General features: G+C 30.7%; 6 protein-coding genes across 14 annotated transcripts; 4 read left to right on the forward strand and 2 right to left on the reverse strand.

The window, feature by feature from the left end:
- The first annotated feature begins 23,251 nt into the window (after positions 1–23,251).
- LOC107931690 (floral homeotic protein APETALA 2) lies at positions 23,252–26,233 on the forward strand. 2 transcript variants are annotated; one of them, XM_041080407.1, is made up of 9 exons: positions 23,252–24,144; positions 24,234–24,290; positions 24,375–24,462; positions 24,551–24,696; positions 24,792–24,836; positions 24,933–25,024; positions 25,309–25,451; positions 25,538–25,702; positions 25,797–26,233. In XM_041080407.1, exons 1-9 carry the CDS (start codon positions 23,654–23,656, stop codon positions 25,995–25,997), a joined length of 1,428 nt encoding a protein of 475 aa, XP_040936341.1. In that variant the 5' UTR covers positions 23,252–23,653; the 3' UTR covers positions 25,998–26,233. The 2 variants fall into 2 exon arrangements, with proteins under 2 accessions (XP_040936341.1, XP_040936343.1); XM_041080409.1 differs by having other exon boundaries at positions 25,550–25,702.
- An 11,857-nt stretch (positions 26,234–38,090) lies between these two features.
- Positions 38,091–40,868, forward strand: LOC107931637 (rust resistance kinase Lr10). 2 transcript variants are annotated; one of them, XM_016863575.2, is made up of 4 exons: positions 38,091–38,824; positions 39,399–39,502; positions 39,598–39,627; positions 39,709–40,868. In XM_016863575.2, the coding sequence occupies exons 1-4, from the start codon at positions 38,148–38,150 to the stop codon at positions 40,812–40,814; spliced, it is 1,917 nt and encodes a 638-aa protein (XP_016719064.1). In that variant the 5' UTR covers positions 38,091–38,147; the 3' UTR covers positions 40,815–40,868. The 2 variants fall into 2 exon arrangements, with proteins under 2 accessions (XP_016719064.1, XP_016719065.1); XM_016863576.2 differs by lacking the exon at positions 39,598–39,627 and having other exon boundaries at positions 39,904–40,868.
- A 1,904-nt stretch (positions 40,869–42,772) lies between these two features.
- On the forward strand, positions 42,773–46,850 carry LOC107931686 (filament-like plant protein 7). Of its 6 annotated transcripts, none has more exons than XM_016863622.2 (6): positions 42,773–43,055; positions 43,189–43,303; positions 43,478–43,622; positions 43,712–45,986; positions 46,081–46,141; positions 46,219–46,850. In XM_016863622.2, the coding sequence occupies exons 2-6, from the start codon at positions 43,205–43,207 to the stop codon at positions 46,663–46,665; spliced, it is 3,027 nt and encodes a 1,008-aa protein (XP_016719111.1). In that variant the 5' UTR covers positions 42,773–43,055; positions 43,189–43,204; the 3' UTR covers positions 46,666–46,850. The 6 variants fall into 6 exon arrangements, with proteins under 6 accessions (XP_016719111.1, XP_016719114.1, XP_016719116.1 ...); XM_016863625.2 differs by having other exon boundaries at positions 43,484–43,622; XM_016863627.2 differs by having other exon boundaries at positions 43,202–43,303; positions 43,484–43,622.
- Positions 46,851–47,255: 405 nt separating this feature from the next.
- LOC107931687 (PI-PLC X domain-containing protein At5g67130) lies at positions 47,256–49,997 on the forward strand. Of its 2 annotated transcripts, none has more exons than XM_041080444.1 (9): positions 47,256–47,512; positions 47,610–47,775; positions 47,880–48,002; positions 48,216–48,353; positions 48,457–48,555; positions 48,651–48,954; positions 49,035–49,258; positions 49,333–49,419; positions 49,625–49,997. In XM_041080444.1, the coding sequence occupies exons 2-9, from the start codon at positions 47,650–47,652 to the stop codon at positions 49,802–49,804; spliced, it is 1,281 nt and encodes a 426-aa protein (XP_040936378.1). In that variant the 5' UTR covers positions 47,256–47,512; positions 47,610–47,649; the 3' UTR covers positions 49,805–49,997. The 2 variants fall into 2 exon arrangements, with proteins under 2 accessions (XP_040936378.1, XP_040936382.1); XM_041080448.1 differs by having other exon boundaries at positions 47,624–47,775.
- A 1,062-nt stretch (positions 49,998–51,059) lies between these two features.
- Positions 51,060–52,731, reverse strand: LOC107931688 (F-box protein At5g67140). The gene is made up of 5 exons (XM_041080451.1): positions 52,478–52,731; positions 52,210–52,356; positions 51,893–52,028; positions 51,419–51,517; positions 51,060–51,340 (listed from the first exon to the last, which is right to left on the reverse strand). The coding sequence occupies exons 1-5, from the start codon at positions 52,564–52,566 to the stop codon at positions 51,140–51,142; spliced, it is 672 nt and encodes a 223-aa protein (XP_040936385.1). The 5' UTR covers positions 52,567–52,731; the 3' UTR covers positions 51,060–51,139.
- A 6,532-nt stretch (positions 52,732–59,263) lies between these two features.
- Positions 59,264–60,720, reverse strand: LOC107931638 (mitogen-activated protein kinase kinase kinase 20). The gene has a single exon (XM_016863578.2). It carries the CDS (start codon positions 60,616–60,618, stop codon positions 59,602–59,604), a length of 1,017 nt encoding a protein of 338 aa, XP_016719067.2. The 5' UTR covers positions 60,619–60,720; the 3' UTR covers positions 59,264–59,601.
- Between the last annotated feature and the right edge of the window lie 228 nt (positions 60,721–60,948).

Raw genomic sequence — 60,948 nt, forward strand, 5'->3', positions numbered from 1 at the left:
CCAAAGAATGGTTTCGACAAGTGGACGTGAAATAGAGTTACATTTCTTCATGGCCTTAAGATCCCTCCAAATATGTTTAAAATTAAGCTCTGATGCCAAATGAAAAACACAACAACATGCAATTATCAAACTTTTCAGTAATTTCTATAAAAGTCATGTTGTAGCAATGACATAAAATAGTTAACGCTTTAACAACATTTACAAAAAATAAAAACCCAAAAAATCTATTTTTTTCTATATTTTAATTGGTTTTTTGGTTACTAGTTGTTGTAGGCCAATTTTAACCCATTTACATCAAAACCCAATTTAGCCTTACCTAACCTACCAAAATTAAACCCAAAACCTAAAATCTTAACTACCCAAAGCCCAATTTACATCAAAACCCCAATGGCCCAAACCCTAAGCCCAAATCAAAATAAAAAAACCTAGCCCACAACCTAAACTTTTCTCAACTAAATCCTAGCCTTTGCCACCACCAACTCCACTAGCTACACTTGCTCCACTACCTACTCCACTAGCCACACTTGCTCCACCACCACTTGTACCTACAAATGAAGACATAAACAATAAAAAATATTTTGTAAATGGCTATATAAGCCTTCTCATATTTTGTATTTGGAGGAGGAAGAAATTTTAGGGGAGAAAGTTATTGTAAAGGATTTTTGAGAGGTTTTTTGAGAGTAATCAAGAAGAAGAGCTATTGTAAAGGCTAGTTTTTGGAGAGAGTAGTGTTTTTTGGAGATTAATCAAAGATCAAAGCAAAAGAGGTTTCTTCGTCTATTCTCATTTTAAGTTCTTTGTTTGCTTATCATTTTTTCTTTCAATCTTATTTTGTTTCTTTTATCCGAAAGTAAAAATAAAAGGAGGAAGCTTATCCATTTTTACCGAAAAAGTTTTTTTTGAGGTCAGGCTGCCGTGTATGGTGGCACCGATGGCGGCCGACGGCGGTCCGGTGACCGAACGGTGGCTGGCCTTGTGGCCGGAAATCACCCACTCTTTTTTTTTGTTATTATTATATTTCTTAATATTATATTATATATATATTCTTTTAATATATTAGGTATATTCTAAATTCTATATTACGTATATATATATTATACTATTTTATGTATATATCTTTAATACTATATTATTTATATATATATATTTTTTTTACATGTTATCTTATGTATATATTTTAATTATATTATGTATGTATTTTTTACACTATATTATGTACATATTTTTAATATTATCACATATTTATTTTTTATATATGTACATATTTATGTAGTATTATTAATAGTATTTTTTTAAACATCATTGTTATTTCTAATATATATATTATGTACACCTTTTTATTTCTATTTTATTTTTTTATTTGTCAATATTAATTATTATTATTCTAATATTTTGATATTTTAATATTTTATATTATTCACATCACTATTCGCATTTTTTACAATAATATTCTTAGATTTTTTTTACTATCATTTTAGAAACTTTTTACATTTTAATTTTAAGAATAAGGCAATGTACCGATTTTAACATTAAGTCATTGATTTCATCGCTATGTTGGGTGAAGTTAGCCGGCTCGTGTTAAAAATGGGATATTCTTCTAAAAAACCAAAAACTTACAACTTCTCATTTCCTTCAATCGGATCACACTTAAATGTCAAATTGAATTCGTATTTTTGAAAATCAAGACAACACGTGTTTAATAAGATACCAATTTTGGGCATCGCGAGGGTGCTAATACCTTTTGTAGAAGCCCAATTTGCCCGGGCCCGATTACATCAAAACCTAACCAAACCTCTAAACCTACTAAAACCCTTAACCTATGACCCATTTACATCTACCCAAACCCATTACAAAACCCAAATATTAAACCCAATTCAAAAGCCCATTAAGCCCCCCCAAAAAAAAACCTAACCCCCAAAAAAACCAAGAAACCCTATCCACCTAGCCACTTTCCTACTTGCCCCATTTTCCTCCCATTTTTGATATCCATTGTCTGCCACCATCACTTACAAAATAGAAAAAAGATAATAGAAAATCATATAAAAGATGGCTATAAAAAGCCATTCAAAAATCATGTAAGGGGGGGAATTTTGATCAATACAAAGAATTTATCTTCATTTTTGCATCAATATTAGCAGATTAAAACCAAGAAAGAAAGTGGATAGCGTAGAATAAGAACCAAAAATCTCAGAAATTGAAAGCTAAAAAATACCTAAAGGTGATTTTATCTTCCTTATTATTTTACTCTTATTTTTTTCCTTTTTCGAATCTGTTAATCTATATATATACATCATAATAAAAAATATAATAAAAATATATATATACAAAACAAATATTAAAAAAAAATACCTTGGTGGCCGGCACCGGCGACGGACGGCGGCCGACGGTCAGTCGGTGACCGGCCCCTGGCCGGATTCTCCTTCCCCCCTCCCTTCTCTCTCCCTTTCTCTCTTCCCTCTCTCTTTTTTTTTTCTTTCCCTCTCACGCAATGAATTTTTTTGGTTATTTTCGGCCTTATATAGCCCTCCAAAACGACGTCGTTTTGGGGGCTACACTTAAGCCTCAAAACGACGTCGTTTTGAGCCTGTCCGACCCGACCCGATCCAAACCCGCTCAAGATCCGCGTGTTTTTGATGGAGGGGTTATTTGCGCGTTTGACCCCTCCGTCTTTTAATACGTTGTAATTAAATCTTTCATGGTTCTTTTAATTTGGCCCCAAAGTATGTAGCGCTTTGCGATTTAGTCCCTCTTGCCATGTTATGTTTTGAGGGGAGGATTAATTGTGTTTTTGGTCTCCCACAGTTTTATGCGCGTTCTAATAGGTCCTTTCTCCTTTATATTTTTTAAAAAATTAGTCCCAATGTTTTGATTTTAATCCAATTTTGGTCCTTTTTCATTTATTTTTCGTATTTACCTTGGATTTCATATTATTTTGCTATTTAATTTAGCTTTAAATATTAATCATGTTATATATGTAATATTGTTATCACTATTATTTTTATATATTAATATTATTATATTATATTTAGCTATATATATATTTTCTTTATGTTCCGTTTCTTACTATTATATGCATATATATCTATTATTATTTTTATTATTAATATTGTTAGTATTAGTACTTTTACTTAATGTGTATGTAGATATACATGTACATATTGATAGTTTTTTTATCATATGTGTATATTGTATATATTATATTTATATTGTATATATATTCTTAATGTTATTAGTTGTATACTACTTGTATATTTCCATGTATATATTTTTATGTTATTTCATACATATATCTTTATGTTATTTGTTATGTATTTCTTTTACTATTTCATGTATATGTTTTTTTAATCCCATAATATTTATATATTTTTGTACTATCTTATGTTTGTATTTTATCCTTGTTATTATAATTACTAATATATGTTTTATTATTTATGTATATAGCTTCTTATTATTACAATTATTACTATTACTATTAGTGGGTGTCTATTATATATGTATGTTGTATATGTTCATTTTAAATATGTTATATATATGTGTATATGTTATTATTACAAATTATTACTATTGCTAGTATTATTATAACTATTATTATATTAGTGTATATTTTATGTACATATGTATATATATATTTTTTTTGTACATATCATTATTGTATATTATTGTTGTAAATTTTTTATGTATATATTTTTTATGTACGTTTTCTAATATTTTCTTTTATTGTAGATATTATTATTATTATTACATACTTTTATTATATGCATATATATATGTATTTTTTTGTACATATTATTATTTTATATTATTATTACCAAATATATCATTTTTCCTATTTTATTATTAGTACATGATTTGTTTTTATTTTTATTTTTTTGTAAATATCATTATTATTGTTATTCTAATATTCTAGTATTCCATGTTAATATTTTTCATTAATGATATCATTTTTTTGCGTCATTTATCTATTTTTAATTTCTCACTTTAGGAATATTTTTTCTCATGTTTTAATTAATTTCAAAAATAAGGCAATGTACCGATTTAATATTAAGCCATTGATTTCATCGCTATGTTGGGTGAAATTTGTCGGCTTGTGTTAAAAACGGGACACCCTTTCTAATAAAAAAAATCGAAAACTAAAAATTCTCATTTTTCAATTGGATCACGAGTGAATGTCAAATTGAATTCGTATTTTTGAAAATCAAGTCAACACATGTTTATGAGATACCAATTTTGGGCATCGCGAGGGTGCTAATACCTTCCTCGCGCGTAACTGACTCCCGAACCCCAATTTTTCTCTGGACTTTCACGTAGACCTAAATTTGGCCTTCTTTTTGTTTTAAAATAATTTCATTAGGTGTCCGATCACACCTACAAAAAAGGATCGGTGGCGACTCCCTTTGTTAATAAAATCGAAAGTTTGTTTTCAAATGTTTAATAAATCGCCCCAATTAGCGACCAACCGAAAGAGAAATTTTTTTACGTCGCTACACCTTCCTCGCGCGTAACCGACTCCCGAACCCAACGTTACTCTGGCTTTTGACGTAGACCTAAATTCGGCCTTCATTTTTGTGCAAGAATAAGTTTTCTTTTCTAAAAAAGGATGATTTATTAGGTGTCCGGTCACACCTAGAAAAAAGATCGGTGGCGACTCCCTTTTTTAATAAAATCGAAAGTCAATTTTTAAATTTTCAAATAATCGCCTCAATTAGCGACCGAAAGAGAAATTTTTACGTCGCTACACTAGTTTTTTACGTTTATCAATTTGAAATGGTTTTAACTATTTCTAATTACATGTTATTGGTTGAACCAATTAAACTTTCAATTCTTGATTCAACTGGTTCATTTGTTTGTCTTTCGACAACATTGCCCTACCTACTCACCTCTACTTTAATTCAATATAATTACATACAAAATTTCCAATTTCAATAATTTATATTATATTGGTTAATATTTGATACATTGACAGTATAGTTTTTAATATTAGACTATACTCTTATAGGACACTTATTAAACCTTTGACCCTACTTGTAAAGTTTAAAAACTCCGATAATAATGTAACGAACGTTATTTTAAACTTCACCGGTATTGATAATTTTAGATATGGTGTCATTTTCGTTATTTGAAATAAACATGTACCCTTTAAGTGCAAATTAATCAAACACACTTGACTTGAAGAAGTAACTTGCTAATTGCAACGAGGCAATTGTGAAATTAATTCCCACCAAATTGTCTAATTTTATATGTTTTAATCACAATCTTCTTCTTTATAATTTTTCATTATTTGGGAAAAAATCTAATTAAGTTTTGATTTAACACATCATCGCCTAACACCACTATTCCCACTCATATCTTTTGATTAAAAAATAGAAAAAAAAGTTAATTTTAAATAAATAAAACATATATATTGGTCAACATTTTCTTTCAAAAAATTAGAAAATATTTTTTTTTTCTCAGCAGACACCTTTGTCCAATTTTCGAAAAAAATAGTTACTAAAAACAAAATTAATATTTAAAATTTATTGATTAATTATTGGAATGAAACCACGTAAAGAATAAAATGATAGGATAATGTGGGGGCTTCAGATATCATATCCTAAAAGAAATCATATTTTATATAATCTGTTTTAGAAAATGTACTTACTTTTTTGGCATAATACCAAAAATAGTCCCTAATATTTGACTATTTGATCATTTTGACCCTTTATGTTTTTTATCACTTTGGCCCCTAACTTTTGTTTTTGGTTAAATTAGTCTATTTAAAATAAATAAATAAAAACCCTAATTTCTTCTCCTAAACTATATGTTTCTTTCCTACATTTCCAATTTCCTACTACATTTCAAAAAAAAAAAAAACCAACCACTATCTTTCTTCTACAATCAAAGATTAAAATAAAAATCCCACAAAATATTTTAAAAATAAAAACCCATAATGCGAAGAAAAGACTAAACATTCATCACTTTTCTTTCATTTTTGAAGCGATTTTCTTGAATTCTTTTTTTGACATTTTATCAATAAAAAAGAAGAAGAAGAAGTTCATGGAATGAAATATGGGTTTTGTATATATATATATAAAATATACACGTATTTACAATTTGATCTATAAATTTTAAACTAGTATGATATTTTAGAAGTAGATGACTAATTTAAAATTGAAACAATAATGGGAGGACATCTACATAGTTGAAAAACCGAATAAGAATCAGAGCCACTCTTGATTGATGGAAGGATGGGGGGATACTTGTAGGATCTTGAAACAACCTGTCCTCAATAAAAAAAAATTAAAATCCTATGAAACTATTTTTTTTGGATAATTATGAGTACATAAATATGTACAAAAATCCAGGGGCCCCATTACCTCAAATCTCATAGGATTCCATAGGAAATCCCAAAACTTTGCCATAAAATACTCAATAATTAAAATATTAGTATTGGGATTTGATTGTTTCCCATTTATAGCAAGTAGACATGAAGGGCCAATTACATTAATTTTCTTAATTAAATACAATAAAAAATTAATTTAACTATTACGATGATTATAATATAATAATATTTTTATATTAATATAATATATTTACTGTTTCTCAAGTGCTACTTTATATTATTTAAATATTTTTGTTTAAGGTAAATTGTTGTGTAACGTGGAGGTCTAGTTCATCGTTAACTTTCTATTTATATAAGCTATATATATCTAGAAATGCATGTGGATTTAATTTATTCTCTCTTTTTTTAATGTTAATTTCACTTTTTTATGTCTAGAATCTTGAGTATACTACATTTATTTATGTGGGTTTAATTTATTTGTTGTTGTTTTATTATTATTATTATTTTGTGTTCTAAAAAAATAATAGAAAATAAAGAATAAGAGAATCCTATGTGTTGTCTCGATAGTCAGGGTTTTTATCGTACAAGTGTGGCTTGGGTTCAAGTTATACTAGTGATTATATTTTAAGTTTTGATTAGATTAGTCTCAAATTTGTTTAGGTTTGATTTTTTAAAAAAGAAATATTTTAAGACGTAATATTTCATATTAATGTAGTTTAGTGAAGATTCTAATCTTGAAGTAATTTTGGTAAAAATTAAAATTTTGTTTAAAAAATATCCTAATAATTTGATTAAATTACGAGTAGAGTGACATATGTTATAAGTTTGATCTTTAAACAACATCGATTTCATTCTTTTCATTAATACTAAATTTTGGTAGACTTACTATGGGAGTAAAAAAATAAAATCCTGTAAAATAAATATTTATAAAAATATATATATAAAAGATAAACGAGGTTTTGCTTGAAATGATAATGTAATGATGTTTATAATTATAATGTTTTAGCTTAAAATCTTATTATGTGTGTATTGAGGGGCGAAACTAAAATTTTTTTTTGGAGAGGTTGAATTTGAATTGTAATTTTTTTTATAGAGCTAAAAATGTAATTTCAATATTGTATTAACATAAAATTTTATAATTTTCAAGGGATTAAACTATAACTTTTTATTTTCGAGAGGCCTTAATTGAATTTTAAGTTTTAGGAAGGGTTAAAATATAAATTTACTATCCAATTAACTTAAAACTCTACAATTCTTAAAAGGACTATAAAGATAATTTTCATTTGGGGCTATCTGCACCCCTCTAACTCAATTAATACTTTAACTATTACCTAATTAAATTGATGTTGGATTCATTGGTAACACTAACCCTATCAATTATATATATAGTAAAAGAATGCTCACCCATTTGGCAAACAAAAAGTATATATTTATGATAAATCACTGTTTTACCAATAATTCCATTAAAGAAAGAAGATGACCTATTATGCAGATTTTGATTAGAGCATTATCATTAACATAATTATAATTTCACCTTTTTCAAAATAAAAAATAATTATTATTTTTAAATTTCAACCAAACAATGTGATTTATTTTCTTAGATAATTAGGTAATGTATTGTACTGAATAGAAAAGGTTAAAACTGCCTAATAAGACAAATAATTTAAATTTTAAGTTTTTTTTATCAAAATAATATAAAAAAAGTGTAATTATGCCATAGATTATTTATAAAAATAAGATTTTTTTTACAGTATTTTTGGACGCCACCAATGTGTCAGGCGGTGCTATCTTAATCTCCACACACTCATTTGCCAGGAAAAAAATATTTTTTAAGTGGTGCTGCCAATGTGTTAGGCGACATCAAAAAATATACAAATATTTTTTCTAAATACAGAATAAATACCATAAGGAAGAAAAAAATAATTCTTTAAAGTGGTGCAACCAATATCTCATGCGGCACCAATTTATTTTTTTTTTAAAAATTACTATTATAAAAGAAAAAAAAAAAGGTTAGTCACTGCAGAAACCAAGGCTAGGCTTTCACTAATTCAACATGGTTATTGAGGACGTGCGCAAAACTTCTTTTACCAAGCAATGGTGAAGGCAACTCAAGGCACATATAACAACACTTTAACTAAAGTTGAAATGTGTCTTTGGGAAGAGCAATGGCTTTCCTGTGCCAATCAACTTAGCCAGTGGGATGTGTTGGTGCATTTTTTTTTAAATTTAAATCAATGCCGCCTAACACATTGGTTATACCACTTTAAAAAATAATTTTTTTCTTCTTGTATAGTATTTATTTTGTAATCATAATAATAGCATGAAGAATCGTTGAGTGACGCTGAGCTAATGACCTATTCCAAATCAACTAAGTCGCAATTAAACTGTCTATTTCCAGAATAATATGGCGTAGTCCAATATCCCATGCAAGCTTGAGGCCATCTAATGCATCCCATAGTTTTGGTTCTACAATAGAACATCGACCAATATCCCTGTAGAAACCCAATAGCCAACATCCTTCATGGTCTTGGATTTACCCTACCTGCTGTAGCTGCAACATCATCACCTTTACGTGCACCATCGGTTTTAACTTTGTACCACCCATTTTTCGATTTTCCCATTTAACAAACTTGCAGACACCACTTCTCCTACTAGGACTAAGTTGATCTTTCACTTGTTGCATTGAATAACAAAAATATCACATTCTCATGCTTTTTGCCAATATGCTTTCCTTTTCAATAAAGTCAGACATCTAATAGGTACTTGTTCCTTCTACCCCACAGGTAAAGGTATGCATGGGCCGGGCTACCCGGCCCCGCCCGAAGGCCAGCCCGAAATGTGGGAGGGTTTGGGCAAAAATATAGGCCCAAAAAATGGGCTTGGACAAAAAAATAAGGCCCGTTTAAAAAATAGGCCAGGCCTCGGGTAAGATATTTTTAGCTCGGGCCCGGCCCGGCCCGAATTCACTAAAGGACAAAAAAAATCTGCATATTTTTTTTATTTTTGAATGTTATTTTCTTGTTGTTTTCTCCATATTTTGCTACCATTTTATTATTATGTTGATATTATTTTGTTGTTATTGTTTAGATATTGTATAAAATTTATTTTACTGTTAATTTTCTTATTATTTTAAAGGCATTTTTATTATTATTTTAGAAGCAATTGCTTGTTAAGTTGCATTTATCTTAGTGTTATTTAAGTCACATATTTTTCAAAATTTATTTTCAATTTGTTGGGAAATATTTTTTTGATATTTTTAGTATTTTTGATGTATTATATATATTTAAAAAAATAATAAAATAATATAAAAAATTAATACGGTCGGGCCGGGTCGGGCCCGGGTTTTAGTATTTTTATCCGGGTCGGGCGGAAAAATTTAGGCCCATTTTTTGGGCCCGGTCCGGCCCGAGCCCAATAAATGGGCATGATTTTTTAGTTGAGCCCGACCCGAACCCGGCCTGACCCGGCCCATGAACACCTCTACCCACAGGTTCCAACAAATGGTTCTGAAGAGAAAACTCCAATCTATAGCATCATATGCATAATATGATGGGTCTAAATGATTAACCCGAATCCACACCTTCATATCCAACGTCAAGAATTTATGCATCATCTCCACTTTCACAACTTGTTCTCAAATTGCTTTAGCTGGTGTACAATGTCTCAAAATATGGCTAATACTCTCTATGGAATCCCCACAAAAATCACAACGTGCATACATAACTATATGTTGTTGCACTCGGCGCTCGTTTGTTAGCAACTTGTTTGACACTACCAGCCAGAGGAATACTTGAATCCTTTGTGACCCAAGAAAATGCCAAATTAACTCCCAAGTTTTGTCCATCATAGCATCAATCGTACGAGTAAAAAATGCATAGGCTGACTTCATTGAAAAATGCCTCATAGAATCAAACATCTAGCCTAGAAAATCCACTATATCGTTGAGATCTAGAGGTTTATGAGTTGTAATACACAATATTGTACTTGGTAAGGTCAAATGCTTTAACTTTGTTCATCTTCAATCTCCCTTTGATGTCACCATAGTTATAATCACAGTCATTAGGAACTTCAGATATTTAGGTACAATTATCAATCAAAGGTCCACAATCCTAAATCTAATCATCACGCCAAAAATCCACCTTCGTGCCACTTCATACATTCCAAAGAATTCCACTCCTAAGCTCATCTTAGACTTTACACAACCCTCACCGAAGATTAAAAATATTAGAAGGATTCAAAGATGTTAGGATTACTCCTTGCCATTTATATTTTGTCTTCAACACATGTACCCGTAACTGGTCTGATTTATTAATCAAATTAAATCTGATCTTCTTGAGGAAGACATATTTCGACACTATCTTTTTAAAGCCAACACCTTCAGGAAATATCTCCATGTAACCTAAATTATGCAAATATCTCTTGTGAGCATAAGAGCAACTGATGCTAGGTTGATTAATTGAAATTTCTTTCTAATTAAAACCCTTATTATCATATTAACTCGTATTATGGATTCCACTATTAGATTTGACTTTAATCTGGTAGATTTATGTCGTCCTATTTCTAGGATTGCATGCAACTCCACTCAATTAAGCAAATCTACTCTTAAACAAGGTCTATCCAACCACCAATTTGAGCATATCAAATATTAATCAATAATCTATATATATTAAACCAAGCATTGGCACACATAATTGAGAACAGTAAACTAAGTATTTATTGCATAAATATAAATAAAAAAATAGAATTCATCTCCCTAGGTATTTAGAAAATTAGTTCATACTTGAGAATAAAAACATCCAAGATATAGTATAACCAAAAGTATCAATGAAACTTATGATAACTTCCTAAGAAATCAATTGAGAATCTTCAATCTTAACGGAAATCTAGTTCAAAATCGGCTTCAATGGTGTTTTTCAAGTTGTTTTCTTGAATATTCTCTGATGGCTCACTCTTATATTCTTATTTTTGTCAAATATACGTTTTAGAATGCTCGAAAAATCTAAAAATTGTGATTTTTCATAATTCGGTGCGCAATTTTATGAAATCGACACAGTCTACCACATGCAAATAACATTCATAATTAACATCGAATAATCACCCAAAATGCATTAAGAATGATGTTAAAACATGTTACTTTTATCACTTATCAAGATTCAGTCCCACCATTCTAACTCTAAACCTCGACATCTGGTTCCCCAATCCGATCAACCAACCTATCAAGATTACCCACTTGAAAATCACCTTGCGGAGCCACTTAATCATTATGGTTTTGGCCAAGAGCCTCTGTCGGGTTGACCAACTCTCTTGACATCGATTCAACCCAATCAGCTAAGACAATACTTGTTTGGAGTTTTTGATGGACCTGTTTCCTAACCTTTAAACCTTTCTTTGTTATTTCCTTTATCGATAGTGCTTTTGTTTTAACACTGTTCAAGCTCCCCTTATGTGTCCCATGATTCACGGTGACGACTTTCTTTTTCACTAGCATAGTCAATGACTTTTACCACCTTATGGGAAGGCCTTGGAAAGTTAGTGTTCTTCACATTAACACTTTGGCTAGAAGATCCCATACCCACTAAGCTAGCATTGTTTAGTCTAACATCCTTATCTTGCCCAACCATAATATCCCTAACCATATTAGTTTCATGGGCTATCTTAGAGCTTATCCCTCTTTTTTTTCTTGTTGAATCCCTTTTGCGTTAAGATCGTGCCACACCATTTTCTATATACCCACACTTTTCTCTTGGATTTTAGTATCCCTATGATTCATTTCAACCAAAGTTTCCACTCCCTCCAAATCAACAAGGATATTAAATCTCATTTTCTTAATTGTTACCTTATTTGAAGCATGAGCCTTTTCTTTGTTGAGCTTTATCCCCATCTTTGTTAGCCGTCATTTTCTCTCCGTGGCTTACATCTATGGTCCAAAGGCACTCTTTCCCTCTACTAGAGATTCTAATGATGGATGATTATGCGGGTTTATTTTTGTAGAATTCATGTGCATCTTCCTTACGATCAACGTGAGGATAGTTCTCATTACTATGCCTATAACAGCGACAGTGATAACAAATCAATGGTAACCCTCATATTCTACATATTGTGCAAAACCACCAATACTTATAAATGCTTGAAGCAGTTTGTTAAAATCTAAAACTATGGCAAACCTAGCAAACTTCCCTTACCTCCCTTCTTTACTGTTATAGTCCACTTTGGCTACTTGACTAAGAACACCCGCAATGACCCTTAATAACTTCTTGGAATAATAGCGACAAGGAGCCTTGGTAATCTTATCCAAACAACGATTTTTGAAAGGTGTTTCTCCTTTATAAAAAAATATGGCTCCATGGTTGGACAATCAAGTAATTGTTGTTCCAATAGGGTCGGAAGCGTGTAAATTATTGTACTAAAAAATCACACAAAGTTCAATTCCCAGGGAAGAGAGGTGGATCACATGGATCTCTTAAATACCAAGTCTTTCCTTAGACAGAATATCCCTTCTATAGTAATTTAATAGCACAATTAAATACTACTATTATACCCTCAAATATTGAAAGAAAAATAGGACAAGAAAGAACACAAGAGTTTTAACGAGGTTCGGTAAATTATACCTACGTCCTCGGGCACTAACACCAGATGATAACTTTACTATCTCCAAAGTATTACAAACAAATAGAATTCCTTAAGAATTCTCAAATGGGAGAAGAGAGAAAACTAAGAGAGAAAGATTGGTTGGGATGAATTGAAATGAGAAATGAGAAGGCCTATTTATAGTTGAGGTTTAAGGACCAAACAATAAATAGCCCATTATCTCAAGGACCAAAAAAAAATTATCCCATGCCACTTTTTCAAAGTCAACTTTAGGGTGCTAAACTTGCACCACTTTGTATTGTTTGCCATTAATGTTGTCTCCCATTAATGTTAACAATCTCCACCTTGAAGATTTGATTAGGATAATCACATCTTCACACACTTCCTTCAACTCCCCAAATTCGATAAAGCTATCTTTTGTAGTGCCTACAAATGCACTCTCGAGCGCCATACACCTGAAGGTGCTCAAATTCTCAGGATGTTAATCAAGTTCAAACAATGATTAATCTTGATTGTTTTTACCACCTTGGTCATCATATCTGCGGGATTATCTGCTGTCGGAATCTTCTGAAGTAGAATTTTTCCTTTTTCAAAGACTTCCCGCACAAAGTGATATCTTACGTCGATATGCTTGGTTCTTGAATGATAGACTTGATTTTTCGCTAAATGAATAGCGCTCTGACTGTCACAATATAAACTTATGTGACTTTGAACAACTCCTAAGTCTTTCAACAATCCATTAAGCCAAATAGCCTCCTTAACAGCTTCTGTAACTGCCATATATTCTGCCTCTGTAGTAGACACAGCTACTGTAGACTGTAAGGTAGACTTCCAACTCACTGGGGCTTTCGCAAGAGTAAACAGATACCCCGTAGTTGAACGACGTTTATCTAAATCACCAGCAAAGTTGGAATCAACATATCCAACTACAAACTGACCAAGTGCTTCATCTTGTTCAAAAATTAAACCAACATCTACGGTTTTTCGAAGATACCGTAGAATCCATTTCACAGCTTGCCAATGTCCTTTTCCAGGATCATGCATATACCTGCTCACAACTCCAACAGCTTGTGAAATGTCAGGCCTCGTACACACCATCGCATACATCAAACTCCCAACAGCATTAGCATATGGGACTTTCGCCATATATTCTCTTTCATCTTCAGTCTTCGGAGATAATTGAGCACTAAGTTTCAAATGAGAAGCAAGTGGGGTACCTACATGTTTTGTGTTTTCATTTACACCAAAACATTTTAATACCTTTTTCAGATATTGCTTCTGATTTAAACAGAGCTTGCCTCTCGGTCTATCTCTACTTATCTCCATGCCGAGAATCTTCTTAGCCTCACCTAGATCTTTCATCTCGAACTCTTGATTCAACTGGGCCTTCAGTTTATCTATCTCTTTTTGGCTCTTCGAAGCGATTAACATATCATCAACATACAAGAGTAGATAAATGAAAGATCCGTCATGCAGCTTCTGCAAATACACACAATTGTCATATTTGCTTCTTGTGTACTTCTGCCTTCTCATAAAGCTATCAAATCGCTTGTACCACTGCCTCGGGGATTGCTTCAATCCATATAGCGATTTGTTCAGCTTACAAACCCAATTTCTACCACCAGCATCTGTGTATCTTTCGGGCTGAGTCATATAGATCTCCTCTTCTAACTCACCATGCAAGAAAGCTGTCTTAACATCAAGTTGAGCTAGCTCCAAATTCAACTGTGCTACCAAGGCCAACAAAATTCTAATGGAGGAATGCTTCACAACAGGGGAAAATACATCATTGTAGTCAATTCCCTCCTTCTGAGCGTAGCCTTTAGCTACCAATCTTGCCTTGTAGCGAATATCCTTCTTGCTAGGAGATCCATCTTTCTTTGTGAATACCCACTTGCATCCGATTGCCCTTTTACCTTTCGGTAATTGCGCCAACTCCCAAGTATTGTTCTTCCGGAGAGACTGCATTTCTTCATCCATGGCGCTTTTCCATTTATCACTTTCTAAGCTTTGCATTGCTTCTTGATAAGTGATAGGAATATCATCAACAACGGGAAGGGCGTAGGCCACCATATCAGTAAATCGAGCAGGTTTACAAATTTCTCTCCGTGGCCTTGCAACTGCAACTGGTCCTGGTGTACTTAGTGGTTCTTGGGTCAGAACCTCTTCAACCTCTAATTCCTCCATTGTGGCTGGAGAATTAGACTTATTAACTGGGCAAATCCCCATCTGCTCAAACTCTACCTGTTTTGGAGTACACTCCACCTGCTGTGGAGTATTGCTCGTCTGAATATCTTTATCTGCTACCTTTTTCAATGTGGCAGATTCATCAAAGGTAACATCTCTGCTACAGATCATTTTCTTTGTGCTTAAGCACCAACGACGAAATCCCTTCACTCCAGAAGTGATTCCCTTAAAGAGAGCTTTCTTTGCCCTCGGATCTAACTTTGACTCCTTCACATGGTAATATGTAGTGGTTCCAAACACATGTAAGGAATCATAATCTGTAGCTGGTTTTCCAGACCATACCTCCATAGGAGTTTTTCTTTCTAATGCAGATGATGGCAAACGATTAACAAGATGGCCAGCGTATGTCACAGCCTCAGCCCAAAATTGCTTGCCCAACCCAGCATTGGACAACATACATCGAACTTTCTCCAGCAATGTTCGATTCATATGCTCTGCCACTCCATTCTGTTGTGGTGTATCCCTAACTGTGAAGTGTCGAACAATACCATACTCTTGGCACACATCGAAGAACGGATCACTTTTATATTCCCCTCCATTGTCCGTCCTAAGCCGCTTGATTTTCTTGCCAGTCTGGTTTTCGATCATAGTTTTCCATTTAAGAAAAACTCCAAGCACTTCATCTTTAGTTTTCATGGTATACACCCAAACTCTTCTGGAAAAGTCATCAACAAAAGTAACAAAGTAGTGTTTTCCTCCCAACGAAGGTGTTTTGGAAGGCCCCCACACATCTGAGTGAATATATTCCAAAATACCTTTTGTATTATGGATAGCAGTGCCGAATTTCACTCTCTTTTGCTTTCCCAGAACACAGTGCTCACAAAATTTTAATTTGCAAGCCTTTGCACCTTTCAACAATCCTTGCTTTGCCAGAATTTGCAAGGATTTTTCGCTGGCATGTCCCAACTTCATATGCCACAACTGCATTGAGTCCAATTCTTTGTTACCGGAAGCTGTAGCGACTGCTCCAATAACTGTACTACCTTGGTAGTAATACAAGTTATTTTTCCTGATGCCCTTCAATATCACAAGTGCGCCAGATGTCAATTTCAAAATCCCATCTCTCATAGTAACAACTGAACCATTGGATTCCAAGGCTCCCAATGATATGAGATTTTTCTTCAAACTGGGCACGTACCGAACATCAGTCAGAACTCTGGTTGATCCATCTTGATTCTTTAATTGGATTGAACCTATCCCAACAGTTTTACAGGCATTGTCATTGCCCATATAAACAACTCCTCCATTTAGTTCTACTAAATCAGAGAACCACTCCCAGTTAGGGGACATATGATAGGTACAACCCGAATCCAATATCCACTCATCTGAATGGAACGACGATGATGATGCAACCAGTGATAGTTCAGAGTCACTAGTATCATGCTTAGCAACACAAGCATCTACAGCAGCTTTTCCCTTATTCTTCAGCTTTGGACAATTTTTTTCCAGTGGCCTTTCTCATGACAAAAAGCACATTCATCTTTCCCGAGTCTGGACTTTGACTTTGATCTCCCCTTTTGAGTTTTCTTCTGAGTGTATGAACGACCTCGGACTACTAAAGCTTCTGTATCTCTGATTGAGTTTTTCTGTTTGTCCTTCTTTCTCTGTTCATAACTGTATAAGGCCGCACAGACTTCGCTCAGAGATATATCACTCCTGCCATGAAGTAGAGTAGTTTCTAGGAACTCAAACTCCTCAGGAAGTGACCCCAACAACATCAAAGCCAAATCTTCATCTTTGAATGTCTCATCCATATTCAGCAAATCAGTGACTAACTGATTAAATTTGGTGATGTGATCATTCATTGTGGTACTTGGGACGTATGTGAAGCGAAACAGTCTTTTCTTCAAGTGGAGCTTATTTTGACTGTTTTTCTTCAAAAAATTTTCTTCAAATGCCACCCACAACTTATTTGCAGAAGTCTCCTTTGAAAAAGCATACCTCTGCTCTCGAGAAAGGCATGATCGAATTGTGCCACATGCCAACCGATTGATCGCCTTCCAATCTTTCTCCTGTATATCATCTGGTTTCTCTTCATCAATGGCAATGTCTAGACCCTGCTGAAAAAGGGCATCTAGAACCTCACTTTGCCACATACCAAAATGGCCCGTGCCATCAAAGATATCCACGGCCAATCTTGCATTTGCAATTGTCGGTCTTGTCCACATGGACGATGTTGAAGCTCCTACACCGACCGTTTTCTCCATAATCTTTCAATATACCTAAGGAAATCTTTTCTGATGTGGAAGATCAGTTCAAACTGCAACCACAGAGCATACTACGATTAACCTTCGGCTCTTGATACCACTTGTTGTTCCAATAGGGTCGGAAGCGTGTAAATTATTGTACTAAAAATCACACAAAGTTCAATTCCCAGGGAAGAGAGGTGAATCACATGGATCTCTTAAATACCAAGTCTTTCCTTAGACAGAATATCCCTTCTATAGTAATTTAATAGCACAATTAAATACTACTATTATACCCTCAAATATTGAAAGAAAAATAGGACAAGAAAGAACACAAGAGTTTTAACGAGGTTCGGTAAATTATACCTACGTCCTCGGGCACTAACACCAGATGATAACTTTACTATCTCCAAAGTATTACAAACAAATAGAATTCCTTAAGAATTCTCAAATGGGAGAAGAGAGAAAACTAAGAGAGAAAGATTGGTTGGGATGAATTGAAATGAGAAATGAGAAGGCCTATTTATAGTTGAGGTTTAAGGACCAAACAATAAATAGCCCATTATCTCAAGGACCAAAAAAAAATTATCCCATGCCACTTTTTCAAAGTCAACTTTAGGGTGCTAAACTTGCACCACTTTGTATTGTTTGCCATTAATGTTGTCTCCCATTAATGTTAACAGTAATAGCCAAACACCATCCACGGACCTTCCGTCAAAGCATTAATAATATTGGTTTTGTGAGAATTTTACCAAGAAATAATCATTTTCTATGTCAACAACTTGAAAGTCTCCACAGGGTTTCTAAAGGGCATGGGTTCTATTAACCAACACTCTATACCCAATAAATTTCCCTAGCAAGCGCACCACAATAGTTTGTTCCCTACTTTGATCCAATATTTCATGAATACGATTAGAGAAGAAAATCTCAGGAAAAGGTCCATTTGAAGAGATCTTGACATCTTCCTCAAAGATCATAAAATCATCATCATCCAACAGTATTCCCTTAGATCTCATTTTCTACTTCGTATTCACAATAAATTTATCCTTAAACGACTCTTTATAAGATTTTTATCCTCCATTACAACATCTCCAAAATTCCAACCATCAAGATCCTTATTTGAAACCTTCTTCGTTGTCCACTCAAGTTTCAATGAAATTAGAGACTTAGGCCGTTCGAGTTGTTGTACGGAGGACAAAGTCATAGGCTCTAGATTTTATTTAATTCAATATTTGTAATGATTATTTTTCATTAGAACTGTTGATATAATTATAACTAAATAAAGATAGGAAAATGGTTTCACAAAAATCAGATCCTAAACAATATATTAACACTTGAATCCAGGTACAAGTTATCACTAAACCATATAATTAGTTATATTTTTAATTTACGTAATGAACTTATTTATCTAAAAATTTAATTGGATGTTGAAAGACAATTAAAACACTTCCCCTTAGCTAAGTTGTCTTTAAGTAGAGTAGCTTAAAAGTCATGATTAAAACTATATTTTCCATTTTCTCACATGAACTGTCCAAATAGTAATAGAAATTTATTTTTATAAGGTTGCCTTTTATAATACATCAATGAAGTAGTAAACTTCCAAGTTGGTCTCCATAATTAGAGTACAATTAAATTTAATTTTCTCAATTTTTTTTTAAAAAAGAAGCCCATTTAGTTAGTATATATGATTATAACAATAGCAAATATTTAATTTTTTAGTAAAAAAGAAAATCATTTTTGTCATGTGAATTTCCAGCTCAATTCCATTGAGTTCCTTTTGTTGGGTGAGTATCATTTTCTTTATAATTACTAGTTAAGAATATTAAAGATGAGATACAAGATTCCAAATACATGGGTACACAACAAAATTATTTAATGTATAGAAATTTTAAACTTGGATATAATGACCTAATTCAGTAATTTGTCTTATTTTATAAAATTTGAGTTTTTGAAATAGAGTTTTTCTATTTTAAGAGGTTAGGATCCTGTTTACTCTTTTTGTAAAGTATAAGATAAATATCATAATTAGACCTAATATAATATATATTTTTTATTTGAATGGTGAGGGGAAAATATTATCTAAAGCTTAAACTTGAATCTTAATAATGCAAGCAACACAAGTTGTTTATCACCAGTACAGCAATAAATAAACCCGTATTATCCAACACATATACTACCTATCCACCATAAAATTTTGCCAAAAAACAAAAAATATATATTGGCTTGACTTTGCACTAACAACATTTGGAAAAAGAATAAGAAAGAAAATAGAGTAAGTACCCTAAAGGAAAAGGCAAAAACAAAGAGTTAGGTTTAGAAGCTGAGGCAAAAGGGTTAGAGATAATAAAGACAGTAGGCTTATTGGTAGACACCTCAATAATGAAAGTGGGCCTCTAAAAACCTTATATAATTCAATGGAGGGGAATTATTACAAGTAAAAGAAAAAAATAATAATGATAATAACCATAGCCTCGTCCCACTTCCATTATTGGAAGGTTTTTTTTTTGTTTACTTATTGCTTACCATTTCACCCACTCAAACAAAAGAGAAATGATGGAGGGTTTGAGAGATGGGATTGGGTTATATATATAAGCTAGGGTTCAAGTTTTGTGTATTGAGAAAATAGGATTCATACAGTTATTCTTCCATTTAGACGTTAGATTTAGTCTATTTTAAATTTAATTGAGATTTCATCTTGTGACGCCTCTTGATTAAATGATCTAATTACACTTTTTTAATCCTTCTTAAACTTTAATCGTAGAAAAAAAATGCATTTTTAGCTCCTCTCAAATATTAATATTTTAATTTAAGCTATTTTAACATAAACCAACATTGGTAAATATATCATGGAGGCTCCTGTATTAGGAATCAGATTGCATTTTGTCCTATTTACTAGAAAAAATTAAAAGTTAGTTCTTGTATATTAGATTAAAGAGCAAAATAATCATTTCTATTAAAAAATTCATCTATTTTTACTATTAAAAACTAAAGTAGCTAATAGAATAACCAAACAGTTAGTTAAACATGACATGCCACAAGTGCCTCATTATAACATTCAAATACTAATTTTTAACAGTAGAAATGAATGATTTTTTTAATAAAAAGATCAATTTACTCTTTGATTTAATATATATGGACTAATTTATTTTCTTTTTTAGTAGATAAAATAAAATACAATTGAACTCCTAATATATGTGCCTTCATAGTACTTTTACCCAAAATTTTATAATTTTATACCAATACCCCTAGAATTTTGGGTTTCATTGGTTTGTTGGGAACTGTGTCTAGGTGCATTATGATATGGCAATCTTTATTTTTTTTACTTTTTTCCCCTTGACCTAATTGGCCCCTACTTTCATATAGATGATTGTCTGTTTCTTTCTGACAGCACTTCTTCCTCCTTAAATTTTTTTAATACCCCAATTTTATATGATTTTTTTCCTTTATTAAAAAAAATTATGTTTAATAATAATGTTGGTGATGTCAACCATGATCTTAAATCTACCGAATCCATCCCTCAATCTATTACAATATACACATATCTATACAATGCTTGAGTTGGCATTTATCATGTTCCTGTTGCATTTAGACCCAAGCTCTTACATAAGAGAGTGTTGCTACCTTCTTTCTCTTTTTGTTTAATTGCATTAGATATCCTAAAATAGTGTCTCAAATTTTAAATTAATATTCAAATTTCAAAACATTTGAGTATTTAAAGTATTAGTATTAAAATAATCGGTAATTCCGTCATTTTAATTATAAGCTTAGGTGTTAAATTCAAATTTAGGTTTGATGTGAAAATATTCAAAACATGTGGATAAAAAATTAAGCACATGTTCTTGTTGTGTAGTAGCTTGTATAAAACATGTTTAACAAAACTAGTAGCTCTAGTAGATTTTAATTATGCTGTTTTTTTTTCTTTATAACACATTATATATAAAATATCATGTATTAAGTACATAATACACGCATGATTGCAATTTAATCCACAAGTTTTATATATATTTCATGTTAGATTTGAGTAAGCATTTAACACTTAATAATTAGGTTCACAAAATAACTAAATTGACATGTTATTACTGCTCTGAAAACACAATTAAAACGTTTTGAAATTTGGAATCAATTTAAAATTTAGGACATAATTCGAAAACATCTTACCTATTGTAAGCTTGGGATGAATTAAGAATCTCTTCTCATTCCTCATGTCTTATCGACATTGCTAGTTAACACTATAGACTAAAACTAACCTCCGAGCTAAGAATATCTACAATGCCAAGATCTCACAAGCTTAAGATATTGTAAGCCCACAATTTCACAAGCATACACAGCATGGACAAAAATATTCGTCACTCGTACATTATATTTATCAATTATTTAAATACTTAAAAAGATATAATATTATTAAATGAATAGACTGTAAAAAATACAAAATCAATATAAGAACGACATGCGACGTGTCGAAAATAGTCAAAAGCACTACCAAAACCTAGAATATGAGTTGGGGGAGTGTACAAACTACACGCGAGCAAGAGAAGTGAGTGGGGGAATACAATGTACAAGTTGTAAGTAGAAAACAAACAGGGCATTGGTCGATGTAAGAAACGAAAGAGGCAAAAAAAGCTGGCCCTTTACCGTACTCTTTGGATTGGACTTTTCTAGAAATGTTTCCCTTTCCTTGCATTATTCTTCTTTCCTTTTGTGATACTAAAAACCATTCCCTTCCATCACTTTGGTTTTTTTTTTTCTACCATTTCCACAACCTCTTTAATCCCAATTTAGCTCCTTCTTTTAGCCCTTTTGCCCCCCACTTTTATGTTTTAACCCCTCCCTATCTAATTATTCTACAATTTTCCCCTATTGGGTAAAGGAAAACTTGTTCCATGTCAATAGCGGAAGAAAACAGTGTTAAGATTCTTTATTTGTAATTCAAAAATTAGGGTTCAATTTCTATTGTTGTTGTTTACAAGTGGGAATCAAGCAATTTGTCCACTTGAACTAACCTTTTTCTTATGTAAAATATTGGTCTAATTTTGCGGCCATACTTTTAAAAGATTTGAAATTCTATAGTTGTTATCAATTTCGATATTAAGAAAATTGGTCTCTTTAAAAAATCGGAATAATTTAATTATTGTTAATTTCGGAAGTGAGTAATGAAGCATAATTAATCACAACGTTAATTTTTTTCCTTAATTTTACATAAATTTGACTGATAAAATAATAGATTTAGCTATCATAATTTACATATTCTATCAATTTGGTCATGATTTAACAAATTTAGCCTACAATATATTTGTAAATGTGTAATTGTTGGGGCAAAAATTGTTGTTTTTTTAGAATCAAGATAAAATTAACAAAATATGTAAACATCAAGGTAATCTTGTTATTATATTAATCAAAATTATGCATAATTGATGAAAGACATTAACACTATAATTAATTGTCATTAATTATTCATTTTTAAAACTGATAAGGATTAAATTACTCTAAATTTGTTGAGAAGGATAAATTTGTTCAATTTCAAAATTGAGAGGGATTGAAGAGATCCTTTTTACCTTTGAATTTTGATTGTTTTCTTTTTAATTTAATGAATTAAATTTGGTAAAAAAAATCAAAGTGTAATTGATAAATTAAATTTTAACTTGTGATACCGATAAATATTGGATGCAATGGTAAAACGCATTACACTCTTAATGAAAGAATATAGGTTATGGATTAACACAAAACGTAAAACAATATTATCAACTAAATTTTATTTTTAAATTAGAAAGACTAAATTCGAGAATAAAAAATATAAAAGATTAAAACTTTAAAAGTTTATAAAGTATAGGGATTGAAAGTAGAGTTAGACCTAAAATATTATAATATTATATCTAGTATAAATACAGAGAGAAGAAAAACTAATAAAAATGATGAACGAAAGTATATTATTGTGTAGTATAAATACAGAGAGAAGAAAAACTAATAAAAATGATGAACGAAAGTATATTATTGTGTGGATGTTGTAATGGTTTTTTTCTGTTCTTACAAAGATCTTCGAGCTTCGTTCTTTAATCTTCTTCTACCCTATACTTACTTTTTTTAGCTTAGCTGATTAACCCTCTCATAGGCTTTTTTTTTTCCTTTCAGCTTTTCCTTGGAAAATCACTGGCTTTGATGTTCATTTTTTTATATTTAATTTCAGCTTTTTATGATAGTTTTTTTTCTTCGTTTAAAGTAGATTATGATCATGTTTTTTTGAGAATTTTCTGCTTTGAAAATATATAGTATCTTCGTGATTTTTAATAGCTGAAAAAGTTTGTGAAGTGAAAAAAAAATGTGGGATCTTAACGATTCTCCTGATCGTTCAAGAGACGAGGAATCGGAAGGGTGTTCATCGCCGGTAGACGGTGAAGAAGGGAAGGGTAAACGGGTTGGATCCGTTTCGAATTCGAGTTCTTCCGCCGTGGTGATCGAGGATGGATCAGAGGAAGAAGATGCAGCAGCTTTAAAGAAACGAAACAGTAACATGATTTTTGGGTTCTCGGTGCCTGTCGAGACCGGTGGACCAGCTCCGGTGACTCGTCAGTTTTTTCCACTTGACCAAGACCCAGAAATGAGGGCAGTTCCCAGCGGAACTGCACAAGGGTTCCCCATGGCTCACTGGGTCGGAGTCAAATTCCGGCAATCGGAACCACTCGCCGTTGCTAAATCCGTTGAAGCTACGAATCCCATGAAAAAAAGTAGAAGAGGACCAAGGTCAAGAAGCTCTCAATATAGAGGTGTTACTTTCTATAGAAGAACCGGCAGATGGGAATCTCATATTTGGTCAGTTTTTTTTTTCTCGAGAAACCTGTTTTACTATTTTCTCCCTAACCAATCAGAATTTAACCTTGGGTTTATATTTCTCATTACAGGGATTGTGGAAAACAAGTTTATTTAGGTGGATTTGACACAGCACATGCCGCAGCAAGGTAACCTTTCATGTCTTTACAATCATATCACTCTTTATATAATGGTAAATGTTTTACAAAGAACATTTCTTTAATATCTGTCAGAGCATATGATAGGGCAGCAATCAAATTCCGGGGAGTTGAAGCTGATATAAATTTCAGCATTGAAGATTATGAAGAAGATTTGAAACAAGTGAGAAACTAAGAACAAAGAACCCTTTTTTTTTTTTATTTCATCGTGTTGCTATGAAAAATCACTAAATTTTGTTTATGAAAAACAGATGAGTAACTTAACGAAGGAAGAATTTGTGCATGTACTTCGTCGACAAAGCACTGGTTTCCCTAGAGGAAGTTCTAAATATAGAGGAGTAACCTTGCATAAATGTGGAAGATGGGAAGCTAGAATGGGTCAATTTTTGGGCAAAAAGTAACCCTTTTCTTTTTGCCCTTTAACCCTTTTCTTCATTGTTCATTTATTCAATGGGTTTCATTTTGGGTGTTTTTTTTTTGTTGTGATTACAGATATGTTTATTTAGGCTTGTTTGATACCGAGATTGAAGCTGCAAGGTGCAAAGTTTATATAATCTTTGGTTTGTTCCATATGATGAAAATTAGGCTCTTTTTTTTCTTTCTTTTTTCTGATAGGCTGTTTTGATTTTGTAGGGCTTATGATAAAGCTGCAATTAAGTGTAATGGGAAAGATGCTGTTACTAATTTTGATCCTAGTATATATGATAATGAGCTTCACAACGGTGGTAAGTAAGATTTACACTCATTAATCATTTTTGTACTCGTGTTAAAAATTGATCTTTGTACATCTAAGTATATGTAACTATTTGGTTATTTTGTTAGTCATATCAGCTTTTAATAGTATAAATTGATGAAATCTTTAACGGAAATTATCAGTTTCTTTTTTATCTAACGTACAAAGATTAATTTATTCAATTTTAGATATGGAAGACAAAATGCAATCTAACTCTAGTACATGATTTTCTTTTGGAAGTTCTAATTTTTATTTATTTTTATTTATTGGTTTTAGAAACATCATCATGTAATGGTGGGGATCACAACCTTGATTTGAGCTTAGGGAATTCAACTTCAAAGCAAAATAATTTAGAATTTGGTGGTGTTGATAAGCAAAATGCAATGGTGGATCAACATAGTTGGGGCTATAGGTCTAAGGTTTGTTTTAATTTCATACTACGTATAAAAATCATGAATGTTAAGGCATAATAGTGATTCATTTTTCATTTTGGTGATTCTACGAGCAAAATCTGCAGGAGGGACCTTATGGAAATGATGATACAATGCAGCTTTTGAACCAACCACAGATTCAATATTCTCAAGCTTCAATTAAGTCCATTGGACAACGGAACAGACCTACTGATAACCATATGTTCAACATTCATCCTCCACATTTTAGTCAGTATCGGGTTCGTATTCGATAATTAGTACTTAAGTTCATGATTAGGAAAAAAGAGCTTCAACTAATGTAAAAATCATTGTGATGTATGTGTATATGTATAGATTCATTATCCAAGCAACAACAACAACAATGGAGTTCAAATAGGGAGTGATCTTTCATTGTCAACTAATGATCATCATCATCAACAATGGCAATCAACGGGACCTCACCAACTGTGTTTACAAATGGTGCAGCATCATCAGGATTCCCATGGCAGATTAGACCTTCCAAAGCTAAGAAAAATGGGTTCCACTCACTCATGAGAGAAGCACTATACACACACACCATATTTTATCATCCACCAGTGTTGGTTAATCTCTATGTAAAGATCAATGCATTGAGTTGCACTCCATTTATTTTTTTTACGTCAATTTTCTTAGTTTACCCATTGGGAAAATTACAACAATTATTCCCAAAAAAGAGAGAGAAAAAAAAGTCATTATTGGTCAAAAACACTAACAAAGCAACTAAAACAAATGATCTTTTCCATCGTCTTCAATACATTTGCTTTGCCTTCTTATGTATTACATTAGTGTATGTTATTTTCATTTATATGAAATATCGATTAAATTTGATATATATTAATAGTTGGATTTCATTTTGATTTTTCTATTTTAAAAAATAGATAAATTAATTTTTGTTTATTAGATTAAAGAATAAATTTATTATTTTATTAAAAAATTTATCAATTTATACTATTAAAAACTAATTTATATATATCAAAATAAGATACACATAATTATTTATATAAATATAATTTTCACTCATATACAAATTGGGAAATGGATTATATCTTGGAAATATGAGTAGATAGTGATGAATAGTCACCATCAATGGTGTCCTTTGAATCAGTTCTCTATAGCCAAAAGCAATCAGACATGGTTATAAATGAAGAGAGGGACTCATCAATCATAACTTTTAAAACACCCCCCCTACCTATTGAGAAGGCATTGTAATTTGTAAGATAAAATGAAGGGTTTAATATTTTATGTCCTTAATTGCAATTATTAACGAATTTTTAGTCAATAATATTAAGAACATGTGGCAAGAGTGTACGAGGAAAAGGGGTGTGTGTCTTAGGTCTTAGAAGAATATGTCCTTTTTTAAGATTAAGATAGAGACAAGTGGTTAATTGAAAGTATAAAATAAGGATTTCAATATCGTCATCTGGGTCGTCATTGTTGAATATTTTATGTTTGAAATTGCATATTGGGAAGAGCAAAAGGGTTTATTTTATTAAAAAAAAGGGAAATTTTTCTATAAGGAGAAAGGTCAAGGCCACCTTCTTCTGTCTTCATCATGTTTAACAATTAATTTCCTTAAAAAATGTAGATTTTTTTATTTTAAAAAAATTCTTATTGTCTATAAAGGGATTTCATTCATGCACATTTCATTAAAATGAACTTGCTTTGGAATTTTTAAAAAAATAATAACGAAATTCAATGTTTTTTTTTAAATAATATATTTTGGTTGAGAATAAAATGATTTTATTTAAACATTATGACTGACAAAAGCAATTAAATAATATAAATAAGAACAGTTGGGTATCATTGTGGTTAGTACATTTTATAAATAAATAATATTAATTATAAGCGAAGTTTTTATAAATTAAAATTATAAGTAGGGAATACTTTTATTTTATTTATTTATTATATAATTACATGTTTTTCTTTTAATTTATTTGATAATTATTTTGGGTTGAAATTAGATTATTTCGAAGATTAAAACCGTTGATTGAAAAATATGATTAAAGGACAAGATAAACTAACACATTTCGTGTCTATTTTATGATTCATATTCTAGACTCGTAACTACCTTTCTTAATAATACAATCTTTACAAATAGGGACTAAACTCTAATTAAATAAAAAATGAGATGAGATTCTAAGTTCATGAATGTAATGTAAAAACACATAAATAGTCAAACAAAATCCATAGGGAAATCTCATGTAGAGATATGAATCAATGATAGCTGATAAAAGATGCGTTATAAGTTATCTATTAGTTTTAGGGTTGATGTCAGAATCTTTATCATATTTTGCATGTGATGAACTCTGAGGTACCTGCTCACTGCTGCATTTATACATACACACACATATATATAATGGGTCCATTGGCAAGCTCTCAAGCCTAGAATCATCCCCCCCATTAGCTCCTTAAATCATCACTGTCTCTTCTTCCTAATAAAGCACGATTATATATGTTGGAAAATCAATAATATCTAGTTTCATAGCTTTATTTTCTTAAACTATCATATATATTATCAGGATTAATTGTAGCAAACGTTCCTAAATTTTAGTTTTTTTTAAAATTGAGTTATTAAAATATTAATATTATATTAATTAAGTCATTTTGTTAATTTAATTATTAATTTAGACTTTAATATTTAACGTCCAAATAATTATGTGGATAAAAGAATTTAATTGATATGATATTAATATTTTAATTAATATTTTAAAGACTCTTATTAAAATATTTTTAAGTTTAAAAATAAATTTAAAGCGTAAAATTATAATTTAAGGATTTATCGTGTAATTAACCCATTTTTCTATTATAGAAGTTGACTAGACTTAGCACATAAGGAAATTAAGGTAATATAAACCTAGAAATTAAAAACAGATGAAGTGGATGAAAATGATAGCAAAGCAAACCCTAAAAACAGTAAAAAGTTAAAAAAAGAAAAAAGAAAAAGAAGCAAAGGGTAATTAGTAAATTACTGTGTTGTTTTTACTTTACATCGGCTTTTATAGTTATAGGTGTGGCTTTCCATTTATGGGATTTCTTCAACGGCTCAACTTTCTTTCCACCGTCTCTCTTGCAAAAAGAAAAATCAATAAAATTAAATGCTACTCCATTTTCATGATTAATACAGTGGAGTGTTTTTACATTAAATTTTAAGAAGTTCTATTAAATTTTTTTTAAAAAAATTAAGGATTTAATAGAATTTAAAACAAATTGGGGGGTTTGATTAAATTTTTCAAAAATATTAAAATTGAATTCTAAAAATTTTAATGAATTTAATTGAATTCTTTTGAAAAATTAAAAAGCGTAATATATATTTTAAAAAATTTAGAGATATAATTAAAATTTTCAAGAGAGTGATGAAAGATTCTCTTATTGTTGTTTTTTAAAATCCTCTAGAATTTTTGGCTTTTTTGGATTCGATTATCATATGTCTTTAGAGGTGAGTAAAATTTCATTTGATTTGAATATTTTTTTAAAATTCGAGTTAATCGAATTGAGTTATTCGAGTTAACTTAAATAAATAATTCGAGTTTCGAGTTTGAATGGATTTGAACTCAATAATTCAAATAATAGATTGGCATAAATGCCCTTTTGGTCCTTATTAATTTTAAAAAATGAGTAAATTGGTCGCTTAAAAAAGTTAAAAAAATTCAAAATAATTTTTAAAATTAAAAATATTTATAAAAAATCAAAGATTTATATTTTAAAAAAATATATAATAATTTTAAAAAATTCCAAATAATATATAAAGAAAGTTAAAATTTTAAAAAAAATTCACAATAATAATTTTGAGGACTTAAATGAGTTAATTAATTATTTAAGTTTATCATAATAAAAAATATATATTATTTTGCTTTGAAAATTTTTTCAAATATATATGATTTCAAATTTATACACTCAAATATAAAATTAATTATATTATAACAATATTTAATTATTAATTTAACTTAAATAATTTTTTAAAATAAAAATAAAAAAATAGAAAAATAGTAAAAATATTAGATTGGCAATGAATGTGACTGCGATAGAGACATGACAAAGCAGGCATTGGTCCCTCTCTCTTTATTAAAAAAAAAAAAAAAAGACAATAATATTGGTGGCGTTAAGTGTTGGATCGCTTTCATCATTCATTCACTCAGACAAAACTTCTTCTTTAGGTTTTATTTTATTTTGCCAATTCACTCTCTCTCTCTTCTTTCAGACACTTTCTATTTCTGGAATTCTATTATTCGTTTGTTATTTTACACTTTACCTATTTTTCCCACTTTCTCTACAATTATATATTTATAACATTCTTTACTTCATTTCATATCTCTTTCTCTCTTTGCTTCTTTTGTTTCCTTCTTTAGGTTCCAACTTCAGTCTTGTTTCAACCTATTTGGTCTTATTTTGACAATACAAATGCCATAATTCTAAGTAAGTTTATTAATTTTATTTATAAAACTTGAGTTTATTCTGGGTTTAAATTATTTATTTCACGTTTATCATATTTAGAATTTTATGAGTTCAACTCAAAATATTTTTGTTTTTTTAGTTTTAATTCATGTTTGTATCTATTTTGAAATCGAATAAACGCATTTAAATTGGTGTTACAAGTCTCTTCAATTTTTCATACAAAAAAGTACATATAATCTCGGAACTTGACGTGCTTAAAAATCTATTTTTGATCATAAATTAATATATTTTAATTTATTTATTGGTGCTACCTAACCTAAAGCAAAATGTATAGTTTTATATAGTTTTTAAATAAAAGAATAAAAATTAACATGTCTAGAAATTAAACCTGTATTTAATGGATTCATAAACAAATTCTTTATCACTACATCAATAATAATTCTTGAGTAAACTTGAAAAAGATTAACTTTTAACATAAAATGTTTTCTCTTACTGAATTTGTGTATTTATATATGTACTTACTATTAATAAAACACTTGAATGAGTTGGTGTTACAGGTTAATCGGTTACCAACTTGATCAAGAAATGACTAATATACCCTTTTATTAGATGACTACCATTATTATTTTCATGCCCTTTTTGTCTCTAATTCATACTTTTATATAATTTTTAAATAAAAGAACTAAAATTAACATGTCTAGAAATTAAACCCGTATTTAATAAATTTATAAATAAATTCTTTACCACCATACTTTTAACATATTTATAGAAATCCAAAAATGGTGGGAATAAATACTTTTATATGTAAATTTTATATTTTAAAAAATTTATTGTTTGAAAAATAAAGCTTTAGTCTAAAAAATATTGAATATTTGTTGTAGTTAAGAAGATATATGTGTAATTATATTTAAGTGCGTATTATTTTTCGATTTAAGAATTTAAGATAATTAATGAATAATTTAAGAATGACGAAAAAAATGAGAGAAATGAAAGTTAAATATTAGAACAAGTTATTCTTATCTGATTTGGGTTCTTTTTCCTTCACCATTTTGGAACAAAGATGATGAAAATGTGGCTCACGACAAAGTAAGTTCTATGATTGATTGTTGAGAGGGAATCCATGAAAAAGAAAAGAAAAAAGAAAAAAAAGACAAAGAAAAAGCAACATTTAGTCCATAGAATTGGTAATTTTTTAAAAATCGTGCCTTAAATTTTTATATTCATATTGGTCCTTGAAATTGGTAGATTTTCTTAATTTGTATTTGAATTTGGATTCGTTAAGTTATGATAACATGGCAATATGAGATTGTGCTATGTTATCACTAGAAAATTTTTAATTTTAAAAAGATTATGTTTTTTAAGATTTTCTATAAAATTTCCTAAAATTTTAGATGATGGTATTGTTAAGGGGAGTCAATTCCTTCAGGAAAAGATTTCAAAATGTCATTTGTCGAGTAGTTGACCTAGACCTCCAAGAATAGAAGGCATGGTCTCTGTGTCGGGATTTTGTCACCAGCCTTCGCGAAAAGTCATGGACAGTTCATGGAGGAAGCGCAGCGACTCAGTTGTTGGTATAGGTGCCTTTTATTGTTGTGGGGGGATTGATTCCTTCCTGAGAAGTCATTGAAGTATAATTCGTGGAACAACCAACCCGAACCTCCAATAACTGAATGTATTATCCGTAGTCCCTGCGGAGAGTTATGTACAGTTCAAGGATCAAATTTAAGAAAAAGTTGTCAAATTACGAAACTAATGTGAACAAAAAAAAAACTTAAGGATCAAGTTGAAAAAATTACCGAATTTAAAGACTAAATTTTATTTTATACAAAAAAAAAAGCAGCCAATTATCAGTTTGATCAGAATCCAATTGCATGTTACTTGACAGAAAGGAGAGAATCATGGGAAGGTGTAGGGAATTTAAAAGATTCATTTTTCTTACATCATAGAATATCTTATTTCCAACTTTTCATCATGTCGTTATTCACCTTTTTTAACATCCAAAATTTTCAATGTCGTTTCTATGAAGTTTCCCTTAATTGAATCCGTCCCAAATTTTCCTTTCTACAATGGAATCCATTCAAGGTTTTGCTTAAAACTTAAATGGAAAAAAATAGTGAAAGTTTTATAAAGAGAAATCATGTTATAATATAGAATATAGAAAAACTTGGTATAATATAAGATCACTTTGTAAACCAACCAGTAAAAGATATTTCGAAACACAAATTCTAATACTTCTTAAATTACCTATATTTTATAAGAATCTAAAAACATCTAAATTTTAATATATACAATTAGACTCAATGGAATAAATGTGATAAGATATTAAATAAAATCATATTAGTTATCCCCTCTCTTATTTTTCAAAAAGAAAATAAAAACTATACTCACATTTTTTAGACCAATTTATAATGTCACATTTAATTTTTAATTATTAAATTTAGTGCAATATTTTTTATTTGAACATATCAACTAAGTCATAATAATTCAAATCTTATAATAATAATTAAAATATTTGTATCATATTAAAAAATAGATATAAGATAAACGAATGCCTTTTGTTCGATTCAGCTTGATTATTCAAAATTTAAAGTTCGATATTTGATTCAAGCTCGGTTCAACATAAAGTTTTAAATTTTAGCTTAGCTTGAGACATAGTCAAGCTACTCAATTCCAAACTTAAGCTCAATTATTAGTTTTTATACTCAAACCTAATGTAGAACTTAATTAAACTTGTTTGTAATTAAGCTCTTTCTATATAATAAAGGTAAAAATCATATAATTTCATACGAACCATTCGAATGGAGTATTATAATACTAGAATTTGACTTGATAATTACTAGTACCTCATTTATATTCTAATTATAGGACCAACCGTTGATGTTAGAACGAGTCCAAGACTGAGTAACTCAAAAGTGAGGACTCAGTCCTTATTGGGCCTTTAAGAGCCTGATGGCTTACATCCTTGGATTGTCAATATTATTGACAAAATAAAACAATTGATGTTTATTTAATAAAAAAGAAGCATTGCATGGCTTTACATCGGAAACTCTACTACTTGACTCGCAAATCATCCACTTCCAAGAATTCTATAACGTGGTCCCTTAAGTTAGTTCTCTTTTATATATTTTTGTTGTATTACCAAATTTTTTTTTAATAATGCCCAAAAAGTGCAAAGTTTCATTTAATTTTATAATTATTTTTTACATGAATTATGTAATTTTTCTGTTTAGCCTAGGTGCGTGCCCAAGTGCCCATTCTTCTTGGTGTATTTCCCGTGGTACAACCATCGAATTGAGGGGATGCAAGTAGTTGACTTATAGTGAGCTCTTAATGCACGCATTTGAATATGTTGTAAATCCGATGCGACTTGGTGAAGGTTCATGTACTATGCAGGAAATGCTCTGCTGCTATTTGGATGGGATTAGGCACACCTTGTATGTTGGGTCTAATTCTTACTTGCATGAAAAGTTCTTCTAACAACAACCTTATAGGTTTAAAGGTATATCATGTGAGTTAAATATTATTTTCGGGTAAAGTTTTATTTTTCGACATGATTAAGAATTTTAATGAATTCCTAAAATGAGAACGTCTCTTAATACTTGAAGCAAGTGTAAACCCATTGCCATTAGCCCCAAGCTAGCTAATTCAAGTCTCAAAATGCATAAACAAATGTTGTGATTTCTTGAAGATATCTGTTATATATATATAGATGCTTTAGGCAATACTTTATTCATAAAGTGGGAGCATTTTATAAGTCATGGCATCTAGTCAAATCATGTGCAAATGCTTTAGTTTGTGCATGGTTTTGCATATTCATGCATTAAGAAGTGCTCTTGTTCCATTAACTCATCAGAATTCTAACCGCATGCAATGTGAAACTTATGGAGGTGTGGGTCCTTAACCTATGAAAAGTAAAATCAAGAGACTTGCAACAACTGAAACTGGGAACATATCTATACCCAAGAAGTGAAAATAAAACTACCAAAAAAAGAGAGAGTCCAAAATCCCCTTCATTTTGTAATCAAAACACATCAGTCCAAACTCCATTACCAAGAAGTTTGGTACTTCTTTTAACACCAATGGTGTAAAAAGCATCAACGTTCGCCTCTCGCTTATATGATCTGATCTCCGGGTGTGAGACATTTGCATTTCACAAAATGGAGACAACCGACGGAAAGTGTAACCCAAGTACCACTCCGTCTCATGCACATCCATGACCTCCAGTAAGTTCGCCACTGGGTGACCACATGGAATACAAGGCAAATGCTTCATGTACTTAGTAAGCAATGCCAGTCTCTTCCCAACATCAGTTTTGCTCAGTTTTTTCACAAAGTAGGACGAACCCATCACCATTCTCGTCAAGCTTAGCTAATTCAAGTCTCAAAATGCTTTGATTTCTTGAAGAAATCTGTTATATGTATATATATATATGATATTTGGAGGATAGTGGCACTAGTCAAGTTTTAATTAAAAATGTAATAATATTAGTCATGCCCTCATTTTGATTATGATATTACATATTCATGAACATAAAAACAATGATAATCTAGCAAAGCAAGGATTATCTATACGTTTACAAGCAGTTACGTAAGGAATAAGGATTTCGTCACCTCTTGCGTAATGAAATTTAGACTCACCTTTTTATGGTTAAAATATGCTATATCTATAATCTTCACAAATTTAATCGCTAATTTTTTATTTTTAAAAATTTCAATTTTTTTTATTTTTTAGATTTCAAAATTTAGGCTCTATTAATAAAATTATTTTGTAAATTTTAAGTTTATTACAACATTATTTTTTTTAATTATGTACAATGTTGTTTGAATTGGATTAGACTGACCAAGTAGACAGAAACCGGTTGGGGTATCGTTTTGAAGAGTGACTTTAAACCTATTAGACTACGAAATGGTTAAACTAAGTTTATTATTTTTTATTTTTAATAATTTTTAATTGGACTAGTTGGACCCATCAGACTAATGAATCGGTGGCTTGACTAGTTCGATCATTGATCCAATTTAAAAAAATATTGGTTACATGGCTACCAAGTAGTTTTTTTTTTAATTTTAAAATATCACACTAACAAATTTAATGAAAAATTTAATAGTGATAACAAATGAACTTGGATTTTAAAATTTGAAAAATAACAAGACTAAATTCCTAAAAAATAAAAATATAAAGACTAAATTTTAAATTAATCATTAGTTAAGACAGAGTACACCAATCTTTGACGCTTCGTCAAATTAAGAGACTTAATTTATGTAGCACACACCATATGTCTCCTGAATATTCAGCATGTGGAGTTTCATCTTTCCTACCCATGTGGTTCAAAAAGTTATATCTACCTCTTGCATACACAACATGTGGATCTCCATTAAGTTTAATAACTAAACTTATTATGCTCAATCGCCCCCTAACTAAGGGTATACTCGTACATCAAAGGCTACCTACTCCTAGGGGCGAATCCCAATTTATTTTAGTCAAAGCTAGAATTAAATTATAAGTTTTAAGAGGTCAAAATATAATTTTATCATTTATTAATTTATAATTTTATTATTTTTAAAAAAATTAAGTATATTTATTTCAATTTTTTAAAGGACTAAAGTATAATTTTATCATATATTAACTTAAAATTCTATTATTTAAGAAGAGATTAAATTACATATTTTTCACTTTTGGGGACCAAAGCCTCCGCCTACCCTTTAAATTCGCCTCTAAAGACTCCCATTCAATTCAATGAACGTGAAAAATTTCTTGTGATTAAATGATAGTTTGTGAAGCGTATAAATACCTTTTTTTCTCGAGCAAGAAGTGCTACTCATGTCCAAACTTTGGAAAATTATCTCCAAAATCACGCAAGTACAACTTTTATCTAATTTTTTTTAGGTGAAACTTGGATAGTTCTTGAACATCAATGATTCACTTACAAAAGAGAGCAAACCTTGGATGTTGGAACGAGTTCAACCTTGATTGAAATAAGGGTAACTCAAATGTGTGGACTCAGTTTTTATGGGGCCTTTAAGTGCCTACTAAATTATAATAGCAATTGGGCTCTAATCCCTTACATCCTTGGATTGCCATTCACATGTTCTAACAAAACACAACAAAATAAGAAATTAAATTCTTTACTTTCAAAAAAAAGATAAGAAAATAAATTCGGGATAAAATAACATAATTGATGTTTATTTAATAAAATTGTATACACTATTTTAAATGAAATTTAAATCGTATTCAATTATATCAATTTTTATGGCAAAGGATGAGATACATAAATTATCCTTTTTAATTTGACTAATATGAAAAATAAATACTTAAATTATGCATTTTTTTCATTTAAGTATTTAAATTCTTTTTGTCAAAATAGTTAATTAAAATTTTACTCCATTATCGTTTTAGGTACCAACAATTAACTCATGTTAAAAAAAAAATTCTAAACCAATCGTACGACACATGAAATTTTATGAAGTTTTTGGTTTGTCACATAGTTATTAAAAATATCATGTGTCATATTTTGATCGGTTTGGAGGTTTTGTTTAATGGGAGTTAATGAATTGGCATTAAAATGGTAATAAAATAAGATTTTAAGTACATATTTTGACTCGAAAAAATTTTAGATATTTAAATGGTTTAATATTGGTTACAGTATAATTAGCTTGTAAAAATAAATTTTATATATAATACAAAATCAAATTTCATATATCATATAACACATTAACGTGTTGTTTCTATATAATTTTAAGATTCATTCCTTCAAAAATATCAAAATGAGAAAATATTAAAGGATTTCATTCCAAAAGTAGCGTGAGGCAATTAACTTTGATTTTTAAAATTGTTGATACGAAGTTCGAGCTATGGAGGAAGGAGTTTATTCACATGGTTTTGCGGATTGATAGCATAAAGATTTTTAATTCTAAATTTATAGTTATAAAATTCTTTGGCATTGTTTGAGATAATGGTTTAATTGAGTTTAGTCGAGTTAAGTTTAAATACTATTAAGTTCGAGTTCAACTTGAAATTTGAAATTCGATATTTAGTTTGAGCTTGATCGAACATCTACTCTTAAGCTCGAGCTTGGCTTGAGATATAATCATGCTACTCGAGTTCAATTAAGCTCGTTTACCAATTGTTGTACTCAAGCTCAAATTTAAACTCCAACTTGACTCGATAATTAAGTTTAGGGTTAATAAAATATATTAAAGGCAATAATGTAATTTAATAATATAAAAATATAAAAAGCTCGATAAGGCTCACAATTGTTCGAGTCAAGTATTACTAAGCTCAAATTAGGCTAGATCGATAGCTCGATCTCGAGATTGGCTAGATAATCATTGAATCAAGTTCAAATTTTTTCAAGTCAAACTCAAGTAGCTTGCAAGCACTAGTGTTTCATTTACACCCTTAGTTTTAGAGAATCCGACATAGTGAAAGTGAATATTTTTGATTTTTGCTTACACAGGTTCCATACAACTTTATATTGGCCACATGAGCAAGAAAAATAGCATCATAATCTAATTTAACTGAGCAAGAAAAATAGCATCATAATCTAATTTAACTGAAGTCTTTTGACAATTTTATCAATTAGACTTCAACTATTGAATAGAAAAAAATAGAATAGAACAACTAAAATTTGAAATTAAAAGTAAATGATTAAATTTAAAATATATGAATAGTATAGGGATTAGTGGAAAAATTAGACCTTTTGGATGCTATTATTATTTTTTAAAAGAAATAACTTTTACAAGTATAAATACAATGTAAGCACGAGTAAGTAGATCAAATCATTACAGTACATATATAGTTGAAAAATCAAAAAATGATCTAGAATAAAATTCATATATACACAATTGCACATGCAGCTCAAAGTTAGTAATTGCTATTATTAAAATTGATGAATATACCTATGAAGCTCCTTTACTATAAGAATTAATCAAATTAATTCTTCTATTATTAAATACAACAATTTAATCTGATATTATAAAAAGAATGAAGTCACGTTGAAAGGAGGGAATTTTTAATGGACAGTCAACAAAGGGGGCTCTTGCACTTATTTCTTGATTTTTTTTTTTTAAAAACTCTAACCTATTTTCCACAATTTTGACTTTTTATGTTTTTTTTTCAATTATTTTTACGTTGACTATTGCTACTTTTGATTTTTCAAAGGAGAACTTGGTTTCCCTTTCGCTTTTGTTGCATTAATACCATAACTGTTGCTGCATTATTAGTACCATACTTCAACTACTCCATTTTTTATGATCTTCTTCCACACCAAAAGCTTTCATGAATCTCAAACCACAACTTCCCTTAATTTGCCTCTTGGCCCTAATTGCTATCGTACGTGCAAATGATGATTGCCCCCCTTTGCGGTGCGGAAACCTTACCATCGGCTACCCATTTCGACTAAAGACTCAACCCCGCAACTGTGGTGATCCGAGGCTCGAATTGGACTGTGAGAACAGTACCGACCGCACAGTTTTGATCATCGAACAAGAGAAATTCTATGTCCAAAACATATCGTATTCCGATTACACGATACGATTTGTCGATCCGAGCTTGGTTGATACAAACAATTGCTCCATTCCTCTTAGTTCCTTTCCTTTATCTGGTTCTAGTTGTGATCAATACATGTTTGATCCAATTGATTATCAATTCATGTATATAGTGAACTGCATGACACTAATGGAATCTCGGGTTTATATCGATGCCTCTCGTTGCATCAACGGTAGCGGTTCATCTTCTAGCCAACAGAGTCACTTCTATTTTTTAGTCGGACGTACGCCGCCAAGCGAGTTCAATCCATCTTGCACGACCGTAGCCCGTGTTCCTGGTGATTTCCGAAACATCTCGGGGTTGCTGACATCGGACGTGTACGAAAAGCTATCGAAGGGGTTCGAAATGTCTTGGAGGTATTACAATATAAGCTGCGAGGATGATCAGGGATTTTTCATCGTACATATGTAAGATTTTTTAATCCGCCTTTCAAATTATATTTGCTTTACGAGATTGGGAAATTAGTCAAAATAATAATAACAATAACTCCTTCGATAAATCTTAACAAAAAGTAATTTTTATTGAAAAAAATTCACTTCTTTTTAACTTGCAATAGTGGTTTAATTATGAATTTCATCCATAGTTTAGTTCTTCTACTTTAAATTGTCAAAATAATCTAATCACGGGTAAATCACATAAACAGTTAATTTTTACTAATTTGTTTTATATAAATTATTGAATCGTTAATTTCTTTTCTAATTCATTACATATAAAAGGTTAAATTCTGCTTCAAGTCCTTGCAGTATTTCTACAATTGGAATTTATTCCCTCAATGATTTAAGCTTAACAATATTACTCAATAGAACTGTTTCTTAATTTTTATAAATTACAGGAATGAAATTTATAGTTAAATGTGTAATAATTACATAATCAAAATGCTTGAACTATATTAATATTATTCTATTAATATTTTTTTTGGTGAAGATATTTTATTTTAATGATTGGATTATGATATTTGTATATATTGGTTGAATATTGAAGGTTGTCATCTTTCCGGTATGGTTTGGTAATTTATTTGGAAAGCTTTATACACTACCTTTTCAATGGCCCTCATTTAGCCTCAGACACTCAAAACACACCTCCATGTATGTGTTTTTTTTTTAAATTTTTTAATTAATTAAAATTTAGGGTTTAAGGTTTATGTTACATTTTTATGTACAAATAATTTTTTTTATGACAGCATCATACACTACCTCATTGATGGTAACAGGTACATTTTGGTTTCTAATTGAATTTTAAATATTAAAATGTTAAGTATCATTTAAAAATAATATATATATTTTTTGAAAAGGTGGAGTTTTGATACCAAGAACATTGTTGGGCATAATTTGCTTGATTGCATTGGTTACATATAAATGGCAAAGGAGGCATTTATCTGCAGATGATAAAATTGAAGAGTTTCTTCGAAGTCAAAATAATTTAATGCCTATAAGGTATTCTTATAATGAGATAAAAAGAATTACTAAAGGTTTTAAAGATAAATTAGGTGAAGGAGGCTATGGTTCAGTGTTCAAGGGAAAACTTCGAAGCAATCTTCTTGTGGCAGTGAAACTATTGGGCAAAGCTAAAACAAACGGGCAAGATTTCATTAGTGAAGTTGCTACGATAGGGAGGATTCATCATGTTAATGTAGCGAAACTTGTTGGGTTTTGCGTGGAAGGATCAAAACAAGCTCTTGTATATGATTTCATGCCAAATGGATCTCTTGATAAAATTATATTTAGTGGAGAAAATAAAATTACATTAACTTGGCAGAAAACGTTTGAAATTGCAACTGGGGTGGCTCGAGGGATTGAATACTTACATCGAGGATGTGATACACAAATTCTACATTTTGATATCAAGCCGCACAACATTCTTCTAGATGAGAACTTTGTACCAAAAGTTTCGGATTTTGGTCTTGCAAAATTATATTCAGTAGATGACAGCATCGTATCTCTCACAGCAGCACGGGGTACATTAGGATATATTGCTCCTGAGTTGGTTTACAAAAACATCGGAGGCATCTCGTATAAAGCCGATGTGTATAGTTTCGGAATGTTATTAATGGAAATGATAGGAAAGAGGAAGAATTTAAACGAATTCGTTGAACACTCAAGCCAAACATACTTTCCATCATGGGTTTATGATCGATTCAATCAAGGAGAGGATATAGAGTTGGGAGATGCTCAATTGACAAGTACCGAAAAGACGATTGTGACGAAGATGATAATAGCAGCCTTTTGGTGTATACAAATGAAACCCATCGATCGTCCTTCAATGAGCAAAGTACTGGAAATACTCGACACAGATATTAAATTTCTTGAAATGCCTCCAAAACCATATCAACTTCTTCTTGAATCATCAAGTAGTACTGAAGATTATTTTACTAAATCCACCTTCGTTGATTATAATTAGCTTTAATGTAGTTTAAACTTGGAAAAGTGAAAATAAAAATAAAATTGCTTCCTATGCAACACGTGTCTTCTCCAATATTAATGCCACAGGATATTTTTTGGGCCGGGTTTTTTAAACTTAATTTAAATTATTTTTAAAAATTTAATTAATTAAATTTTATAAAATTATTTAATTGAAAGTTTTTAGAATATGTTTTATTCAAATTTTTATTCATAATAAAATTTTAAAAATAAGAGATCAAAGTTAAAATTTTATTAACATTAAAACACAAAATGTGATTAATTTATTGGGATAAAGGGTGTATTATTAATTGCTAATTTGATGGGATTACCTTAATCAAAGTGGTTAACCTTGCCTTAAGGCTTAATTGAGGTGATTAGGTATAACAAGTTTAATCTAAATTTCTTATCTCGAAAAAAATGATAATTGACTACAAGTTAATTTGAGTGGTAAGGAGTTCAAATGCTAAGTTTTATGAACTGAGAAAATAATGTTGAGAGAGATTTGTTTATTTAAGAGTTTGATATAATTTAACTCAAAGTTTCGTAGGGAATAAATGAAAAGCAAATTAAATACAAAAAGATTATTGATCGTAATTTGATGTCAAATTTTTTTATATTTAAATTTAATGAAATATTTTTATTATTTATATTATACGCCATTTATCAAATTTTTATCAAAGTTCAAAGGAGTTTAGACTTCAATTGACATGAATTCGAATTCGTGTTCTATTAATTTATGAGTTCGAGAATGTAATATCTTTGGATTTAATTAATTTAAAATTTATTATTTAAGAAAATGAGGGTAGTAGGTACAAACAATGCCATAGGGAGCTCTCGTAAGTACAGTTATAGCGTTTACTTTTGAGGGTGATAGAGTGTGATGTAAGGATATTTTGTTAATTAAACCATGATATTTCCTAACTGTTACGGTGGCTACCTATGGGATGCATTTAAGATGTCACTTATTTATTTATTTTTTCTAAAATTATCTTTTAATATAAGGCTTAATTCAAAAAAAAATATCTTAAATTATACTCGTGTTTTTAAAATGGTACTTAAATTTTTTTTTGATCAAATGTGATACTTAAATTTAACTTCCGTTATTCATTTTATTCCAAAGTTAAACACTATTAGGAGAAAAAATTAACCAATCAGAGACTGCCATGTCAACAATATTTGACTTTTTTTAAAAAAATTTGAAAGGGAAAAAAATAAAAATATTAAATATTAATATTAAAAAATAAAAATAAAAAATGGGTATGGTTTAGGGGATATTTTTTGAATTAAGCCTTAATATAATTAACAAGTATATATATATGTTGTATTATTTTTGAGAAAAAAAATTACAGTAACTCAAACCACAACTAATTTTTTTAAAAATAAATATTTATTTCAAAAAAGTAAATATTGAAAAAATAATAAAGTATTAATAACTGAATATTTTGGCAATCATTTGCAATTATTTTACCAATTCCTTTTTCATTATTTCCTTCACTTTAATCGTTAAATAATTATAAAAAAGATGTTAAGTTGTTATAATTAAAATTAATAATAGAAATATTTATAATTAAAAATGACATAAATTTATGAAAATAAAAATATTATGAATAGACTTAAAATATGTTTGAATTAATTATTTATAAATATAATTAGGTTTAAATAAAATTTGTGTTTAAACTCAAGTTCGAATTTAATCTCGAGTTCAAACTCGACTCAATAATTAAACTTAAGTTAATAATATATATAAATATAATTTAATTTAATAATATAAAAATATTAAAATCGATAACACTTATAAATAGTTTTCACATATTATTATTTAACTCAAAATAATAAATTTAATTCAATAAATAACTCAAATTAATTAATTTTAACTCGATAATTACTAAATTAAATTTAATTGTTTTTCGAATTTAAGTCGAAAACCTTAAAAACATCCTACTCGAACCCACACATGAAAAACTTTACTTTGGGCCGAAGGCAAATTTTTCCTTCATTTTCTCTCTTTCACACTTTTCCCACATTTTACCTTTCCACTTGACCAAACACACTCACTTTCTCTTTCTTCTTTATGCTTACATAGATTTCCTCATCTCCTTCTTCGTTCCACTCAACACTGTCGGTGGAAATCCCAACATCCCACGTTTTCGTTTTTAATAATTCACATTTCCCCCTGTTTTCTTCTCCAGGAGTTTTAAGATACTTAAAGAAAACCACACTACTCCACTCACCATTAAAGGTAAACACACATTGACCTTATCATTTTCTCAACATATTTCTTTTTGAGCATCTTCATTTTTCTTTTTCCAATCTGTTGGCATCAACATCATGCATGTAACGAGTTTACATTGAACTAGCTTGTTGTGTTGAAGTACATTTTTCCAGAAAATGGACCAAAAAATCTGGCTATGGAGGAAAAAATCCACAGAGAAGATCATTCTTGGTACTGACAAACTAAACATTTCCCAGAAAGGCAATGAAGAGGAGGTAAAGTTAATGAAACGTTTGATTGTTTTCAATAAACTTTCTCCAGAAATTAATGGTGTTTGATGCTCTAATTTGGGTTTTTCTTCAACTTGAACTTATTAGCCATAATTTGTGAATAATTTATACTTTGGGATAGTTTTGATTGCACTGAAATTTAACTGGTATTTTTCTCAGATACAGATTCTTGTTGCTGATAAAAAGGAATTAGAGAATGAGCTGAAAATCTTAAATGAAAAGCTTGCTTCTGCTCTTTGTGACTGTAATTACAAAGATGAACTTGTGAAGGAACATGAAAATATGGCACTGCAAGCTATTGCAGGTACATATACATATACATATATGTATATGTTATATAGTTTTTTAGTTAATGATGGGTATTCTTTCTTTTTTCTTTTTTTAATGAACCAGGAAGGGAGAAGGCAGAGTCGGAGGCAACGTCTTTGAAGGGAAAACTCGATGAAGCATTGCAGCGGAGAGTTACGAGTGAAGAAAGGGTAACACATTTAGATGCGGCCCTCAAGGAATGCATGCGGCAACTCCGGTTTGTTCGAGAAGAACAGGAGCGAAGGATTCGCGATGCAGTGATGAGCGTTTCGAAGGAGTTTGAGAAATCGGGGAAGGGTTTAGAGGAGAAGTTGGCTGAGACTAGTAAAAGGGTTAATAAATTAGGTGTTGAGAATACTAATCTTAGTAAGGCTCTCTTGGCAAAGGAAAAAATGATTGATGATTTAAACAAGCAAAGGGCTCGGGTCGAGACCGATTTGAATGCACTAATGGCGAGATTACAATCCATGGAGAAGGATAATGCTGCTTTGAGATACGAGGTTAGAGTGCTTGAGAAAGAAGTTGAGATCAGGAATGAAGAGAGGGAATTCAATCGTCGAACGGCGGAAGCAACGAGCAAGCAACTTTTAGAAAATGTGAAGAAAATTGCTAAGCTTGAATCAGAATGTCAACGGCTGTGTCTCTTAGTCAGGAAACGGTTGCCGGGTCCTGCTGCTTTGGCTAAGATGAAGGATGAAGCTGAAATGTTGGGAAAGGACTCTGTTGAAATGAGGAGGAGAAAATTGAATTCTAGTCCTACAAGTCCAAGGCTTGACCCCATAGTTGATTATTCGGACAGCCCGAGCAAGAAGATTAACATCCTAACTGAGCAGTTACATGCCATGGAAGGAGAAAATAAGGCTCTCATGGAAGCCCTTAATAGCAAAACAAGCGAACTTCAATTGGCAAGAGCCATGTATGCACGCGCTGCTACCAAATTCTCGGATGTTGAGTCACAGTTCGAAGAATCCTCCAAAAGTCTGCCAAACGATGAGTCAACCAGGAACAGTTCACTGTTGGCATCAATGTCTGATGTTGGCATAGATGATAAAGCTAGCAGTGCGGAATCCGGGGCTTCAGCTTTGATTTCTGAACTCGAGCATTTAAGGAATGGACAATTAAGGAAGTCGTTGTCATGCCAAACTGTTGTGTCTTCAGAAATAAATCTGATGGATGACTTTGTTGAAATGGAAAAATTAGCTTTAGTCTCTGTTGATAAGCTATCTGGAAGTTCTCATGTTTCTTCGGATGAAGGTAATGGGAAGCTCAGACCATTACAAACCGAACTGAATGGAAAGGAGATAGTCCTTGTTCCTGACCGTCAGTGTGACCATAGCATGTTGAACAATGAAATGAAGCCCGAAAGTTGGTTGCTTAACAAAGTTCCCGGTAGGATAGAGGACATAACAAAAGTGATCTTTGAGCAAAGCCGTGCAACTCAAAGAAACCCGGATGAAATACTTGAGGATATTCGAAAAGCTTTGGCTTGCATGACCTCTCCGAACACTGCTGAAAGTTTTGACAAAAAAGAGGGTTCAGACCGTCCCGGTTCCTCTGATCCGTCTTGTATTAGTAGCTACGTGTCATGGAAACCGTCGAACGGTTCTTTGAAAGTGGATTCATGTAATGACGATGCCGATGTTAATATCTGCTCAGAAGAGAATAGCAACCTGCAGTTTCATCCTGATTCTTGTAAATCAATTTGCAAGATAATTGAGCTAATTGAAGGAATCAACTTACCGTCAACGGATTATAATATCCCCGAGACCATGTCCGAGAACAGTAGGGATTCTTTCTTGTACAAGCACTCCGAAACACCTTCAGGCTACGTAGTTCGAGTTTTCCAATGGAAAACTTTGGAACTCAGTGCTGTTTTAGAGCAATTTGTGCAAGCTTGTTATGATTTGTTGAATGGAAAAACTGACCTCAACAAATTTACCGAAGAATTAACTTCAGTTCTTGACTGGATCATTAATCATTGCTTTTCCCTTCAAGATGTTTCGAGCATGAGAGATGCAATTAAAAGCCATTTCGATTGGGAAAGTGAAAGTGATTCAGAAGTTGGAATTGTTGATAAATTTCACCTCACCACTCCTTACAACAATGAGGACAAGAACTTCATTCAAAAGAAAGACCCTAACACGAGCAGCTCTCTGTTAAATCAACTCGAGGAATCTGAAAAAACCATTGAGACATTGCAGGCGGAGTTGCATACATCGAGAAAAGCCGAGGAAATGACTGAAAGGCAAGTTGAAAAACCGAAGTGGAGGACAAACGAAATCTTCGATAAACCGCATACCTTGACCAAATACAAACGAAATGAATGCCATGAAGAGTTGGTGACCACATGCCTTGACAGGTATTGCTTTTCAAACCTAATATCACGGTCATTGTTGTGGTCAATTTTGTGTGCGGTGTTGAGTCTTATGCAAATGATGTCTTCTTGCCTTCAGTGTGACGGAAAACGAAATACCGAGCTCCGAAGTCGAGCAGGATGGGAATCAGATTCGAACTGTAAGTTCATATCTTGTTGTTTATACTCTGTTCTTTATTTGTAAAATGAAAATATGTTCACCCTTGATCATTGGCAGAACTGTGAGATTCGAGCTGCTTCTGAAAAGTTAGCCGAGTGCCAAGAGACTATACTAAACTTGGGAAAGCAGTTAAAAGCATTGGCATCTCCAAAAAAAGCATCCCTGTTTGACAACGTTATCACCACCCGAACCGAAACTGTTTCTCCAACAACATCAACTACTATTCCAACTCCAACATGGACAAAGTCGAATAGCCGAAGATCCTCTCTATTAGATCAGATGATAAGTGAGGATAAAGCCAAAGGAAAAGGCAATCCCGGTTCTGCATTCGTCTCTAATGGGACGACACCGATAGTGCCTACAGAAAATACCCTCGTTTTAAATCAAAACAAACACCAGGAAGACAATAAAGCTGCAGCCAAATCTTTAGCTATTGTTCCTAAAAAAAAACAAGGTGGAAGATTATGGAAAAAGCTTTTCCAAAGAAAGGGTTTTCGATGTTGAGGATTTCAAGTTTTTAAAGAATGATCGCATGAATCAACTGAATTATACGAAAGTGAAAATGTAGATCGAGTGATGCTTATACTACTTAAAAGCTAAAGGGCCGTTTATTATTTGTTTAAGTGAGATTTATTCTGGGTTGATCATGCACGTAAGTGTTTCATTAATGGTATATTCTTTACTTTTCAGCTTCTTTCCTACAAACAAAAGCAAAGCTACCTTTCATTTACTTAAACAAGTCCCTAATAATGTTCAGCCGTCTAATGAATTTAAGTACGTTTAAGCACGTATTTAGAGCTTAATAAATTAAGCATTAATTCTAAATCCCAATTTCCTTTCAAGGGCCAAAAGGTGAAAAACAAAAGCACCATATTTCAAACAAATGATAAGCTTAAATGAATGTCCCTCAATAGAGGTAACCTACCCCACCATGTGAAGGGCACTGCCACTATAACCTTCCAAAGTAGGGCAGTCCTCAATTTTTAAAAGGCAAAAAAAGAAAATAATAGACCAGTTATCAAACTTTTTAATCCTCAAAGAGTCCTACTATAAAATATAAAAAGATAACAATTTGATTTCATATAAAGCATCAAAATCTAAAATAATTCAAACCTGATCTAAACTCGAAATAATTTAAACTTAAAATTAATCGAAATTAAAAATAATCCGAACTTAATTATAAAAAATAAAAAATAAAACAGGACAAAACAAAGAAAGAGGAAAGTGTAAGAATACCAAAGTATCATCATCACCTTAAAATAAGAGAAAAATTAAAGGTGAAAGCAGCAAAAAGCCCGCCTTAAGTGTCCAAAAACCTTTGTTGTCCTCCATTGTCACCTTCATATCCACAGTAAAAATGTTCTCTTTACCTTTTAATTTTTAATTTTTTTTTGTTTATTAATCTCAGTATCGCTTCTTCGTTTTTATTTGCTTTTTTGTTTCTCGAGCTCTGCATAAGCAGAAACAGAACGGAAATTTACAACAACAATGTTGGTGTGTTTGACGGATTACCTTAGCTTATGCAGAGTCACAGCTGCAATTGGGTACTTGTTTTTGTTACTCTTCTCTTTCTTCATCACCGTTTACACTGCTTGTTTCAATGGAAGTTGCCAGGTTCCTTTCTCCTTTATTGTTCCTTTTTTACCTTTTTTATCGATGATCCGTACAGTTTTGAGCTTAATTTGGTCGGGATTTTTCATTTCATTTTATCGGTGCAGGTTCTTGATTCATGTTCTCAAGCTACAGATTGTGGTCCGGGTCTTTATTGTGGGAATTGCCCAGCTTTGGGCAAGAGTCAACCTTTTTGTACCAGAGGCCAAGCTATTGTACCCACTTCCATTGTAAGGTTTTCTTTTTTTTGATAAAAAGCTCCTTTCTTTCAATTTCAATGTATGTTTTTGTGATGGGGTTTAAGCAAATTGTTGATGGGGTGTTTGTATTTTTAGCCATTATAGTGTAAATTTGCTTCCTTTTTGGTGAGAAAAGTTCCATGCTTTCAATTTAAGTGTATGTTTGGTGATGGGGTTTTAACAATTCATGTTTTTGGGGGACAGGTTGGTGGTTTGCCTTTCAACAAATATTCATGGTTGATGACCCACAATTCCTTCAGTATAGTGGATGCTCCATCTTTACAAGGTGTTCAAAGATTGACATTTTACAATCAAGAAGACACTGTCACTAATCAATTGATGGTGTGTGTGCTTTTATATTCTGTTTCATTTACATGATCTGCTTGTCTCTTGTGTTCTTAAAGAAACAGATGAACTTATTTTCTATTTTGCATATTTGCTTTAGAATGGAGTGAGGGGGTTGATGTTGGACATGTACGATTTTAATGGCGATATTTGGCTCTGTCATTCGTTCCGGGGACAATGCTTCAACTTCACTGCCTTTGTAATATGCCTGCTGGTTTTTTTCTGCTTTTTAATTTTTAATTTTCCAGTTTTTTTCGAGACAATTTGTGATATGTTCATTTGGATCTTTTTCAGCAACCTGCAATTAACACCTTGAGGGAAGTGGAAACATTTTTGAGTCAGAATCCATCGGAGATTGTAACAATTGTAATTGAGGACTATGTGCATACGCCAAAAGGACTGAGTAACCTTTTTCTAAATGCCGGTTTGGATAAGTATTGGTTTCCCGTGTCGAAGATGCCAAAAAAGGGTGAAGATTGGCCTACTGTGAACGAAATGGTGCAAGCTAATCACAGGCTTTTGGTTTTCACCTCGGTTGCCTCAAAGGAAGCAGAGGAAGGGATTGCTTACCAGTGGAAGTACATATTAGAAAATGAAGGTAACGGTTATATATATATGATACTTTTTCTAGCTTCATATTGTGTTGAAATAATGCCCTCATGGTATTTCGGGTTTCAGCTGGAGATCCAGGGGTAAAGCCAGGCTCATGCCCGAATAGAAAAGAATCACGGCCACTCAATTCAAAAAGCGCCTCTCTTTTCCTCATGAATTATTTCCCAAGTTATCCGGTCGAAACCGAAGCTTGCAAAGAGCATTCAGCACCACTAGCTGACATGATCAGCACCTGCTTCAAAGCAGCAGGGAGTATGATGCCAAACTTTTTAGCAGTCAACTTTTACATGGTATTCGATTGTTACTTTATAATATATATTTGTTGTAAAATATGCAAAGCACTAACATGAGATATGTCGTGAAGAGGAGTGATGGAGGCGGTGTTTTCTATGATTTGGATAGCATGAATGGCCAAAGATTATGTGGATGTAATACAATTGCTGCTTGCCAGGTTTGTCATAAAACCGAATTTACTTGTTTGAAAAGCATTGACAACTTTAGTTCCGATTATCAGTTAAGTCATTTGAGGGCTTATGGTTCACCAATAATGATGGGATTTGGGTGGTTTAGTTCAAAAGCTAGCATTTCATCGAAAACAGGTCAATTTCTTATAATGACATAATCCCATTTTCTAAACCTGTCTAGTTCTTATGTAGGCTGGAGCACCATTTGGATCTTGCAAGAACATTACAATGCCTTCTTCAAGTCCAATGACCAATACTGCCGGAGGCTTTTCTGGATCTGTTCAATTCTCGAAATCCGCTTCAACAATCTATTATCCTAATCAATTCGCTATCGGGTTCTTTTCTATTCCATGGATGTTGTTTTTATTGTGACTAGAAATATAGATAGTTTTTCAGGATAGCATCTACACTTTTACTGAGGGCCTATAATATTTCTTAGTATGCAAATTTTTCAAGTTTAAGGCTTAGTATACAACACCCTGCCATATTTGGTAGAAGGTCAAGGAATGCTTGTTAGAATGAATACAATTTTATTATAAACAAAGATTCTTCTGTTAAGGCAAAATTAAATGGTTTGTATGTGAACCTGATTTAGGAAGTGGCCTAGACAGAGACTTGAAATGTACCAAATAGCAATTTCAGGTATGCAATTTGCTTCACTATAGTATATGATTTACCTAAACATCATAGTGGATATGTGCATTATTTTTCTTATCAAGTTTCCTTTATCAATATCACTACTACTTATATAATTTGGTGAACCTAAATGGTAGGTCCCTCTACTGTAGGATCATATCAAATTAGCCCATCTACTATTAAATGGATCAATTTAGCCCCTCTACTATTAAATGGATCAATTTAGCCCCTATACTATTAAAAAGAATCAAATAAGGTCAAATAGACTTGAACTTTGAAAGCTTTTTATGATTCTATGGATGAAATATTTTGTTTGGAGTTGAATTGTAATTAAAAAAAAATCTATGTCATTGTTTGAGCAATAAATTTTAATTCTGTTCCAATTTGACCTTATTTGATTTTTTTTAATAATACATGAACTAGTATGAGCTAAAAAGTACCATGGAGGCCTTTGTATTAGGAGTCATGTTGCATTTTGTCCCCTTTACTTAATAAATGGGCAAATTAGTCTTTGTATGTAAGATCAAAAAACAAATTAGTCATTTTTGTTAAAAATTTCATCCATTTGTACTATTAAAAACTGGCGTGATTGACAGAATAATCAACAAGTGGCACGTGGTGTGTTATGTATATCTCATGTTAGCATATAAAGATTAGTTTTTAACAGCAGAAATGGATGGAATTATTAACACAAAGACCAATTTGTTTTTTGATCTAATTTACAGATACTAATTTGCATATTTGTTTAGTAGAATGGGCAAAATGCAATTTGACTCTAGTACAAAGGCTTCCATGATACTTTTATCATTAATTTGATTCAGTCCCTATAAAGGGACTTGCAGGTATTTTCACCTATATAATTTAGAGGTCTCACGTACTTAAACATCATAGTGGATATATGCTTCTATTTCAGGCATTATTTTATGGAATGTAAGTAGAATCTATGCTGTTAGAATACAAACTTTTAATTTATGGAATCAACAAATTCATATAATAAAATTTACTGAAAATCATAGAAGGTGATATTTACAGGCGTTCTTGTCAATGCAATGATTCACTAAAATGAACAGCTTATACGACAGGTAACATTACATTTAAGGGCAAACCTTGTGGTTTTATTTGAAGAGCTGGACGGATAGTAAGCAATCCAATGAAACAATCTAGAGGAACTCTTGTACCCCATACATTGATTGACTCTAGTTTCCGACATTTACTTACAAGTACAAACAGCCCTGTTTCTGTCACTTGACGACAACTCCATAGGACAATACTCTGTAGATTAGATAGTTATGACCAAACACATTCAGTATCTCAGATGATTTCTGATGAATAAATCGATATGTTACTCACCTTTAATCGTGGACAGCTATCTGCAATGGCGGATAAGGATTCATCTGTAATGAATGTACCTCCAACGTTTAGATGTTGTAAGGAATTGGCTCTTGTTATCTGTTTCAGATAATTCCATTTTAGGCAAAAGTGTGAGCATGTCCAGATATGCGTTTAACAGGTAAAAGTACCATAGTCCCTTGTACTATAAGTATTGTATTTCGCTCTTCCTGGTAAATTAGTCCATAAATGTTAGATCAAATAGTAAATTGATTATTTTATTAAAAACTTCATCCATTTTTAACAGTAGAATGATGAATTTTTTAACAAAATGGACTAGTTTGCTCTTTGATGTAATGAACATTGACTAATTCATTCATTTTTTGAGTTAAAAAAGATAGAATACAATTTAAATCTTAGTATAGAAGCCTCTATGATACTTTTATCCGTTTAACATGAATGTTGAGCATATGGAAAAGAAAATTCGTCTCGTACCAACTGAACAACACCTTTATCAGTAATCCCTGTGATACCCCAAAGGGAAATAGATGTCAAGTTGCTAACACACTTTGCTAATGAAATTTGGCATAGTCCATTGTCAGTAATTTGGCAACCCCAACGACTCCTTGAACTGTCATGGAATGCATCAATTGATGCTAATTGAGAAACAATTCCAAATGAAGAAAAAACCCATGGATTTTCACTACAAGTTCTAACAAGTCCATATAATGAATTGTGTGGTTAATGAATTTGGATGAATGAACATGATATATAATGAGAAAGATGATCAAGAAAGGGAAGAGACTGAGTACATATCGAGTTCTTTGAGGCTATAAGCATGATGAACAAGACGAGCAGTGGAATCATCATCCATTTTAAAACCAGCAAAACTCAGGGTTTGTCTTCTGGCAAGAGCCTGTTTCACCCCTTGTTTCCATTTCCTACAAACCCCACTTGCCCTATACCATAACCCATAATTATTAACTATTTCAAGGACATCATCATCATCAACAACAAAAAAAAGAAACCCCAGAAATTTAAAAAAAAAACCCAATAAAAGAAAAAGAAAAAGGAACTTACTGGGCTAAATCGGTGAAGGAAGTAATCATGAGGAATATATGAGCCAATAAGTCAATCGGCAAACGATCAATCTCTGCCTCTTGCTCCATATAATCAGAGGAAAAGAACAGAGAGTTTCCCTCTATTTTCCCTTTAGGTACGTTCAATATGAAACTATGAAATGGTCATTGAATGTTTTGAAAATACTTTTATATAAAAGTAAGAGAAGATGTGGCCATTATTTTCTCATCATTTTCTTCCATCTTCTAGCTTAAAATAAAGTATTATTTTAGTAATTAGATATTCAGAATCTATATTTAAATTTGGGGTAAGATTCTAAAAGATTAAATAATAAAAATAATTATTTCTTTGGTTTAGGGTTAAGTTTTAAATTTATTTTTTATTAAAATTAAAATTAATTATATTTATTTCCTTTTTCCAAATATTAAACATGGAAAATTTAGATGGTTTAATTCAAAGAAATGGTCCCAGAATTATTATCATCATCGTCATCATCATCATCCTTCAAATTTCTCTTTCAAAATGTTGTCATTTATGTAGACAATTATCATAAAGCTTCTAATAAAAGACTATTTATTTGTTTATTTATAGTGATAAAAGACTATTTAAATTTTTGTTGTTTTTTTTTACATTAGTTTTTAAATTTGACAATTTTTTTCAAAGTTGATCTGCGATGAGAAATTTAATATTGTGCCACTTCATCACCTAATTTTTTATTAAAAATATTATAATTTGTTAGTTGATGACGTAGTGCAATTTCAAAGTATCGCATTATCATGTTGACCAAATTTAGAGATTAATGTAGATTAAATGCTACTTTATCTCATATATAATTAATGAGACCTTGGTTGAAATTGTAAGACTAAGGTTACGAAACTTTGATCATCAAAGTTTGAGTAAATTATTTGTGAGTTTTGTTGAAATTTTAAATTTATTATGTTGGATTTATATTTTATAATGATTGGTTTATAGTATCATGTTTTTATTTCAATTCTTAATCAAACAAATAAATATAAATTGTAAGCAAAAATCCTTGATTTGTCATTATATATATAGAAATTGTAGGTTGAAATTATTATTTTGAGGATAATAAATTTAGAGTTAGAGGGTGGGCATAAGATAAATGTTGAGTAGTCAATCAATTGATTTTGGTATAAATTAGCAATAAAACTTTCAAAATTGGCTAATTACCACATTCATTGACCATGAAAAGTTCAACTTTGGCCAACCGAAAAGATAGAAATTTTAAGGAGTTAGAAAAATATAAATAGAGTGTTTTTAATTTTGATATTGAATAAATTAGACTTTATTAAAAATAAATTGAAATAATTTAATCCCTGTCAATTTTGAAATTGAATAACTAAGAACAATCAATTGTACATAATTTTGATTGATACCAATTAATAAATTTTGAGGGCTAAATTTGTTATTATACCAATCAAAACTATGTAAATTTGATAATAATAAAAATATTAATGTTGTGATTAATTGTCCTTATTTGCTCAATTTCGAAATTTACAGAGATTAAATTGCTCTATTTCTTTTATTGTGATTAATTTGCTCAATATCAGAGGTCTTTTTAGCCATAAAAAATATAGCTTTTCTTTTTATAAGTGTGTTTAATAAGAAACATAATCAATTTTCTTTTCATTTATTGTCTATAGAGCTGGAAAATGAGAGAAAAGAAAATTAAAAATTTGAAAGAAAAAAATACATATTTTGAACTAAATTCATTCCTCTCTTAATTTTAGGTGTGCTTGGTCGTGTGGAGAATAAAAAACAATTCAATGTGTTTGGTAGGAAATAAAAGTAATAAGAAGAAAAAACCAATAGAGATGAACATTTTCCAATGCATGAAAACAAATCATTCGAAATTTGAACAATAAGAGAAAAGATAATAAGAGATGAATTTAAGTTAGATCAAAATTATGTAATTTTTTTAAAGTTTCATTTTAATTCCTCATTTTTTCGACTCAATTGATGTCCACGGAACTAAATAAAAATTTGACTAAGGCAAGTGTACCTATTAATTAATAGTATAGCTACGGTAAGTAAAGCTATCATTTCTACGAAGACTAAAAGTACTAGCAATTACTGTCTTTCTATTATTTAACCGAATAATTCGAGTGATTGGTTAAAACTAAAATTAACTAACGAGCACGACAAAGAACAAATCAAGAAAATAATTGATTAAAATCCAAGAAGTGAACCAATGTCCAGGAAAGAATTCATTTAGAGTTTATTTGTCACTATCAATCTAAATTACACAATTAATTTACTTGGCTTGATCTGTAGAAATTCTTAAATTATGCAAATATCTCTTTCGAGTATAAGAGTAACTGACTTTAGGTTGATTAATTGAATTTTCTTTCTAATTAAAACTCCTATTATCGCATTAACTCGTTTTATGGATTCTCTATTAGATTTAACTCTAATCTGATAGATTTATGTCGTCCTATTTTTAGGATTGCATCTAACTTCACTCAATTATGCAATATCTAATCTTAAATAGAATCTATTTAACCTTCGATTTACATATCTAATATGGATCAATACTCTAGAAATATCAAACCAATAATTAAGCACAAATAATTGAGAATAAGAAACTAAGTATTTATTGCGTAGAATAAAAATCAAACGACTAAATCTATCATAGGGTTCATCTCCCTAAATATTTAGAAAATTTGTTCATACTTAAAAATAGAAACATTCAAGGTACAGTATAACCGAAAGAAATAAAGAAACTCAAGATAATCTCCTAAAAAATCAAATGAGAATATTCAATTTTGACGGAAATCTATTTCAAGATCGGCTTCAATAGTGTTTTTCAAGTTATTTTCTTGAGTATTCTATGGCAACTCATTCCTATCTTCTTATTTTTGTTATACATACATTTTAGAATCCTTGAAAAGCATAAAAATTGCGATTTTCCAAAGTTGCGTGTGAAATCCCGTGAAATTGACATAGTCTACCACACACCCGAATGGGTCACATGACCGTATGGAATGGTCCAACCCATATAATTCCTATAGCTTGCCCTAACGTTCCAATTTTCATTTTTTTTTCTCTATTTACTCCCAAGTGCTCTATTAAGCATTAAAATGTGAATTTAAAGGATAAATAATATAAAATTCACAATTAACGCATTAAGAATGAAGTTAAAACATGTTATTTTTAGCACTTATCAACCAAGCAATAAAGAGAATTTCAATTATTTCATCCTTCCCGCAAAACATACCAATAAAAAAGTTATATATTTTTTTGTATTTGTATTTTTCTACTCTTTCATTTTTTTTATCCTTCCATTCTACCCTCTCCTCTATTCATTTTAATCTCTAATCAATCAAGCACACACTGAGCTAATCAATCAAGTTACGACAAAATTTGTGATTTCATGGTTTCAAAGTCTCTCGAATAAACATTTATATTAAATTCCAAGTATGTACTACTAGAAATTTGGAGAAATATAAATTCAAGGCTAGAAATCTTTATATGTAATAGGGTAAATTTAGTTCGATTCAGTCGAGTTTTCTGAATTTTTTAATTTTCCATAATAGTTTAATTCAATTAAATTTTTGGGTTTTCTATATGAATTTTGATTTTTTGACCAAATATGGTTTGTTTTATGGATTTTGGACATTAGCTGTTAAAGTTTTCTAAATGTTTTTTTTTTCATAAATATTTTTAAAAAATTTTTTTTTTCAAGTAGATAAAAATAATTAATAAATCTTATATTTTTTTTCTAAACATATTTTTTATATAAAATTTTTAAGTTAATTTACTATTTTAAATATAAAATATTTACATCATAGAAAAATAAATTAAACAAAAAAAGAATTCAATTCAATTCGAATAACTGGAATTTTGTAACCTTGTATCTCGTAAATTGTCCAAACACCTCGATTTGAGTCAATTTTTTAGTTTATTTTGCTCGACTCTATTTTACAAAAATACCAACCTGTAAAAGTATCCACTTTCAATAGTGACATATTCGAGTTGATTCTATGTATGGTCTTACTATTATCTATACCATTATTTAATATTTTGACCAAGTTGGTGTCACTTATAAACCATGTTCCAACTCAATTGTGAATTTACTAAAAATCCTTTATTTATGTAAAATAATAAATATTATTTTGAAGTTTTTTTTAATAATTTTATATAAAATCTAAAAATTACATGTCCATGAAAGGGATTTGAACCCAAGACATTATGAAATTTACTTTCTAATTTTACTATTTTAACCAAAATCATACCTAATTTTCATATAGTTGTTTTATAAATTTATTACATAATTATTTTTACCCATAAAGTAGATGTATCATAATCTAATATATATTTGTTTAAATTTAGTATCTTTATGGTTTCAAATATTTTCATATTTGTAAATTAATGCATATTCTAGATTCATTAACATTCACTTATATTAATTTTTCCTCTAATTTTTAAAATATTTTTTTTATTTTTATTAATTTTTTAAACATCAAAAACTAAATTAAATTTTATTATTTATATTATATTATTATATATAATTTTCATTTAGTATAAAAAACATATGTTGTTAGTCTGTATTATTAGAGAAATTGAGATTTAGTCTCTATATTAAAAAAGTTAAAAATTAAAATTTTCTTTTTTTTTATTTAAAAATTTTAGTTCAATTATTAAAATCATAATTATCTTCCATCAAAATTTGTTAATTTAACATACTGATTAGATTGCCCTCTTATGGCGTATCATATGATTATCAGAAAATAAACATATTAACTTGACAAATTTTAATAAAAATTATTGATAACGATAATAGTTGGACTAGAATCTTTAATTTTTAAAATACAATGACTAGATCTCAAATTCTATAAAAAGTATATAAATTAATTGCAAATTTTAACTTAATATAAATTACATAATATGTATAAAAAAATTAAAACATTGTAAAATTAAAAATGGGCCAAGCAACTCTAATTGGGCTCATACTTTGAATGTTAAAAACCCAATCTCTGTAAGGCCACCTTTCTCACAAGCCTATTATTGTCAGAATCAACTTTAAAATTAAACTTAAGTTTGAATTTACTTGAATAACACTTTATTGCTGACAGAAAGGTTTTATTGATACAAATACTGTTACTTTGAAAATATATAAGTTAATGAATATGAAGTGAGCAACAAAAGTATCATGGAGGCTCTTATATTAAGAGTTAAATTGTATTTTTTTTATTTTACTCAAAAAATAAGTAAATTAATCATTACACGTCAGATCAAAAAGTAAAATGGCACTTTCTGTTAAAAATTTCATCTACTTTATTGTTAAAAGTTGGCGTGATTGATAGAATAACCAAACAATTATACGTAGCAAACTACGCGTACCTCATTCTGATGTACAATGACCAATTTTTAACACTAAAAACATGGATGAAATTTTTAACAAAAGGGCGAATTTGCTCTTTAATCTAACATATATGGATAATTTGCCCATTTTTTGAGTAGAAATGGCAAAATGCAATCCGATTTTTTATACAAAGACTTCGATAATACTTTTACCTATGACAAAGTGAACTCTTTTTAAGGGCTAACTCTTACGTTTCTTACCAAAGACAAAGTCAGGGCAGGTAGGGAACTTGACGCTCTGATCAAACGAGATATCTTAATTAATAGCCCCTCAAGTATTAGGTTTTCATTTTAACTTTTACCATTCAAATAAATTAAAAATTTATATTTTTAACCCTTTTAAAAAATAATAATTTAATTAATTTTTTTATCTTCAAAATTTTAAAATTTTATCTCCATCCCAAGCCAACCATTCCTTAAAATTGGTAGCTATTTGCGTCAAAGTTCAAAGTCATCATAGTAGCAAAGAAAAGAAAAGAAAAGATTAGTTAGGGGAGAGATTCATTGTATTTTAATCATAATTAAAGTACAGAAATTAACAAACTCTTAATTATTTCAAAATTAAAATATTATATATTTGCAATAATCAAAGTACACACAACAAACTAATGCACATCACTTGTAACACAAGGAAAGCTAAGATGAAATCAATCATTTAAAAGCAACAACAAAAGAAACAAAAAAAAGTTTGCTAAAAATTAAATCTACAGATCATAGTTAGGTAACGAAATCTTAATAAAAATTTTAATTTATGAACAAAAGTACATTAGGGTGTTATTATTTTATAACATATGCATCACATTTAACACGTTGATTTATTATATAATTACATTTTGGATGGCATGGGCATATGGGCTATGTCGATCATGTGCATGCCTTATGTCCACATATTTATATAATGCATTAATTAATTAATATAAAATATTCTGATCATACCTATTTTTTTTATATGATATTTATAATTACTCATATTTTCTCTTTAACCTATAAATACGAGGATAATGAACTTCAACATACTCGAATCTATACGTCCTGACATTAACAACAATATTCATACTAATCGAATTAAAATTTAATCGGTAAATCATAAATCCTAATTAGCATAAAAGAAAATAAAAGAGTTTGGTGAGTGAATATAAAGAAAATAAAATACAATCCAAAAGTCTCCCACACAATCATTTAATCCTGCACCGACGGGCTTGTTTTACAGAGGTGTCGGCAGCCTCCCTATATTCTTTGCTCTCTTTTGGGTACTGAGAAAATCATTTTTTTCGAATTTGTTTTTAAATATTTAAATTTTTACTTCAATAATTATCAGAGTCGAAGTTTGAATTTTCTTAATCAAATGGGTAAATATCATTAGTATATTAATAATTTGTTTTGACTCTTTTAATCAGAATATTTATAATTTTAGTCCCTCTTTTAAAATTAATTATGAAATCTGAGCCTTTTTAGAAAAAAATTTACATTTGATTCCACTCCACTCGGTTCGATTCTAAATGGGAAAAGAAGTGGGGAATTTTAATGAATTGTCTATACATTATGTGGCCACTTTAGTAGCCAATCAGAAATTTTCAAACCCCAAAAAAAAGGTCAGTTGATCTATGGTTTTTCTGTATACTAATAATCTACAATAAAAAATAATAAAAAATTGATCATCACCAATTGCCAAGGAAAATCAATTGGATCAGAGCCGTCAGATTTGATGACGGCTGACTTTTTTTTCTTCTTTCTTTCTTCTACCTCAATGTGATCCAGTTCTCTGAAGCTAGCCAATTAGGTACTTCATCACAAACCAATTCACGAATCCGATCCGAACCCGATGAAACGTAACTCGAAACTGTTGACTCAGTTGAAACCCAGTCTGGGAAATCAAAGGGACATCTCGGTGAAGCTGAAAATTCTTCAAATGAACAAGATATTGATTCTTCTTCTTCTTGACATCGATTTAATGAAATAATCTCATCGCCGGCCATGAACGGATGATCAAGTAGCATCTCAGCCGTCCATCGGTTCTTCGGGTCTTTAACGAAGCATTTTCCGAGAAAATCTTTTCCTTCCTCGGATAATTCTAGTGGAATCCCTGGTACTTCATCACTAGCCCCGATTTTAATCAATAAACCGGCCATGTTCGTCCCTGGTTCGAAGTTCCAAGCTGGTTTTCCCGTAAACATTTCAACAATGGCACATCCAAATGCCCAAATATCCACCGGCGAATCATAAGAATTCTCATTAACAGACTCCGGTGCTAAATTCAACGGCGTCCCCCTAATTTCCATCCCCTGTTTTCCCCCATTCCTTTTCGCCAATCCAAAATCAGCTAATTTTACATCCCCATTACCAAACAAAAGAACATTGCGTAGCTTAACATCACAATGAACAAACCCTTTTGAGTGAACAAATCGTAACCCTTTAAGTATCGACTTCCCATACCGTTTAACATCGGATTCCGGCAATTTTCCGCCGCTTTTTTTAACTTCATCAGCTAAACTTCCTTTACTAGCGTATTCCAAGAACAAATTATACAGCTTAACACCCTTTTCAACCGTGTAATTATCGCCAAAACAACGGACAATTTGTGGACAAGAACCGATTCGATCAAGCACTTCTTTTTCGTTCTTGAGTGAAACAGAGTCGATCACTTCACATGACTTGACCGCCGTTAATGGTGATTTTGAACAACCGTTTTTGGGTACCACCAAATTTACAGTGCCGAAACTTCCACTTCCAATCGTATCCCCTCGAACCCACTCCATTAAAGGCTCCAACTTTGTGTTCTTTTTGAAAGAAAAATGAATGCTTTTTTTTTTTGGTCTTTGTTTCAGAGAAAAAACAGAGGATTTCACAAGGTGGTTATGGTGGCGCAAAGAGGTCCCTTTTATATATAGGAGAGGGATTTTTTTTTAATTATTTAAATTTTAATTTAATGTGGCTTATTTTATTTTGGTATGCGTAGGGGGTTCAATTTTGTCGTAGGGATTAATTTGAAAAATAAAATAAAAAGTGGTATAATTAATGCACGTGATAGGCAAGGATATTTTATTTGTTATTTTTGTTTGTTTTCATTTTTATTTAAATTTTCTAAA

The sequence above is a fragment of the Gossypium hirsutum genome, chromosome A02 (assembly GCF_007990345.1).
Source record: "Gossypium hirsutum isolate 1008001.06 chromosome A02, Gossypium_hirsutum_v2.1, whole genome shotgun sequence".
Lineage (NCBI taxonomy): Eukaryota > Viridiplantae > Streptophyta > Magnoliopsida > Malvales > Malvaceae > Gossypium > Gossypium hirsutum.

Excerpts from the sequence above, each read along its gene's own strand:
- LOC107931687 (XM_041080444.1), top strand. The coding sequence starts at position 47,650 with ATGTTGGTGTGTTTGACGGATTACCTTAGCTTATGCAGAGTCACAGCT. Across the intron at positions 47,776-47,879 it reads GTTTCAATGGAAGTTGCCAG|GTTCTTGATTCATGTTCTCA; the intron begins GTTCCTTTCTCC and ends TTATCGGTGCAG. Across the intron at positions 48,003-48,215 it reads CTATTGTACCCACTTCCATT|GTTGGTGGTTTGCCTTTCAA; the intron begins GTAAGGTTTTCT and ends TTTGGGGGACAG.
- LOC107931688 (XM_041080451.1), bottom strand. The coding sequence starts at position 52,566 with ATGGAGCAAGAGGCAGAGATTGATCGTTTGCCGATTGACTTATTGGCT. Across the intron at positions 51,518-51,892 it reads ATAAAGGTGTTGTTCAGTTG|ATAACAAGAGCCAATTCCTT; the intron begins GTACGAGACGAA and ends TATCTGAAACAG. Across the intron at positions 51,341-51,418 it reads ATAGCTGTCCACGATTAAAG|AGTATTGTCCTATGGAGTTG; the intron begins GTGAGTAACATA and ends TCTAATCTACAG.
- LOC107931686 (XM_016863622.2), top strand. The coding sequence starts at position 43,205 with ATGGACCAAAAAATCTGGCTATGGAGGAAAAAATCCACAGAGAAGATC. Across the intron at positions 43,304-43,477 it reads AGAAAGGCAATGAAGAGGAG|ATACAGATTCTTGTTGCTGA; the intron begins GTAAAGTTAATG and ends TATTTTTCTCAG. Across the intron at positions 46,142-46,218 it reads ATGGGAATCAGATTCGAACT|AACTGTGAGATTCGAGCTGC; the intron begins GTAAGTTCATAT and ends GATCATTGGCAG.
- LOC107931690 (XM_041080407.1), top strand. The coding sequence starts at position 23,654 with ATGTGGGATCTTAACGATTCTCCTGATCGTTCAAGAGACGAGGAATCG. Across the intron at positions 24,463-24,550 it reads ATGAAGAAGATTTGAAACAA|ATGAGTAACTTAACGAAGGA; the intron begins GTGAGAAACTAA and ends TATGAAAAACAG. Across the intron at positions 24,697-24,791 it reads GGTCAATTTTTGGGCAAAAA|ATATGTTTATTTAGGCTTGT; the intron begins GTAACCCTTTTC and ends TTGTGATTACAG.
- LOC107931637 (XM_016863575.2), top strand. The coding sequence starts at position 38,148 with ATGAATCTCAAACCACAACTTCCCTTAATTTGCCTCTTGGCCCTAATT. Across the intron at positions 38,825-39,398 it reads GGATTTTTCATCGTACATAT|GTTGTCATCTTTCCGGTATG; the intron begins GTAAGATTTTTT and ends TGAATATTGAAG. Across the intron at positions 39,503-39,597 it reads CACTCAAAACACACCTCCAT|CATCATACACTACCTCATTG; the intron begins GTATGTGTTTTT and ends TTTTTATGACAG.
- LOC107931638 (XM_016863578.2), bottom strand. The coding sequence starts at position 60,618 with ATGGAGTGGGTTCGAGGGGATACGATTGGAAGTGGAAGTTTCGGCACT.